The 68927-nt window shown below is 44.6% G+C and overlaps 13 protein-coding genes across 13 annotated transcripts; all 13 read left to right on the top strand.

Annotated features, from left to right (window-relative positions):
- Window positions 1–296: 296 nt before the first annotated feature.
- LOC130110301 (histone H2A-like) lies at window positions 297–1050 on the top strand. The gene has a single exon (XM_056277362.1). The coding sequence runs from the start codon at window positions 332–334 to the stop codon at window positions 713–715; it is 384 nt and encodes a 127-aa protein (XP_056133337.1). The 5' UTR covers window positions 297–331; the 3' UTR covers window positions 716–1050.
- A 7535-nt stretch (window positions 1051–8585) lies between these two features.
- On the top strand, window positions 8586–9294 carry LOC130110299 (histone H1-like). Its single transcript, XM_056277360.1, has one exon. The coding sequence runs from the start codon at window positions 8632–8634 to the stop codon at window positions 9241–9243; it is 612 nt and encodes a 203-aa protein (XP_056133335.1). The 5' UTR covers window positions 8586–8631; the 3' UTR covers window positions 9244–9294.
- A 6723-nt stretch (window positions 9295–16017) lies between these two features.
- LOC130110298 (histone H1-like) lies at window positions 16018–16797 on the top strand. Its single transcript, XM_056277359.1, has one exon. It carries the CDS (start codon window positions 16057–16059, stop codon window positions 16669–16671), a length of 615 nt encoding a protein of 204 aa, XP_056133334.1. The 5' UTR covers window positions 16018–16056; the 3' UTR covers window positions 16672–16797.
- A 1045-nt stretch (window positions 16798–17842) lies between these two features.
- Window positions 17843–18290, top strand: LOC130110302 (histone H2B 1/2-like). Its single transcript, XM_056277363.1, has one exon. The coding sequence runs from the start codon at window positions 17868–17870 to the stop codon at window positions 18240–18242; it is 375 nt and encodes a 124-aa protein (XP_056133338.1). The 5' UTR covers window positions 17843–17867; the 3' UTR covers window positions 18243–18290.
- A 1875-nt stretch (window positions 18291–20165) lies between these two features.
- Window positions 20166–24951, top strand: LOC130108991 (core histone macro-H2A.2-like). The gene is made up of 2 exons (XM_056275669.1): window positions 20166–20559; window positions 24430–24951. The coding sequence occupies exons 1-2, from the start codon at window positions 20180–20182 to the stop codon at window positions 24893–24895; spliced, it is 846 nt and encodes a 281-aa protein (XP_056131644.1). The 5' UTR covers window positions 20166–20179; the 3' UTR covers window positions 24896–24951.
- A 6964-nt stretch (window positions 24952–31915) lies between these two features.
- LOC130110454 (histone H1-like) lies at window positions 31916–33255 on the top strand. The gene has a single exon (XM_056277561.1). It carries the CDS (start codon window positions 31961–31963, stop codon window positions 32570–32572), a length of 612 nt encoding a protein of 203 aa, XP_056133536.1. The 5' UTR covers window positions 31916–31960; the 3' UTR covers window positions 32573–33255.
- An 81-nt stretch (window positions 33256–33336) lies between these two features.
- Window positions 33337–34298, top strand: LOC130110459 (histone H2B 1/2-like). The gene has a single exon (XM_056277567.1). It carries the CDS (start codon window positions 33783–33785, stop codon window positions 34155–34157), a length of 375 nt encoding a protein of 124 aa, XP_056133542.1. The 5' UTR covers window positions 33337–33782; the 3' UTR covers window positions 34158–34298.
- A 631-nt stretch (window positions 34299–34929) lies between these two features.
- Window positions 34930–35369, top strand: LOC130110456 (histone H3-like). The gene has a single exon (XM_056277564.1). The coding sequence runs from the start codon at window positions 34946–34948 to the stop codon at window positions 35354–35356; it is 411 nt and encodes a 136-aa protein (XP_056133539.1). The 5' UTR covers window positions 34930–34945; the 3' UTR covers window positions 35357–35369.
- Window positions 35370–36058: 689 nt separating this feature from the next.
- On the top strand, window positions 36059–36529 carry LOC130110457 (histone H2A-like). Its single transcript, XM_056277565.1, has one exon. The coding sequence runs from the start codon at window positions 36090–36092 to the stop codon at window positions 36471–36473; it is 384 nt and encodes a 127-aa protein (XP_056133540.1). The 5' UTR covers window positions 36059–36089; the 3' UTR covers window positions 36474–36529.
- A 1428-nt stretch (window positions 36530–37957) lies between these two features.
- Window positions 37958–57233, top strand: zgc:163040 (uncharacterized protein LOC100038789 homolog). Its single transcript, XM_056277570.1, has 4 exons — window positions 37958–38269; window positions 45100–45123; window positions 54211–54556; window positions 56839–57233. Exons 1-4 carry the CDS (start codon window positions 37977–37979, stop codon window positions 57160–57162), a joined length of 987 nt encoding a protein of 328 aa, XP_056133545.1. The 5' UTR covers window positions 37958–37976; the 3' UTR covers window positions 57163–57233.
- LOC130110455 (histone H1-like) lies at window positions 50036–51269 on the top strand. Its single transcript, XM_056277563.1, has one exon. The coding sequence runs from the start codon at window positions 50081–50083 to the stop codon at window positions 50690–50692; it is 612 nt and encodes a 203-aa protein (XP_056133538.1). The 5' UTR covers window positions 50036–50080; the 3' UTR covers window positions 50693–51269.
- LOC130110460 (histone H2B 1/2-like) lies at window positions 52943–53679 on the top strand. Its single transcript, XM_056277568.1, has one exon. The coding sequence runs from the start codon at window positions 52952–52954 to the stop codon at window positions 53324–53326; it is 375 nt and encodes a 124-aa protein (XP_056133543.1). The 5' UTR covers window positions 52943–52951; the 3' UTR covers window positions 53327–53679.
- Window positions 55378–55831, top strand: LOC130110458 (histone H2A-like). Its single transcript, XM_056277566.1, has one exon. It carries the CDS (start codon window positions 55392–55394, stop codon window positions 55773–55775), a length of 384 nt encoding a protein of 127 aa, XP_056133541.1. The 5' UTR covers window positions 55378–55391; the 3' UTR covers window positions 55776–55831.
- Window positions 57234–68927: the final 11694 nt, after the last annotated feature.

The following is a 68927-nucleotide window of genomic DNA, read 5'->3' as shown; positions in this document are numbered from 1 at the left end:
TGCTCTTTTGCTGATTGTGTTTTCCTGTTGATGTAAGGTGACTGAGTGTCTTGAAAGGCGCCTTTAAATAAAATGTTTATTGTTATTGTCTTGAACATGCTCAATAATCCAAGTAAGAAATTCAAAAAGGTTGAATCAGTTCATCTGGATACAACGTTTGGCGCTCTTTTTAACAGACTCTCCAAAGCTCATTGGTGAAGAGCTCGTTCCAACTGCAGCAGTTGAATACTCTTCTCTGATTGGACCGTGTTTTAGCTTTGTTGCTCCGTGTATAAATACCGCTGGCTGTTTGTACGGGACTTCATTTTTCAGCGTCTAAACTGAAACAAACATGAGCGGAAGAGGAAAGACCGGTGGAAAGGCGAGGGCAAAGGCAAAGACCCGTTCCTCCCGTGCCGGGCTCCAGTTCCCTGTGGGCCGTGTTCATAGACTCCTCCGCAAGGGCAACTATGCGGAGCGTGTCGGTGCCGGGGCCCCGGTCTATCTGGCGGCTGTGCTGGAGTATCTGACCGCTGAGATTTTGGAGCTGGCTGGAAACGCGGCCCGGGACAACAAGAAGACCCGCATCATCCCCCGTCACCTCCAGCTGGCCGTCCGCAACGACGAGGAGCTCAACAAGCTGCTGGGCGGAGTGACCATCGCTCAGGGCGGCGTGCTGCCCAACATCCAGGCTGTTCTCTTGCCCAAGAAGACCGACAAGACCGCCAAGAAGTAGATCCACACACAAACTTCAGCCCAGTACAACAAAGGCTCTTTTAAGAGCCACACCAACTGATAGAAAGCAGTGCTCCTGTTTTGATACCATGTTGGTACTATTTTACGGCAGGTCAGATACTGACGATTGTTTTAGACTTCAAATAGGATCTGGAGAAAAATGCTATGACTAACCAACTTCAGAAACAAACCAACTAAACGTGGTTCTATTTTAATGTTGCAACCACATTTTATAAATGTCAAATTTTGAGCTAAAGTGTCTTGAGTAAATTAAAAGTGTGTCATAGAACGATATATAGTAGTCCGGTTTGTAATTTTCGAGGTCTTGTACCATAATCAATATCAACCATCCCCATCCTCCAGTTTGTAGTGAAGTATGTGACGAATAAACCTTATCTTGAGTCAATGGATAAGCAACCCTTCCCTCCACATAGAATCATATGGCCTCTCAATGTCAAAATATACTATTGTCATCAACTCTTTCATCTTCAGTGTCTTTTCCACCCCATTACATTATCTATTGTGGATCGTCCTTTTCAAAATCCACTCTGAAAATTACTCAGTAACCCTCTTTGTTCCTGTACAGCCCACGAACTATTATCTTCTCCATCCATTTACATAAGTAGCAGGATCCTTCCCTGACTTGATGAATGGAAATATGACTTCCAACAACTCAGCAGCATTCCCTCCCTCCAGGCTTTAATTAAAAGTTCTCAGCACTAACTTTATAACTTCAGTGTTTCCACTGGCAGCTGCCGGAACATGGCATAACATAACTGGTCTTGTCCTGGGGCTGTATATCGCATATCTTGTAAGGCTATTTTAAGGTCTGACATTGTAAAGTCAACATCCAGAGTTGACCTCTCATCTTCTCTCTTCTCCCTCATGTTTTTACTCTCTCTGAGTACACATTCTTTCTGATGCTTATGGAAATCACCAAGGTGCTCACCACTATGCACTGCAGCAAATGCCCTACCTATACATCCGCCTTCTCTTTCTCAGACACTGCCAGCCTCTCCCCATCAATCAATGCTGGTATTTTAACTGACTTCCTTTTCCCACTCATTTGCTTGAACATGGACCAGACATCCACTAACTTTACTCCTCTGCCAATGGTGGAACAGAATTCTCTCCATGTCCTCTTTTTTGTGTGTTTAATTATCCTATGAGCCACTGCCCTTTTCCTTTGGTACTCTATAATATTCTCCAAAGGAGTTGAATCAAGTGCAACTGGACTTGGTATATATCCGTGAAGACGTTTCGCCTCTCATCCAAGAGGCTTCCTCAGTCCGTGCCTTTCTGACTAGACCAAGCTAGTCAGACTGGTGTGCAGACAAATGCTCACAAGACAAATGCTCACAATACTAATAGAAAAAGAGACAAATGCTCACAAATTGTTTTACAATCTTTATTTTTAAAAAAGTAAACTGAACATTCTGTTGCATGTCACATAAGACATATCACATAGGCCTAAGCATGTGAGAGGGATCACATCTCCCTGACAAATGAAATGGTGAAGCATGTGAGAGGGATCACATCTCCCTGACAAATGAAATGGTGATCTTAAAGATAATCATGATAATGAGACTATCAATTACTGTTTGGTAATACATAATCTTAATTAACCTTTATTCATGGAAAAATATTCCATTGAACAGTCTGTTGCATGTCACAAGAAATATCACATAGGTCTAAGCATGTAATAGGGATCACAGTGACCTAATTAAGAGATTTTAAAGCAGTGTATATAGAGTCTTTTGCCAACCAATTTCTTATATAGAGACTGTCAATTGCCACGGGGTATGTTGAGCAATGTTCCATTATCAGTCTATTCCAGTCGGATGCAGTGTCCAACTGCAGTGAGGAAATCCTCCATGGTCCTGCGTTCCTCCAAAAAAATCTGTGCAGAGATTTACAGAGCCTCTTCTGCAGTTCCTTTATAGGCTCTCTGTTGGCGTTTCTTAGGCAGCTGCCTTCTGTGGTGCTGTGCAATCTGTGTACTCACAAGAGCGAAGTCCTACCCTCAACCGCCGTCCAGAATGAAGGATGATGATGCCCGATGAGTTGGGAAAATGAGGTATTCCAGCCCTCGCAGGCGTTGTTGGTCCTATCTCTTCCCTCCAGGGTGGCATGATGGACATTCCAGACGGCGATGGGGAACCGGGGTGGAATGTGCCTGACACGGAGTGGTGGTAGTGGAGCATCAGGCTGGTCTGCAACAGGCTGCACACGAGGACACGTGCCGGTGATATAGGTGGAGTCGAAGTATTCAACTAAACCTTCCAATCCAGTGGGAGTGTTTTCCTTGAGGTACTCCATGCCTTCCTGTACTTTGTCCTCAGGCAGAAAAGCTAGGCCATCAAGCATGCCACAGAAGTGCCTGACGTCTTCATCATTACGGTAGAGCTCTGTGCACCCGAGGTCCTGGATCTTCCTCCACGTGCTCTGGCAGAGGTGGTAGAAGCATCCCTGTGTTGTCACTTGAGGGCCCAGCACCAAGGAAACTGACTGGATGGCTGCCAAGTCGAAGTCCGTGATGACGGTCCTGGGTCTGGGAAGATCTGTATTTCTTCCAACTTGGCGACGACTGCTTGGAGCAGTTCTTGGTAGATCTGTGCACTTTTGCCTGGCAGGAAGGCATACACACAGGAAACTGCACAGTCTCCAAGAGGGACGCGGATCACATAAAGCTGTTCAAAGACACTTGGACTCATAGCAAAGTTGCCATCCTTGAACCAAGTGTCAGCCTGGCCTAGAAGACGGAGCTGCTCCTCTGCTGTATATACGATGACCCTCTGACGTTCACTAGGTCCGGTGTCGTGAATGAGGAATGGTCTTGGCGTTGCTCCTCCTGTGAGTGTCCACTCCTCGGTGATGTTGAGTTCTTGGAGTGATGCTGGGTCCTTAGGAAGACATCCGCGTCGTTGACGTTGCAGGTCTCGCTTGCAAGTGTTGATGTTACCGATGTTCGCACGGACATCCTCTGTTGTGTGAAGCAGGGCTTGAGTCAGGATCTGGTTTGGTCGGCTCCTTGACTGCTTTGCCTGTGCCTTCATTGTTGTCCGTAGTTTGGTGACTTCCACACGTGTCCTGTCTGCTGGATGGTTGTGAATGGCATGGGACCTGGGGTTTTCATTGGTGTCATCAGTCGTGAGGCCTCCCTTGCATCCAGTTGATCTCTGGTGACAGCACTGCCATCTTATCCAGTCTTTGTAGCTCCTTTTCTTCGCATACATGTAGCCATCGAGACAGAGCTTGTCTCCACCTTTGTGTGTCTTGATTATCTCCATGCTGAGTGTGACTGACTACCTGTCAGTCCTGTCATCCTTATATATGGACACAAGTCCGAGCTCATCATATACCAGAACTGCTCAAAAGTACTCAACACATTGAGTATCCAGAACTGCTCTAACGACTCAGAAGGTGTTTTTATTCCGAGCAGCTCATCTATAAACGGACCAAAGCTTTGTGATTATGTCACGGCAATACTCAAAACAATAGGTGCGATATGTGATGAATAAAGTGTGAAATGGGGTGTGATAGGTAAGACAAACCAAAGGAGTATTCAAGCAGCATCTATAAAGGGGTCAAAGCCCTTTTGACTTGTCTCACCAGTGTGTGAAATAGAACTACAAAGGAAATTGATTTCATGTACATATTTTACTAGTGCATTGGGTTTTGAAAGTATTTGTACATATTTTCATAATTAAATCGATATGTAAACATATTTCATAGTTGCATATCTGTATACTATCATTTTTCGCTGTAAATATAGATTATAAAACAATTTGTGAGCATTTGTCTCTTTTTCTTTTAGTGTTGTGAGCATTTGTCTTGTGAACATTTGTCTTGTGAGCATTTGTCTTCTGAGCATTTGTCTTGTGAGCTCTAACATTCTGTTGCGACATATTTTTCTTTAAAGTTTGAAGTTCTTTTACAGCTCTGCTGCATTCCTCGTTCCACCAAGGTACCACTTTCTTCTTACCCTGTGTTGTTCTCCTTGGTATACACAAATTTGCAGCATTTAGAATATGCTCTGTTACCCATGTCTTTCAAAACAAAAGAAGAGGTGTGATCAAATAGTCATAGGCAGAGCGGAACTCAACTTTGGACGGGACTTTCACTAATTTATCTTGTTCAAATATTACCTAAGTTTTGATACAAGCACTCTCATTGAAATAATTGTTGGGTTTTGAAAGAGGTGGTTGGAGCAAAATGTCTAATTTCACTTCCTTGGCCTGGTGCTTTGGCTTTGCCATGTCGACATCAGCAGCCTTCTGTGTTTCGGTCTTTGGGCGAAGCGGATTTTTTTGGCGCTTGGAATAGAAGAAGAAAGTGTATATATATATATATATATATATATATATATATATATATATATATATATATATATATATATATATATATAAAGGCTAGCTCCACAATAAGTTTTATTTCAGTTTAATTTGTCGACGTAGTTTGAAATACAATGAGGCCGTTCACATCGTCTCCAGCTTCCTGGAAGGGGGCGGGGCTACACAGGACTAAACCACCCGCCTCTATCAGGTCCGCATATGAGATTTAAGTACACGGACCGCTACGGCGTTATCTTCAGCTTGTCGTGTTCATTGAGCAGCAGTCAGGTCTGAAAATGAGTGGTCGCGGTAAAGGAGGTAAAGGTCTTGGTAAGGGAGGCGCCAAGCGCCACCGTAAAGTTCTTCGTGATAACATCCAGGGAATCACCAAGCCCGCCATCCGCCGCCTGGCTCGCCGCGGCGGAGTGAAACGTATCTCGGGTTTGATCTACGAGGAGACCCGCGGTGTCCTGAAGGTGTTCTTGGAGAACGTGATCCGTGATGCCGTCACCTACACTGAACATGCCAAGCGGAAGACCGTCACCGCCATGGACGTGGTCTACGCTCTGAAGAGACAGGGACGCACCCTGTACGGCTTCGGCGGCTAAATTGCGTAAATTTGACTCACAAAGGCTCTTTTAAGAGCCGCCCACTTCCCCTGAAGAGCTTTCCTTCAAGCTGCCACCAAGCAATTTAATCAAGAGAAATATTTGATGTTAGTTACAGGTCAATGTTGAACGTCAAATATCGTGGGTGCATACTTACTTGAGTTACTCAATGTAACAATACTTAAATCACCAACATGGCATAAATATGCTGAAACATTGTAAGTAAGCTTGTTATTCTTGTGTATTGATGGATCAACTGATGCCTTATGTGGGAAAACCAATTTGGCTTCCAGTACTAAAACATCCAGATTTTAAACCCTTTCATCAAGCTATTACATTTAATCGATTACAATCAATACTTGGATTGTGTTTCATGTTAAATACTGGCCTAATTCTGACGTCTACCAGCAGTTTAAATACGGATTAAAATAAACTTATCAATAGATTTAAACCAATGTATTGAGATGTTACTATTTTGTAGTTTTTAATGCATTACATAAAAAGTATTTTCAGCCACTTGTCCGTCTCGCACAAGAAGTTGAGCTGAAAGAGGCCACAGATCAACACCGAGGGTGTTTGCCCAAATGAAGACAACATGATATTTTATTTTAATATCATGTTGTCTCTGGAAATTACTATTTTAAATTTGTTTAACTCTATTGGTAACAATTCAGGCGACTGGTGAACGAATGCTGATTTGAATCGACTTCTTTTAAAATGTTTTAGGAGCTGGATCTTTGAGTTCAAAGAAAGTTGAATCAAGATTCTTTATTTGTTACGTCTCATTATGAAAGTACAGGGAGTAAAAGTAAGTTTCGGCTTCTCAACACTGCAGCAACAATAGCAATACAATATCAACACAAAAACAAGAAAACAGTAATAATAAATAGTGTGTGATGTACGTAAGGTGCAGTGTGTGGGTGTGTGTGTGTGTGTGTCTAGGCCAAACCTTAATAAATGTTCATATGTGTGTAGTTGTTTGCATATTTGTGTGTGTGTGTGTGTGTAAACTGATGATCTGCTGAAGACCATAGGTCAGTATCAGTCAGTCAGGCACCAGGCTTAATGTCGTCAATGTTCTTTGTTCAAAAGCCTGTTTGCTTGGTGGAAGAAGCTGTTCCGGAGCCTACTGGGCCGGGCTTTGAGGCTGCGGTACCGCTTGACTGACGGTAGCAGTCGGAACAGTCCATAATTGGGGTGGCTGGGATCTTTGATAATCCTACGGGCTTTGCTGACACAACGTCCATTGTATATGTCCTGGTTGGAGGAAAACTCGCATCCACTGACATCCTGGGCTGTCCGCACAACTCTCTGCAATGTTTTCCGGTTGTGGGCAGTACAGTTCCCATTCCACGCGGTGATGCATCCAGTCCGGATGCTCCCGGTTTTGCCTCTATAGAAGGCCCGTAGAGTCCTGGGCCCCATGCCGAACTTCTTCAGTCACCTGAGGTGAAAGAGGCATTGCTGTGCCTTTTTCATCACATGACTGGTGTGTTCATCTCAGGTGAGGTTCTCGGTAAAGTGGACTCCGAGGAACTTGAAGCTCTTGACCCTCTCTACAGCAGTCCCGTTGATAGTGATAGGGTCCATCCTCCCCCCTCTGTCCCTGTAGTCCACATTCAGCTCCTTGGTTTTGTCGACGTTGAGAGAGACGTTATACTCCTGGCACCACTTTCTTAGATTGTTGACCTCTCTCCTATATGAATCAGTTCATCCGGACACATGTATTGTTCTTCAGAGGTCACTTAGAAGAGTGATGAAACGTGTTGGATGATCAAGCACATGAGAGCTTCCAAACTCACAGGAAGACCACCGCTTAGCCCACAGAGGGTACATTGAATTTTGGCTTTAATTATTGTTTTTGGATTTATCAAAATAATGGCACCTCATATACAAATGCACGTTGACTCTCACAATCAAATTCAATAAAATCCCTTGTAATTATTATACAAGGGATTTGTATAATAATTAATATAATATAATAATTGTAATTATATCATAGGCACAGGTAATGTACAAATAATTTCCCTGATGGAGAGTTGATGTGTGTGAGCCCAGCAGGTTGAACCTGACTATCGTTTATCTGTGAAGTGCTCTGCAGGTGAGAAGTACTATACAAACTCAGTTTATTATTATTAATGTTATTATTATAAATTTGAGATCCTCATACACATGCATATTTTGTCTTCTGATTTTACCTTCATGGCTGGTGCATGTACATTGACTGCACATTCAACACATCATGGACAATAGAATACATAGAATACTGCAAGTCTACAAAGCACCAGCAGTTTGAATACGGATTAAAATAAAATGTTATCAATAGATTTAAACCGATTTATTGAGATGTTACTATTCTGTAGTAGTTTATTAATGCATTCAATATAAAATAAATGTTTCCAGCCACTTGTCCATCTCACACAGGAAGTTGAGCTGACAGGCCACAGAGCACCACCAAGAGTGTGTTTGCCCACATGAAGAAAACATGATTTTAAAACGAAATTCTCTGGAAATGGCGGCTACTTTTAATTGTCCATGTTTGTCAAACAAGTCAAGCAACTGGTAAACGACTGTTGACTTGAATCCAATACTTTCAAAAAGTTTTAGAAGCTGAATCTCGGAGCGTGTTGCCGTTATTGGCAGCATATAAATGAGGTTTCACATGTCTTGAAACAGAAGGCAAACGTCTACTCCACCCTAACCGGGTTTATTATAAAGTGCCAACGGTCTCCTTTATCATCTATATTGTTTATGAGTGATTTTTGACTCGAGAAGGCGATTTTTGGTGTTTTATTGGAGAGAGAAAACACAAGTGCGGCAGCGCTTGGGCAGCACACAGACGCCAAACCGGGGCAGTTGAGTCTCTCTGGTTCTCACATTGGGTTTATATCCGTGCCTGCGCCTCTCCTCCTCTATCAGCCTACTAACTCTTGTTTGCTTTTGCTTCCGAGCAGTCGAAGAAGACTAAAGACCACATGGCAGAAGTCGCTCCCGCTCCGGCAGCCGCCGCCGCCGCTCCGGCGAAGGCGGCCAAGAAGAAAGCCCCCCGAGCCAAGAAGAGCGGCCCCAGCGTCGCGGAGCTCATCGTCAAGGCCGTGTCGGCCTCCAAGGAGAGGAGCGGCGTTTCTTTGGCAGCGCTGAAGAAGGCTCTGGTCGCCGACGGCTACGACGTGGAGAAGAACAAGGCCCGCGTCAAAGTGGCCGTCAAGAGCCTGGTAACCAAGGGCGCTCTGGTGCAGGTCAAAGGGACTGGCGCCTCCGGCTCTTTTAAAATCAACAAGAAAGCTGACGAGGCCAAGAAACCCGCCAAGAAAGCGGTAAAAGCAAAGAAGGTAGCGCCCAAGAAGCCCGCCGCCAAGAAGGCAGCGGTGAAGAAACCCGCAGCCGCCAAGAAATCCCCGAAGAAGGCAAAGAAACCTGCCGCGGCCAAGAAGCCCAAGAGCCCCAAGAAGGCCGCCAAAAGCCCCAAGAAGGCGGCCAAAAAGCCCGCTACTCCCAAGAAGGCCGCAGCTAAGAAGGCTGCTAAGCCCAAGACGGTCAAGCCGAAGGCGGCCAAGCCAAAGAAGGCAGCCGCCAAGAAGAAGTAGATGGACACGTCGTCCTGAAACACCTCAAAAGGCTCTTTTAAGAGCCAACCACAGTTACAATGAAAGAGCTTTTCGCAACAATTCAGCTGCCGTACAAGCGTCGTAGTGCATGCTCGATAACCCAGGTAAGAAAATCACAAAAGTTCGTTACTGTAGCTCTACACAACTTTAGATTAATTCTTTATATCAGCCTTATGGGTAGTTTCATTGATGTCCCTTGGTGTGACTGCTGCAGACTGACATGCCATTATGCAACAGGCAGTGACAGATTGACAAATCAGCAATCAATAGATTAACAATATGCAAATCAAAGGTTGAGTCAGTTAATCTGGATACATTTATTGACATATGTTTCGTCAGTAAACGTATCCACATGAACTGATTCAACCTTTGATTTTCTTACTTGGATTATTGAGCATGCATCAAGACAATCTGCAAAGGATTGGCTGTTGTAAATGGCTTTAGTTAAAAGCATCATTTAAATGACAATATACAGTTTGACACATTTTTTCATAAAATCGTTCCTTACACGTTTTAAAATATAAGATTAATGAACCTGTATATCAGTTACTTGTCGGTGTTTACATGCCTGTGTTTTTTTTTTAAGAAAGGTAGCTCCTGCTATCTGAAAGTGAGACCTTTTTGCTTTTTCTTATAACATCCACTTAAAAATGTACATAGTTTTTTTTTTTAATTTAAAACAATATGATCACCCTTAATAGACTTAATATTATAAACTTAGTATATTGTTTTTCAGCTCTGCTCAGACAGCTCCTTGTCCATGTTCCTCTAGCCCTCCTGTTATGTTCATTAAATTTTGGGTGTTTTATTTAACTTTTGTACGCCTTTGGTGTTCCCGGTCAAAATGACCAGTCGTTAGAAATGAATGGGTGAGACTCCAATTAGTGTATAAAATTGAGTTCAGGCACATGCCCATTCTTCAGATGGACACACTTCCTCTCCCAGACTGCCACATGCATGTGTTTGAACACACACACACACACATATACACACACATACACACACCTCACTCCCCTTCTTGGCTTCCATGGCAACTCCCACGGGAACCTTTCCCAATAGAATCTTTCGCCCACGGAAGCACACCTGTTGGAATTCCCACAAACAATCACAACAACATTGTTTCTATAATATATAAAACTTTTCTTGCAGCTCTGGTACATAAAGCTTTGTTGAGGCCTTGCTCACAATTAATTCTGTGACATCACAATGACCAAACGACATACTGTATGTGAAGCTTTTGATCTTATCTTTGATCACTGGAGAAGAGAGACCAGGAAACTGACAGTGACGATGCACTAGCGGAGGAAGTGTCAGAAGCTGAAGACAACTCAGAATATGATCCAGACCAAGTGACAACTGATGTGGAACACTCCAGTGATGAGGAAGAAGGCCCTGCTGAGGTTGTTGTTACATTCGGGTCAAAGAATGGAAATTTGTCCTGGTCTTCATCCCCACCTGAGAGTAGAGGTCAGCTGTCCGCTGAAAATGTTATCAGGATGACAACGAGATACGCCATATCCCAGACATAGAATCCTGCTTCGAGCTGTTCCTGACAGTCAATCTAAACTATAATGATAAACATTACCAACTTGGAGAGGAGACGCATTTACAAAAACAAATGGTGTTAGAAGTGATGGGTGTTATATTTGCCTTTTTCCCTTCTTCCTTTTCTTACATGCTTGGACTGGTTTTCATTGAAAAATGATTGGAGGCGTGGTTAAACAGTGTTCATAATAGGTCGTCACTGTGAGGTGCCGGCGCAACCCCTGGAGTTAATTGAATGCCAGCAGTTTGCATACATACGCCTCAGGTTACGCCATTTTGAACACGCTGTCCAGGACACAAGTTCACACCTTTCAAGCTCAACACCATCAACTTAAACTGAACTATCCTACCAAGACGCAGTGCGCCGCTTACGGGAGCTGAGACCCATATAGCCGAGGTCTTGTCGGAGGGCCCTTCGCAACCTCGGTAAGCTAGCCCACCTTCCGGCTTTTTCTGTAGTCTTGGGAATCCGTCCTTCTTACTGTTTCTTCTCTCATTTTTCATCTGTTCTACACACTCCAGGTTAGGTCCAAGTGTGTTGCATGCTTAACCCTTAACCCCTAGACCCGAGTAGTCGTAACATAATTTGGGGCGCTAATCTGTGATTTATTTGAAGATTAATGCATATGTTCAATAAAACCGGTTAGCGAGTTACATCCAAGCATTCTGTTTGTGGGAAGACGCACAGTTGAGTTGGATTCAGCTCAGGAAAAGCCGTATGTTGCTAGGTTTAGAAGTAGGCCACGGACATACAGCTTCATGCAGAATAGCTGCACGGTGCTAACATCTCACTTAAAAGAGATGGTTGTGTATGTATGCAAACTAAGCTAGCTAGAAGGGAATTTAGTGAATGCATGTATCGTGTGTGTTGTGGTTAAAAACGGGATTTAGGTCTACAGGTTGGTTTGGCTGGTTAGCTGATAGCCACTTGGCTAATGGTGGCAGGTGTTTCGCTGGTGTGTACTGCAGTGTATCAATTTGTGGTCATCAAATAATGTCATGAGCGCTCCGTGTGCGGCCTGTTCATATCAATTTCTGGGGATATACTGACCTATGAGCTGCATCTTGTTACAGCTTATGTTTTGTTGGTAAGGCTATTTTGTAATAGTTACCTTAGAGGTAATTTTGTCTCGTCTCTCTTGGTTAGCCTATTATTATTATTATTATTATTATTATTGTTTTTTGAGAATTTGATAACAATAACCACAGCAACATTCAATGTAGAGGAGTTTCGTGGGAGTGATTTTGGGTGCAAGGAGTTGCATAAGCTTAAAAAAAGATTTGCTTGCAGTAGCTCAATATTGTGAGGGAGACATCACTTCAGAGACTAAAAAGCCAGCGATTGTGGAGACCCTGAGTTTAGTATTACACCTAAAAGAGCCCTTACATGAAAGAGCAGAGAGAGGGAGAGCGGCTGTTTCAGCTTGAATTAGCAATGCTGACATTAGAGCAAGAGAAGCTTAAAGTGAAAAACAGTGACTTACAAAGTAAGCAAGAAGCTTGTTTTGATGTTTCCAGCAGTTTGATACTCATGCCAAAATTATTGGGATGATGTAGCCTCTTTCTTTATGAGTTGACTCACAGAGAATTGCCATGGAAAGGAAAGTTTGGCAGACAGGATAGGAGGCAGGCTGCAACTGATAGGCCTGGTGAGGCTGTCATGACAAAATCTACTGTCATCTCTGTTCAGTCTCCAGGGCCAAGGAAAAGATATGAGAAGCCTTATTTTTTCCAAAAGGATGTCATCTGCCATTATTGCAGAAAACCTGGCCATATAAAGTGTAATTGTCCCAGTCTCAAGAAGAAAAATGGAGATGGGAAAATTGTGGGATTGATTAACGCCCAGACTCAGATCGGTCCTTGTGAATGATCTGAACAACCTTGCCTACCCTCGACAGCAACCTACTACCCAAGTGGACGAGTAGGCAGAGCATCAAGGCCAAGGATGCTGCAGAAAAAGGAAAACAAGTAAACCACTACAACCAACGTTATGGGGTGAGATGCCTACCTTCCTTGCAGCCGGGGGACCATGTCCTTACCAAGCTGGACAACCAAAAGTCCTGGCTTACACCCGCTGCAGTGACCAACGAGTGTCACACCGAGGTCCTACCTCATTGAGACGGAGCAGGGAGCTACACTCCGCCGTAACAGGCGCCACCTCCAGGCGGTGCCCACTGCAGGATCACCGGTGCCAGACATCTCACCCATACTTATCCCAGACCATCCGCCGGACACCCCGATAAGGCCAAAGAATGGCCCTCCTGTCTTGAACAGGAGTAAACCCAAAGACACTAATGGACTGATATGGACTAGGTCCAGCAGAGTCAGTAAACCAGTCAAGAGACTGGACTTGTGAAAAAAAAAAACCTAATGAGAAAAAAAGGGGGGGCATGGGGCAAAAAATGGACTATTGAAATACTGTAAGTTCCTGGTTATATAATGTGAGGGGGGAAAAGAGTTCCAGAGAAAACTGTAAATTAATGAATGGTTACGACGAGATTATAGAGTATATATTATGACTAGTTAATGACTTAATTGATTATGACTAATGACTATTGCAAACTGTTCTCTTCTCTCACATGTCTTTTCTCTCTCTCTCTCTCTCTCTCTCTCTCTGAATTATGTCTTCTCCTTTCTCTTTTTCTGTGTGTGAAAGGTGTCATGTGAGTCTCCCTTGTGTGCATGTGCAGTCGGTTCTCCACCCAGGTCTCCGTGGAGATGGTGGTCGCCACTTGGATGCTGCCTGCTATTACCCTCATCACATTTTATTTTTATAAATCCATATAATTTTTTTTTTTACATGATGATGCTGGTCGCGTGGCTTGGGTCCTGGACTGTTCCGAAGGCGTCTGAACACTGCTTGGCATCCTGCGCATCATATTCTTCATAAATGTTATGTCCATTATAAATCTGTTATCCTCTTTCAATGTTGTATTGTGTAAATTGCGTGAACACAACATCTATTGCACGCTGTTCATCTTGGGAGAGAGATCCCTCCTCTGTTGCTCTCCCTGAGGTTTCTTCCTATTTTTTCTCCCTGTTTAAGGGTTTTTTTAGGGAGTTGTTCCTTCTCCGATGAGAGGGTCTAAGGACAGGATGTTGTGTTGCTGTTAAACCCACTGAGGCAAATTTTGTAATTTGTGATATTGGGCTATACAAATAAAATTGATTTGATTTGATACTTATTGTTCCTGTAATGTAAAAAGAGTTCCAGCAATAAGTTGTAAACTAATGCCCATTTACTTACTGGATAGAAAAGTAAGAAAAGTAGAAGTAACCCAATTGGAACAGTAAAACTCAATAACAGAAATGTAATGTTCTTGTTCAGGTTATTTAATGTTAGTAGTGAGCCAGAATATGCTTTACTGTTACTTAAATGTTGAGTAGTTGCACTATAGAGAGAGGGGAAACACTTTAAAGGGGGAGATGTAATTGTAGGAGCCATTTTGTTTCATCTTGCAGCACTTAATTGGTCCACAGGCGTCACTCTAATTGCTATAAGCTCACAGCAGTATAGGTGGGAACATTAATGCAGGTGACAGGTGTTGCTTGACGGAGGGGAGCACAGTTTTTTTGACCGCTTCGCTGCTGCAGGCCACGCTAGGCTGGCAAGCGATACACGTGTGAGTTTGGAATATTGGACTGTTTATGGATGTACGACATTTTCTGGATTATGGATTGAAACATCGTGGTGAGTAATAAATATCATAACGTTTTAACTTAAACAAGTCTGAACTTTATTTCATAGACACACGGAACGCGAAGTGGCTACAAGTGCGTCAATTAGGTGCCTGTCTAGAAACCCCTCAGGGGCTTTATGTGTAGGCTTAGTCTCTACAGTAATGATATGCTTGATTGTGACAGTGTGAGTGACGTAAAGCAGAACGTCATAGCCGTAAAGGGGGTTGGACGTGGGCAGAACGACGGGTGTGATACGTGAATGTAGTGCTTGAGTTACGATAACTAAAGGTTAACAAAACGAACATCCTAAGACTGGACATTGGATTTTTCTAACAATAAACACCAAAATGGTTTATTACACTCCACATCCCCCCTACAGGTCTAAAGACGATGGGAGACCGAGCCCTCTGATCCTTTTCCTTGTGCTTCTGGAACTCCCTCCCGGACTAACTCAGAAAAGCATCTTCCATCAAGGTTTTTAAAACGGACCTTAAATCCCTTCTGTATCGTCAGGCCTTCTTTAAAACCTTTTATAGTGGCCCACTCTTGTTTTAATCCTCTTTTTACTTCATTTTATTCTACTCTTTATTTTTTTTTACAACGGCCCATCCTGGTTTTATTCCCCCTCTATTATCTTTTTACTTTTTTATTTTATCATAGATTGTCTTTTTTCCCTTTTACCTGTCTTTTATCTGTGAAGTGCTTTGAGATCTGTCTCTGCAGATGAGAAGTACTATACAAACTCAATTTATTATTATTATTATAAACTTCAGACCCTCATACACATGCATATTTTACCTTTTGAGTGTACCTTCATGGCTGATGCATGCACATTGACTGCACATTCAATACATCGTAGACAATAGAATACAGTAGAATACTGCAAGTCTACAAACTACCAGCAGTTTAAATACGGATTACAATAAACTGTTACCAATAGAGTTAAACCAATTTATTGAGATGTTACTATTTTGTAGTAGTTTATTAAAGCATTCAATATAAAATAAATGTTTCCAGCCACTTGTCCATCTCACACAGAGCACCACCAAGAGTGTGTTTGCCCACATGAAGAAAACATGATTTCAAAACAAAATTCTCTGGAAATGACGGCTATTTTTAATTGTCTGTGTTTGTTAAACAAGTCAAGCAACTGGTAAACGACTGTTGATTTGAATCCAATTGTTTAAAAAAGTTTTAGAAGCTGAATCTTGGAGCGTGTTGCAGTTACTGGCAGCATATAGATGAGGTTTCACATGTCTTGAAACAGAAGGCAAACGTCTGCTCCACCCTAACCGGGTTTATTATAAAGTGCCAACGGTCTCCTTTATCATCTATATTGTTTATGAGTGATTTTTGACTCGAGAAGGCGATTTTTGGTGTTTTATTGGAGAGAGAAAACACAAGTGCGGCAGCGCTCGGGCAGCACACAGACGCCAAACCGGGGCAGTTGAGTCTCTCTGGTTCTCACATTGGGTTTATATCCGTGCCTGCGCCTCTCCTCCTCTATCAGCCTACTAACTCTTGTTTGCTTTTGCTTCCGAGCAGTCGAAGAAGACTAAAGACTACATGGCAGAAGTCGCTCCCGCTCCGGCAGCCGCCGCCGCCGCCGCTCCGGCGAAGGCGGCCAAGAAGAAAGCCCCCCGAGCCAAGAAGAGCGGCCCCAGCGTCGCGGAGCTCATCGTCAAGGCCGTGTCGGCCTCCAAGGAGAGGAGCGGCGTTTCTTTGGCAGCGCTGAAGAAGGCTCTGGTCGCCGACGGCTACGACGTGGAGAAGAACAAGGCCCGCGTCAAAGTGGCCGTCAAGAGCCTGGTAACCAAGGGCGCTCTGGTGCAGGTCAAAGGGACTGGCGCCTCCGGCTCTTTTAAAATCAACAAGAAAGCTGACGAGGCCAAGAAACCCGCCAAGAAAGCGGTAAAAGCAAAGAAGGTAGCGCCCAAGAAGCCCGCCGCCAAGAAGGCAGCGGTGAAGAAACCCGCAGCCGCCAAGAAATCCCCGAAGAAGGCAAAGAAACCTGCCGCGGCCAAGAAGCCCAAGAGCCCCAAGAAGGCCGCCAAAAGCCCCAAGAAGGCGGCCAAAAAGCCCGCTACTCCCAAGAAGGCCGCAGCTAAGAAGGCTGCTAAGCCCAAGACGGTCAAGCCGAAGGCGGCCAAGCCAAAGAAGGCAGTCGCCAAGAAGAAGTAGATGGACACGTCGTCCTGAAACACCTCAAAAGGCTCTTTTAAGAGCCAACCACAGTTACAATGAAAGAGCTTTTCGCAACAATTCAGCTGCCGTACAAGCGTCATAGTGCATGCTCAATAACCCAGGTAAGAAAGTCACCAAGTTGAATTCATCTGGACACAACGTTTATTAAGACCTATGAACGATTATATGCGTTTGAACTGGGTTGCTACGACTTTCATATTTTGTTACTCTGAAATGATTGACAAGACGGCTCGGTTCTCGAGTGGTTGTTTAGATCAGACACTCAGCCACGACATTGGACTGGAAGACAGCTTTGGGGCAAACGTCGCCTGGCGGCCTGTCCAGTTTGTCTCCCCGCCTGCCGCCCAGAGACTGCTGGAAATAAGCTCCAGCGACCCTCAGAGCAGGATAAGCAATTCAGATCATGGATGGATGACAGCGGTGTAGCTACACAACTTCGTGTTGTCAATTCTTTATTTCAACCTTGTTGGTACTTGCTTATTAGTGACTTCACTGTTGGTGTGACTGCTGCAGACTGACATGCCATAATCCAACAGGCAGTGGTGACACATTGACAAATCAGCAATCGGTAGATAAACAATCTGCAAATTATTGGTTTTAGTAAATGGCTTTGGTTAAAAGCAGCTATTAAATGAGAATATAAACACTTTAAAACAATTTTCATATAATCGTTCCTTACACGTTTTAAAATATAACATTAATTGAACCCGTATAGCAGTTACTTGTGGTCGGCAGTCACACGCCGGTTTTTTTTCTTTTTTTAAGAAACAAAAAACGTGTTCTCTGAAAAATGTAGTTCATCCAGTCTGATTGTCATAAGATTCCATGACTTGTCCACACAGGGCATCTGAACACACACAATACATTTTATATAAAACTTAGAGATCAAGATCTAAAAACCATAAAGTGATAATATATGTATTATTATGGATTTATTATCAGTTATAATGGGGCAGGCACTTTTGGACCGGGAATACAAAATGAAGTTGAAAGCAACACGACAGGAGGACTAGATTTAAGACTCACACGACACGGCGCATGCCCAGTCAGCTGACAACATTTGACCAGTCTTACACGAGGACCCGCACACTACACTTTGCATCGGTTGGGTACAAATTCAACATCTGTGAGACGTCGCCATCATATTCTTGCAGAAGTACAAGTGTACCATCATGCCTGAACCCGCCAAGTCAGCGCCCAAAAAGGGCTCCAAGAAAGCCGTGACCAAGGCCGCCGGCAAAGGAGGGAAGAAGCGCAGAAAGACCAGGAAGGAGAGCTACGCAATCTACGTGTACAAGGTCCTGAAGCAGGTTCACCCCGATACCGGCATCTCCTCGAAGGCCATGGGCATCATGAACTCCTTCGTTAACGACATCTTTGAGCGCATCGCCGGTGAGGCTTCTCGTCTGGCGCATTACAACAAGCGCTCCACCATCACCTCGAGGGAGATCCAGACCGCCGTCCGCCTGCTGCTCCCCGGGGAGCTGGCCAAGCACGCCGTGTCTGAGGGCACCAAGGCCGTCACCAAGTACACCAGCTCCAAGTAAACTGCCAACTGACTCCAAACAAACGGCTCTTTTAAGAGCCACACACAACCTCATCACAGAGCTATTCTGTTATCAGCGTTACTGTAACATGACGTCCAGCACTGGAGCAACTTAGTTCTCACGTGCAAATAAATTGGCTGAATTTATCTGTTAGCTGTTCACGAATGCAAGCAAATCTGGTTTCAAACGGTAGTCAATTTCTTCTGGTGATCCAATATGCAACCTCCACATTCTTTGCCCTCATGCGTGCATCAGAGAAATATATTTTAGGAGTCTGATGGTTTATTTACCTTAGTATTTGTGTATGTATTTATTTTTTTGACCATTTATAGGCAAACTATTGAAATCCACAACAAATCTGTGAACAAATTTACAAGTGTCCCTCCATTCTCACCAGTCAACTTGAGCTTTGTTAAAGATCCAATTTAAAGCTGTTTTTACTCATATTTTTCTTCAAAATCTTGAAAACCTTTCTCTTACTACATTAAATTTAGGAAAACTTAATGTGTAAATCTATATTTCAGTATTTTATTCATCATGTGAAATGGTGTTAACTTCTTTCATTTGCTTCTGTTCAGACTTGAGTGGGTTGCGAGAAGGAGGCGGGCATTAGTTTGAATGTTCAGCGGGTCTTTTCAAAAGCACCTTTCCTCCAATAAGGATCTGTCAAATTGCGCATGCCCCTGGCTAAGACCAATCAGCGTGTGCCTGGACTCCGGCTCTGGCTATATAAACACGGCGTTTCCGAGCATTCTGATACTTTTGTAGTAAGTAGCACTGAGTCCGTCATCTACTATGGCTAGAACAAAGCAGACCGCCCGTAAATCCACCGGTGGCAAAGCCCCCAGGAAGCAGCTCGCTACCAAGGCCGCCCGTAAAAGCGCCCCGGCCACCGGCGGTGTGAAGAAGCCTCACCGCTACAGGCCCGGTACCGTCGCGCTCCGAGAGATCCGTCGCTACCAGAAATCCACCGAGCTGCTGATACGTAAGCTGCCCTTCCAGCGGCTGGTGAGAGAAATTGCCCAGGATTTCAAGACTGACCTGCGCTTCCAGAGCTCCGCTGTCATGGCCCTTCAGGAGGCCAGCGAGGCTTACCTGGTCGGTCTGTTTGAGGACACCAACCTGTGCGCCATACACGCCAAGAGAGTCACCATCATGCCCAAGGACATCCAGTTGGCTCGCCGCATCCGCGGAGAGCGCGCTTAATCCCCGTCGCCTGGCAACCCACAACGGCTCTTTTAAGAGCCACACACACGTCACTTAAGAGCTTTTGTCCTCATACTGCTGTTCTGTACCATCCTTATTCAGAAACAAGCATCACTCGGTTTATATTCCCGTCACCCAGATGCACAGGGGAGCCCCCAGTTAATGCACAACAGGTTATTTAAATTATGCTGTGCCCCAACAGTAAAAAGTAGAAATTTTATTAATATTTGTGATATTGGGCGAAACAAATAAATGTGACTTGGCAATATTCAAATATCTATCCCGTTTATCTAATAGACCTTCACTTATACTCCATCTCGCTCCCTGCGGTCTTCATCGCAGCTGTCACTATTATCAACGTCAGCACAATGGCTGCCCGGGATGTGTCATGAAAGGCGCCTTCTTTGCTTTTGCACTGTTTTTATTGTTTTTCACTCTTCTTGTGTGACTTGTGCCCCCTGTCTGTTTTGTTCTGCGGTTTTGTTCAATAAAAAAAGAGGCCAAGTCTTTAACGTTTTAACAATACAATTTTTGATTGGTCGAAAAGCAAATCGCTCTTTTTTTAAGCAGAACCTTCAAAGTTCATTGGCGGAGAGCGTGTTCCAGTTCGTCATGTTGAGTACTCTTCTCTGATTGGACCGTGTTTTAGCTTTGTAGCGCCGTGTATAAATACCGCCGGCTGGCTGGATGAGACCATCTTTCAGCGTTTAACTGAACGAAGAGAAACAAACATGAGCGGAAGAGGAAAGACCGGTGGAAAGGCGAGGGCAAAGGCCAAGACTCGTTCCTCCCGTGCCGGGCTCCAGTTCCCCGTGGGCCGTGTTCACAGACTCCTCCGCAAGGGCAACTATGCCGAGCGTGTCGGTGCCGGGGCCCCGGTCTATCTGGCGGCTGTGCTGGAGTATCTGACCGCTGAGATTCTGGAGCTGGCTGGAAACGCGGCCCGGGACAACAAGAAGACCCGCATCATCCCCCGTCACCTCCAGCTGGCCGTCCGCAACGACGAGGAGCTCAACAAGCTGCTGGGCGGAGTGACCATCGCTCAGGGCGGCGTGCTGCCCAACATCCAGGCTGTTCTCTTGCCCAAGAAGACCGACAAGCCCGCCAAGAAGTAGATCCAAACACAAACTGGCAACCCACAACGGCTCTTTTAAGAGCCACACACGTCACTTAAGAGCTTTTGTCCTCATACTGCTGTTCTGTACCATCCTTATTCAGAAACATGCATCACTCGGTTTATATTCCCGTCACCCAGATGCACAGGGGAGCCCCCAGTTAATGCACAACAGTTTATTTTAAATTATGCTGTGCCCCAACAGTACTACTACTTTCGGCTGCTCCCGTTAGGGGTCGCCACAGCGGATCATCCGTTTCCATTTCTTCCTGTCTTCTGCGTCTTCCTCTGTCACACCAGCCACCTGCATGTCTTCCCTTACCACATCCATACACCTCTTTGGCCTTCCTCTTCTCTTCCCTGGTAGCTCCATATTCAGCATCCTTCTCCCAATATACTCAGCATCTCTCCTCCACACATGTCCAAGCCATCCCAATCTTGCCTCTCTTGCTTTGTCTCCAAACCGTCCAGCCTGAGAGGTCCCTCTAATATAATCGTTCCTAATCCTCTCCTTCGTTACTCCCAGTGAAAATCTTAGCATCTTCAACTCTGCCACCTCCAGCTCCGCCTCCTGTCTTTTCGTCAGTGCCACTGTCTCCAAACCATATAACATAGCTGGTCTCACAACCATCTTGTAAACTTTCCCTTTAACTCTTGCTGATACCCTTCTGTCGCAAATCACTCCTGACACACTTCTCCACCCACTCCAACCTGCCTGCACTCTCTTTTTCACCTCTCTACTGCACTCCCCGTTACTTTGGACAGTTGACCCCAAGTATTTAAACTCAAATGCCTTTGTCACCTCCACTCCTTGCATCCTGACCATTCCACTGTCCTCTCGCTCATTCACGCATAGGTATTCCGTCTTGCTCCTACTGACTTTCATTCCTCTTCTCTCCAGTGCATACCTCCACCTCTCCAGGCTCTCCTCAACCTGCACCCTACTCTCGCTACAGATCACAATGTCATCCGCGAACTTCATCGTCCATGGAGACTCCTGCCTGATCTTGTCCGTCAACCTGTCCATCACCATTGCAAACAAGAAAGGGCTCAGAGCCGATCCTTGATGTAATCCCACCTCCACCTTGAACCCATCTGTCATTCCAACCGCACACCTCACCATTGTCACACTTCCCTCATACGTACCCTGTACCACTCTTACATACGTCTCTTCAACTCCCAACTTCCTCATACAATACCACACCTCCTCTCTCGGCACTCTGTCATAAGCTTTCTCTAAATCTACAAAGACAAAATGCAACTCTTTCTGGCCTTCTCTATACTTCTCAATCAACATTCTCAAAGCAAACATCGCATCTGTGGTGCTCTTTCGTGGCATGAACCCATACTGCTGCTCGCTGATCATCACCTCTCCTCTTAACCTAGCTTCTATTACTCTTTCCCAAATCTTCATACTGTGGCTGATCAACTTTATACCTCTGTAGTTGTTACAGTTCTGCACATCGCCCTTGTTCTTGAAAATCGGTACCAGTATGCTTCTTCTCCACTCCTCAGGCATCCTCTCACTTTCCAGGATTGTGTTAAACAATCTAGTTAAAAGCTCCTCTGCCATCTCTCCTAAACATCTCAATGCCTCCACAGGTATGTCATCAGGACCAACTGCCTTTCCACTCTTCATCCTCTTCATAGCTGCCCTCACTTCCTCCTTGCTAATCCGCTAAACTTCCTGTTTCACTATCCCTACATCATCCAACCTTCTCTCTCTCTCATTTTCTTCATTCATCAGCCCCTCAAAGTATTCCTTCCACCTTCTCAGCACACTCTCCTCGCTTGTCAGCACATTTCCATCTCTATCCTTGATCGCCCTAACTTGCTGCACCTCCTTTGCAGCTTGGTCTCTCTGTCTAGCCAATCGGTACAAGTCCTTTTCTCCTTCCTTAGTGTCTAATCTGTCATACAACTCACCATACGCCTTTTCCTTTGCCTTTGCCACCTCTCTCTTTGCTTTACGCTGCATCTCCTTGTACTCCTGTCTACTTTCTTCATCTCTCTTACTATCCCACTTCTTCTTTGCCAACCTTTTCCTCTGTATAATTTGCTGTACTTCCTCATTCCACCACCAAGTCTCCTTGTCTTCCTTCCTCTGTCTTGATGACACGCCAAGTACCTTCCTAGCTGTCTCCCTCACTATTTCTGCAGTGGTTGTCCAGCCATCTGGCAACTCTTCACTACCACCCAGTGCCTGTCTTAACTCCTGCCTGAACTCCACACAACAGTCTTCCTTCTTCAACTTCCACCATTTGATCTTTGGCTGTGTCTTCACTCGCTTCCTCTTCTTGGTCTCCAAAGTCATCCTACAGACCACCATCCTATGCTGCCTAGCTACGCTCTCCCCTGTCACCACCTTGCAGTCTCCAATCCCTTTTAGATGGCGCCTTCTACATAAGATATAGTCCACCTGTGTGCACTTTCCTCCACTCTTGTATGTCACCCTGTGTTCCTCCCTCTTCTTGAAATATGTATCACCACAGCCATTTCCATCCTTTGCGCAAAATCGACCACCATCTGTCCTTCCACATTTATCTTCTTGACTCCATACCTTCCCATCACCTCTGTTCCCTTCACCAACATGTCCATTGAAGTCCGCTCCAATCACCACTCTCTCCTCCTTGGGTACCCTCTCCACCATGTCGTCCAACTCACTCCAGAATTCTTCTTTTTCATCCATCTCACACTGAACTTGCGGGGCATATGCGCTGATAACATTCAGCAATACACCTTCAATTTCCAGCTTCATACTCATCACTCTGTCTGACACTCTCTTCACCTCCAGCACACTCTTGACATACTCTTCCTTCAGAATTACCCCTACCCCATTACTCCTCCCATTCACACCATGGTCCGATACTCCTGGCCTTACTCCCCTTCTACCTGGTCTCTTGCACACAAAGTATGCCTACCTTTCTTCTTTCCATCATGTCAGCCAGCTCTCTCCCTTTACCAGTCATAGTGCCAACATTCAAAGTTCCAACTCTCACCTCCACATGCCTACCCTTCCTCCTCTCTAGCTGCCTCTGGACATGCTTTCCCCCTCTCCTTCTCCTTCACCCAACAGTAGCATAGTTTCCACCGACACCCTGCTGGTTAACAGTACCGGTGGCGGTCGTTGGTAACCCGGGCCTCAACCGATCCGGTATGTAAGTGTTATTTATGATCCGCATATTTGATTTGGCAAAGATTTCACGCCGGATGTCCTTTCTGACGCAACCCTCCCCATTTGTCCGGGCTTGGGACCGGCACTAAGGATGCACTGGCTTGTGCATCCTCAGTGGCTGGGTTGCTGTGCCCCAACAGTAAAAAGTAGAAATTTTATTAATATTTGTGATATTGGGCGAAACAAATACATTTGACTTGGCAACATTCAAATGTCTATCCCCTGTTTATCTAATAGACCTTCAGACTTACACTATCGCTCCCTGCCGTCTTCATCGGCAGCTCATGTCACTACCAGCCATCAACCTCAGCACAATGGCTGCCCGGGATGTGTCATGAAAGGCGCCTAAATATCTCATTTGAGTGGGGTTAGGGGGGCAGGTACACCTATTATCATGTTTAATGTAGATTGTTAATTTGTTTCTGTAAATGTTGTGCTTCTCTGCTTTTTCACTGTTTTTATTGTTTTTCACTCTTCTTGTGTGACTTGTGCCCCCTGTCTGTTTTGTTCTTGCGGTTCTGTTCAATAAAAAAAAGAGGCCGAGCATTAAACTGACATTTTAACCATTCAATTTCTGATTGGTCGAAAAGCAAGGCGCTCTTTTTTTAAACAGAACCTTCAAAGTTCATTGGTGGAGAGCGTGTTCCAGTTCGTCATGTTGAGTACTCTTCTCTGATTGGACCGTGTTTTAGCTTTGTAGCGCCGTGTATAAATACCGCCGGCTGGCTGGATGAGACTATCTTTCAGTGTTTAACTGAACGAAGAGAAACAAACATGAGCGGAAGAGGAAAGACCGGCGGAAAGGCGAGAGCAAAGGCCAAGACCCGATCCTCCCGTGCCGGGCTCCAGTTCCCTGTGGGTCGTGTTCACAGACTCCTCCGCAAGGGCAACTATGCCGAGCGTGTAGGTGCCGGGGCCCCGGTCTATCTGGCGGCTGTGCTGGAGTATCTGACCGCTGAGATTCTGGAGCTGGCTGGAAACGCGGCCCGGGACAACAAGAAGACCCGCATCATCCCCCGTCACCTCCAGCTGGCCGTCCGCAACGACGAGGAGCTCAACAAGCTGCTGGGCGGAGTGACCATCGCTCAGGGCGGCGTGCTGCCCAACATCCAGGCTGTTCTCTTGCCCAAGAAGACCGACAAGCCCGCCAAGAAGTAGATCCACACACAAACTTCAGCCCAACACAACAAAGGCTCTTTTAAGAGCCACACCAATCTGATAGAAAGCAGTGCTCCTGTTTTGATACCATGTTGGTACTATTTTAGTTGATCAGATACCGTCGACTGATCCCTTATTGACACTTAAAATAGTATATGTAGAAAAACATCTTTAACAATCGTGTTTTTTTTAAGTTGCAACCAACCTATATATATATAAACTGCCATTTTTTGCAAAAGGGAATTTTTGAACTAGTTACGTCCGGATAACCTAAACATGTGTCAACACATTTAAGACAAACGACAGATGATTGAAACGATGTATAGTCCAGTCTGATTTACGAGGTCATGTACCATGCTCTCAACCATTCCCGTCATGCTTGTTGTAGTGGAGTATCTGACGAATAAACATTTTTATCTCGAGTCAATGGAGTTAGATAGACCCAAGTTGAGGGACTGAAGTAAGACAAACGATGCAAAAACCCCTACTAATACTTTATGCATGCTCAATAGTCCATGAAAAGAAATCTGAGAAGGTTGAAACACAACGTAACGTTTCATCACTCATCAGTGATCTCTTCAGTCTCAATTGACTGCAGATAGCCCCACCTTTATAAAAATACAGTGGCATAAAGACAGATGACCGATCGACATAACGATCGCTTTCATATGCAAATTGCGTGCACATTAGCTAGAGTTACAATGGCCCTGTGTGCTATTCACAGAGGATTGGGGAATGGTTGCAATCAAACAGCACTAAGATGGCGAAAGACAATACTTGTAATAATAAACTTGCTGGCACGCAAATGTCATATGTGTACATCTGTTAAAACTGCTCTTTTTAGGGCCTACTGTACACCACTCTATACAGCCCACTTGTGGTGCAATCATCAAAATCAGAATATTCTGATTCTGATGATTGCACCATGTGGTAACAGCTTACCATCACTTTCCATGCCTAACATTACTAATGTCTTTCAAAACAAAAGCATTGGTGTGATCGAATAGTCACAGGCACAGAGGAATCCAACTTTGGATGTGACTTTAAACAATTTATCCGGATCAAATATTACCTAGCTTTTGATATAAGCACTCTCACTGGAATAGTTGTTGGGTTTTGAGCGAGGCGGTTGGAGGAAAATGTCTGATTTAATTTCTTTGGCCTGGTGCTTTGGCTTTGCCATATCGACATCAGCAGCCTTCCCCGTTTTGGTCTTTGGGTGAAGCGAATTTTTTTGGCGCTTGGAATAGAAGAAAGTATTTCTTTAAAGAGCAACTCCACAATAAGTTTTTATTTCAGTTTAATGTGTCGATGTAGTCTGAAATACAATGAGGCCGTTCACATCGTCTCCAGCTTCCTGGAAGGGGCGGGGCTACACAGGACTAAACCGCGCGTCACTACGCCTCTATTACGTCCGCATATGAAGTTTAAGTACACGGACCGTCACAGCGATCTGTATAGCTTGTCTTATACGTCGAGAAACAGTCGGGTCTGAAAATGAGTGGCCGCGGTAAAGGAGGTAAAGGTCTTGGTAAGGGAGGCGCCAAGCGCCACCGTAAAGTTCTTCGTGATAACATCCAGGGAATCACCAAGCCCGCCATCCGCCGCCTGGCTCGCCGCGGCGGAGTGAAACGTATCTCGGGTTTGATCTACGAGGAGACCCGCGGTGTCCTTAAGGTGTTCTTGGAGAACGTGATCCGTGATGCCGTCACCTACACTGAACACGCCAAGAGAAAGACCGTCACCGCCATGGACGTGGTCTACGCTCTGAAGAGACAGGGACGCACCCTGTACGGCTTCGGCGGCTAAATTGCGTAAATTTGACTCACACAAAGGCTCTTTTCAGAGCCGCCCACTTCCTCTGAAGAGTTTTCTTTCCGACTACTGCAGTTTTTTTTTATCGGCAGTGATACTTGAAATGTCAAATCAAATCCTGAAAATCAGATACCGTGTTTGTGCGCTTTGAGGTATTTGATATACACTATCTACTACTACTATCGGCTGCTCCCGTTAGGGGTCACCACTGGATCATTCGTTTCCATTTCTTCCTGACTTCTGCTTCATCACACCAGCCACCTTCATCCCTTCCCTCACCACATCCATAAATCTTTTCGGCCTTCCTCCTTTCCTCTTACCTGGCAGCTCCAGGTTCAGCATCCCTCTCCCAATACATCCAGCATCTCTCCACACGTGTCCAAGCCATCTCAAACTCGCCTCTCGCTTGAGAATATAAACAGTGAAACAACTTTACATAAAATCATTCCTAACATGTTTTAAATTATAAGATTAATGAACCCGTATATCAGTTGGTTGTGGTCAACAGTCACACACCTGATTTTCTTTTTAGGAAATGAAATCGCCCCTGCTTTCTGAAAGTTGTACCTTTTTGCTTTTTCTTATAACATATCCACCTAAAAATACAGATTTCTCCGAAGGAATTGAATCAAGTTCAACAAGTCCAGTTGCACTTGATGCAATTCCTTTGGATAACCATGACCTGGATGAATGAGAACATTCACAGATACATACAGTGCATCTGGAAAGTATTCACACCCCTTCACTTTCCCCACATTTTGTTATGTTACAGCCTTATTCCAAAATGGATTAAATTCCTTTTTTTCTCATCAATCTACATACAATACCCCATAATAACAAAGTGAAAAAGGTTTTGTAGAAATTTTTGCAAATTTATTAAAAATAAAAACTGAAATATTGCATGTACATAAGTATTCACACCCTTTACTCAGTACTTGGTTGAGGCACCCTTGGCAGCGATTACAGCCCCAAGTCTTCTTGGGTATGAAGCTACAAGCTTGGCACACCCATATTTGGGGTTTTTCTCCCATTCTTCTCTGCAGATCCTCCCGAGCTCTGTAAGCTTAGACGGGGAGCGTCACTGCACAGCTATTTTCAGGTCTTTCCAGAGATGTTCAATGGGGTTCAAGTCTGGGCTCTGGCTGGGCCACTCAAGGACATTCACAGACTTGTCCCGAAGACACTCCTTCATTGTCTTGGCTGTGTGCTTAGCATCGTTGTCTTGTTGAAAGGTAAACCTTCACCCCAGTCTGAGGTCCTGAGCGCCCTGGAGCAGGTTTTCATCAAGGATCTCTCTGTACTTTGCTCCATTCATCTTTCCCTTGATCCTGACTTGTCTCCCAGTTCCTGCTGCTGAAGAACATCCCCACAGCATGATGCTGCCACCACCATGCTTCACTGTAGGGATGGTATTAGCAAGGTGATGAGAGGTGCCTGGTTTCCTCCAGACGTGAAGTTTGGCATTCAGGCCAGAGTTCAATCTTGGTTTCATCAGACCAGAGAATCTTGTTTCTCATGGTCTGAGAGTCCTTTAGGTGCTTTCTGACAAACTCCAAGCGGGCTGTCATGTGCCTTGTACTGAGCAGAGGCTTCCGTCTGGCCACTCTACCATAAAGGCCTGATTGGTGGAGTGTTGCAGAGATGGTTGTCCTTCTGGAAGATTCTCCCTTCTCCACAGAGGAACGCTGGAGCTCTGTCAGAGTGACCATCAGGTTCTTGGTCACCTCCCTGACCAAGGCCCTTCTCCCCTGATTGCTCAGTTTGGCTGGGCGGCCAGCAAAGCAAAAATGAAAAAGCCTCAGGTAGTATATAATGATGCATTCAGGATCTTGTTCAAGCTTGCAAGTTGGACAAGTGCAAGTCATGTGTTTGTGACCAGTAATGTTCCCACTTTTCATGCTGTGTTGAGGAATTTTATGTACAAATTTATGTGTTGAGTAATTGTTTCAAAGATTACTTTTCACGGTATATAGAAATAGTGCACTTGCCCACAACCACCAGTGCTCTAGTGGCCACAAAGTTAAAAGCTACCTTGACCCGGCATGGAATAGCAGAGGGGGTTGTTAATGACAACGGTTCACATTTCGCTAGTGCGGAATTCAACGAATTAAGCTTGAGAGCTTGACTTCCAACACATAACCTCCAGCCCACGCCATCACCAATGAAACGGGCACGATGAAAGGGCTGTGCAAACAGCTATGAGGGTCCTAAAATAAAAAGACCCTCTTCTAGCACTCATGTGCTATAGATCCACTCCATGCAACAGCACGGGTGCTAGCCCTGCTGATTTCATAATGGGCCAGAAGATCCGAACAACCTTGCCTACCCTCGACAGCAAACTGCCACCCAAGTGGCCCAGTTGGAAGCGCATCAAGGCCAAAGATTGGATTTTTAATGAACACCGCATCCCGGTATAATTCAAACCCAGCAACACACTCCGACAAAAACTGTTTCATCCCAAAGACCGTGTACCACACACCCAGAAAAGCAATCTGATGTATGCTGTACAATGCAATGAGGATTGCACTGACCTATACATAGGAGAAACCAAAAAACCACTACACAAACGGATGGCCCAACACAGAAGGCCAAACTCCTCAGGACAAGACTCAGCAGTCTATCTACACCTAAAGGAGAAGACACACTCCTTCGAGGGGTGAAGGAAGCCATCTATGCGAAACTGGAAAAAACCATCCCTCAACAGAGGAAGAGGTCTGCGACACCACCTATCTCCCACTTACAATGCCGTCCTTTCATCTCTACCCAGGAGACTCGAGAAGCCTAGCCTCCAAGAACTATAGTCGGTCACTAACGGCTCCAACGACTCATGACCACTGAATGGAGCACTAACGAAGTCGAAACTAACACCCCCAACGATCGGCGCTGCTTAACATCGGATCACAAAAGAGCCATGCACATCAATAACTCTAATAACGACTCCAAAGAGGATAAATATCTGAGTTTCCTTGCCAGCCAGTCAGACTAGCTTGGTCTAGTCAAAAAGGCACGAACTGATGAAGCCTCTTGGATGAGAGGGGAAACGTCTTCACGGATATAGTATATCAAGTCCAGTTGCACTTGGTTCAATTCCTTTGGATAACCATGACCTGGATGAATGAGAACATTCACAGACAAGGCCAAGGATGCTGCAGAACAAGGAAAACAAGGAAACTACTACAACCAACGTTACAGGGTGAGATGCCTACCTTCCTTGCAGCCAGGGGACCATGTTCTCACCTAGCTGGACAACCAAAAGTCCTGGCTTACACCCGCCGTAGTGACCAACGAGAGTGTAACACCGAGGTCCTACCTCATTGAGCAGGGAGCTACACTCAGCCGTAACAGGCGCCACCTCCAGGGGGTGCACTGCCCACTGCAAGATCACCGGTGCCAGACATCACACCCATACTTACCCCAGACCAGCCGCCGGACACCCCGATAAGGCCAAAGAATGGTCCTGTCATGAGCGGGAGTAAACCCAAAGACACTGATGAACTGATACGGTCCAGGTTCAGCAGAGTCAGTAAACCAGTCAAGAGACTGGACTTGTCAAAAAAAAAAAAACCTAATGAGAAAAGGTGGGGGAGTATAGGGCATGAAATGGACCGTTGAAATACTGTAAGTTCCTGAATATATAATGTGAGGGGGGAAAGAGTTCCAGAGAAAACCGTAAACTAATTAATGTGACTTCTTGTTCCTGTAATGTGAAAAGAGTTCCAGCAGTAAATTGTAAACTAATGCCCATTTCCTTACTGGATAGAAAAGTAAGAAAAGTAAAAGTAACCCAATTGGAACAGTAAAACTCAGTAACAGAAATGTAATGTTCTTGTTCAGATTATTCAATGTTAGAAGTGAGCCAGAATATGCTTTACTGTTACTTAAATGTTGAGTAGTTGCACTGTGGTGAGAGGGGAAAGACTCTAAAGGGGAGATGTAATAGTATGCTTTATCGTGACAGTGTGAGGGGCGTTGGACGTGGGCAGAACGACGGGTGTGATACATGAACGTAGTGCTTGAGTTACTAAAGGTTAACAAACCGAACATCCTAAGACTGGACATTGGATTATTCTAACAATAAACACCAAAATGGTTTATTACACTCCACATCCCCCCTACAGGTCTACAGACGATGAGAGACCGAGCCCTCTGATCCTTTTCCTTGTGCTTCTGGAACTCCCTCCCGGACTAACTCAGAAAAGCATCTTCCATCAAGGTTTTGTAAACTGGCCTTAAATCCCTTCTTTATCGTCAGACCTTCTTTAAAACCTTTTATAGTGGCCCACTCTTGTTTTAATCATCTTTTTATTTCATTTTACTCTACTCTTTCCTTTTACATGTCTTTTATCTGTGAAGGGCTTTGAGATCTGTCTCTGCAGATGAGACGCGCTATACAAACTCAATGCATTATTATTATTATAATTATTATAAACTTGAGCTCCACATACACATGCATATTTTTTCCTTCTGAATTTACTTTCACGGCTGATATTTGTACATTGAGTGCACATTCAACACATTGTGGACAATAGAATACCATAGAACACTGCAAGTCTACAGTACCAGCAGTTTAAATACGGATTACAATAAACTGTTATCAATAAATTTAAACCAATTTATTGAGATGCTGTTATTCTGTAGTAGTTTATTAATGCATTCAATATAAAATAAATGTTTCCAGCCACTTGTCCATCTCACACAGGAAGTTAAGCTGAAAGGGCACAGAGCACCACCAAGAGTGTGTTTGCCCACATGAAGAAAACATGATTTTAAAACGAAGTTCTCTGGAAATGACGACTACTTTTCATTGTCTATGTTTGTCAAACAAGTCAAGCAACTGGTAAACGACTGTTGATTTGAATCCAATTGTTTAAAAAAGTTTTAGAAGCCGAATCTCGGAGCGTGTTGCAGTTACTGGCAGCATATAGATGAGGTTTCACATGTCTTGAAACAGAAGGCAAACGTCTGCTCCACCCTAACTGGGTTTAATATAAAGTGCCAACGGTCTCCTTTATGATCTATATTGTTTATGAGTGATTTTTGACTCGAGAAGGCGATTTTTGGTGTTTTATTGGAGAGAGAAAACACAAGTGTAGCAGCGCTCGGGCAGCACACAGACGCCAAACCGGGGCAGTTGAGTCTCTCTGGTTCTCACATTGGGTTTATATCCGTGCCTGCGCCTCTCCTCCTCTATCAGCCTACTCACTGTTGTTAGCTTGTGCTTCCGAGCAGTCGAAGAAGACTAAAGACCACATGGCAGAAGTCGCTCCCGCTCCGGCAGCCGCCACCGCCGCTCCGGCGAAGGCGGCCAAGAAGAAAGCCCCCCGAGCCAAGAAGAGCGGCCCCAGCGTCGCGGAGCTCATCGTCAAGGCCGTGTCGGCCTCCAAGGAGAGGAGCGGCGTTTCTTTGGCAGCGCTGAAGAAGGCTCTGGTCGCCGACGGCTACGACGTGGAGAAGAACAAGGCCCGCGTCAAAGTGGCCGTCAAGAGCCTGGTAACCAAGGGCGCTCTGGTGCAGGTCAAAGGGACTGGCGCCTCCGGCTCTTTTAAAATCAACAAGAAAGCTGACGAGGCCAAGAAACCCGCCAAGAAAGCGGTAAAAGTAAAGAAGGTAGCGCCCAAGAAGCCCGCCGCCAAGAAGGCAGCGGTGAAGAAACCCGCAGCCGCCAAGAAATCCCCGAAGAAGGCAAAGAAACCTGCCGCGGCCAAGAAGCCCAAGAGCCCCAAGAAGGCCGCCAAAAGCCCCAAGAAGGCGGCCAAAAAGCCCGCTACTCCCAAGAAGGCCGCAGCTAAGAAGGCTGCTAAGCCCAAGACGGTCAAGCCGAAGGCGGCCAAGCCAAAGAAGGCAGTCGCCAAGAAGAAGTAGATGGACACGTCGTCCTGAAACACCTCAAAAGGCTCTTTTAAGAGCCAACCACAGTTACAATGAAAGAGCTTTTCGCAACAATTCAGCTGCCGTACAAGCGTCATAGTGCATGCTCAATAACCCAGGTAAGAAAGTCACCAAGTTGAATTCATCTGGACACAACGTTTATTAAGACCTATGAACGATTATTTGCGTTTGAACTGGGTTGCCAAGACCTCATCTTTTGTTACATATTGTGTTACTCTGAAATGATTGACAAGACGGCTCGGTTCTCGCGTGGTTGTTTATAGATCAGACACTCAGCCACGACATTGGACTGGAAGACAGCTTTGGGGCAAACGTCGCCTGGCGGCCTGTCCAGTTTGTCTCCCCGCCTGCCGCCCAGAGACTGCTGGAAATAAGCTCCAACGACCCTCAGAGCAGGATTAAGCAATTCAGATCATGGATGGATGACAGCAGTGTAGCTACACAACTTCATGTTGTCAATTCTTTATATCAACCTTGTTGGTACTTGCTTATTAGTGACTTCACTGTTGGTGTGACTGCTGCAGACTGACATGCCATAATGCAACAGGCAGTGGTGACACATTGACAAATCAGCAATCGGTAGATAAACAATCTGCAAATTATTGGTTTTAGTAAATGGCTTTGGTTAAAAGCAGCTATTAAATGAGAATATAAACACTTTAAAACAATTTTCATATAATCGTTCCTTACACGTTTTAAAATATAACATTACCTGAACCCGTATAGCAGTTACTTGTGGTCGGCAGTCACACGCCGGTTTTTTTTCTTTTTTTAAGAAACAAAAAACGTGTTCTCTGAAAAATGTAGTTCATCCAGTCTGATTGTCATACGATTCCATGACTTGTCCACACAGGGCATCTGAACACACACAATACATTTTGTATAAAACTTAGAGATCAAGATCTAAAAACCATAAAGTGATAATATATGTATTATTATGGATTTATTATCAGTTATAATGGGGCAGGCACTTTTGGACCGGGAATACAAAATGAAGTTGAAAGCAACACGACAGGAGGACTAGTCTTAAGAATCACACGACACGGCGCATGCCCAGTCAGCTGACAACATTTGACCAGTCTTACACGAGGACCCGCACACTACACTTTGCATCGGTTGGGTACAAATTCAACATCTGTGCGACGTCGCCATCATACTTTTGCGTAACTACGACTATAGCATCATGCCTGAACCCGCCAAGTCAGCGCCCAAAAAGGGCTCCAAGAAAGCCGTGACCAAGGCCGCCGGCAAAGGAGGGAAGAAGCGCAGAAAGACCAGGAAGGAGAGCTACGCAATCTACGTGTACAAGGTCCTGAAGCAGGTTCACCCCGATACCGGCATCTCCTCCAAGGCCATGGGCATCATGAACTCCTTCGTTAACGACATCTTTGAGCGCATCGCTGGTGAGGCTTCTCGTCTGGCGCATTACAACAAGCGCTCCACCATCACCTCGAGGGAGATCCAGACCGCCGTCCGCCTGCTGCTCCCCGGGGAGCTGGCCAAGCACGCCGTGTCCGAGGGCACCAAGGCCGTCACCAAGTACACCAGCTCCAAGTAAACTGCCAACTGACTCCAAACAAACGGCTCTTTTAAGAGCCACACACAACCTCATAGCTACTCTGTTATCAGCGTTACTGTAACATGACGGTTCAGCACTGGAGCAGCTTAGTTCTCACGTGCAAATAAATTGGCTGAATTTAATCTGTTAGCTGTTCATGAATGCAAGCAAATCTGGTTTCAAACTAGTCAATTTCTTCTGGTGATCCAATATGCAACCTCCACATTCTTTGCCCTCATGCATGCATCAGAGAAATACATTTTAGGAGTCTGATGGTTTATTTACTTAGTATTTGTGTATGTGTTTATTTTTTGACCATTTATAGGCAAACCATTGAAATCTACAACAAATCTGTGAACAAATTTACAAGTGTCCCTCCATTCTCACCAGTCAACTTGAGCTTTGTTAAAGATCCAATTTAAAGCTGTTTTTACTCGTATTTTTCTTCAAAATCTTGAAAACCTGTCTCTTACTACATTAAATTTAGGAAAACTTAATGTGTAAATCTATATTTCAGTATGTTATTCATCATGTGAAATGGTGTTAAATTCTTTCATTTGCTTCTGTTCAGACTTGAGTGGGTTGCGAGAAGGAGGCGGGCATTAGTTTGAATGTTCAGCGGGACTTTTCAAAAGCGCCTTTCCTCCAATAAGGATCTGTCAAATTGCGCATGCCCCTGGCTAAGACCAATCAGCGTGTGCCTGGACTCCGGCTCTGGCTATATAAACACGGCGTTTCCGAGCATTCTGATACTTTTGTAGTAAGTAGCACTGAGTCCGTCATCTACTATGGCTAGAACAAAGCAGACCGCCCGTAAGTCCACCGGTGGCAAAGCCCCCAGGAAGCACCTCGCTACCAAGGCCGCCCGTAAAAGCGCCCCGGCCACCGGCGGTGTGAAGAAGCCTCACCGCTACAGGCCCGGTACCGTCGCGCTCCGAGAGATCCGTCGCTACCAGAAATCCACCGAGCTGCTGATACGTAAGCTGCCCTTCCAGCGGCTGGTGAGAGAAATTGCGCAGGATTTCAAGACTGACCTGCGCTTCCAGAGCTCCGCTGTCATGGCCCTTCAGGAGGCCAGCGAGGCTTACCTGGTCGGTCTGTTTGAGGACACCAACCTGTGCGCCATACACGCCAAGAGAGTCACCATCATGCCCAAGGACATCCAGTTGGCTCGCCGTATCCGCGGAGAGCGCGCTTAATCCCCGTCACCTGGCAACCCACAACGGCTCTTTTAAGAGCCACACACACGTCACTTAAGAGCTTTTGTCCTCATACTGCTGTTCTGTACCATCCTTATTCAGAAACAAGCATCACTCGGTTTATATTCCCGTTACCTACAAGACGCACAGGGGAGCGCCCAGTTAATTCACAAGTTTATTTAAATTATGCTGTGCCCCAACAGTAAAAAGTAGAAATTTTATTAACATTTGTGATATTGGGCGAAACAAATAAATGTGACTTGGCAATATTCAAATATCTATCCCGTTTATCTAATAGACCTTCAGACTTATTCTCCATTTCGCTCCATGCGGTCTTCATCGCAGCTCTGTCACTATTGTCAACGTCAGCACAATGGCTGCCCGGGATGTGTCATGAAAGGCGCCTTTGCTTTTTCACCGTTTTTATTGTTTTTCACTCTTGTGTGACTTGTGCCCCCTGTCTGTTTTGTTCTGCGGTTTTGTTCAATAAAAAAAGGCCAAGTCTTAAACTAACATTTTAACAATACAATTTCTGATTGGTCGAAAAGCAAAGCGCTCTTTTTTTTAAACAGAACCTTCAAAGTTCATTGGTGGAGAGCGTGTTCCAGTTCGTCATGTTGAGTACTCTTCTCTGATTGGACCGTGTTTTAGCTTTGTAGCGCCGTGTATAAATACCTCCGGCTGGCTGGATGAGACCATCTTTCAGCGTTTAACTGAACGAAGAGAAACAAACATGAGCGGAAGAGGAAAGACCGGTGGAAAGGCGAGGGCAAAGGCCAAGACCCGTTCCTCCCGTGCCGGGCTCCAGTTCCCCGTGGGCCGTGTTCACAGACTCCTCCGCAAGGGCAACTATGCCGAGCGTGTCGGTGCGGGGGCCCCGGTCTATCTGGCGGCTGTGCTGGAGTATCTGACCGCTGAGATTTTGGAGCTGGCTGGAAACGCGGCCCGGGACAACAAGAAGACCCGCATCATCCCCCGTCACCTCCAGCTGGCCGTCCGCAACGACGAGGAGCTCAACAAGCTGCTGGGCGGAGTGACCATCGCTCAGGGCGGCGTGCTGCCCAACATCCAGGCTGTTCTCTTGCCCAAGAAGACCGACAAGCCCGCCAAGAAGTAGATCCACACACAAACTTCAGCCCAACACAACAAAGGCTCTTTTAAGAGCCACACCAATCTGATAGAAAGCAGTGCTCCTGTTTTGATACCATGTTGGTACTATTTTAGTTGATCAGATACCGTCGACTGATCCCTCATTGACATTTAAAATAGTATATGTAGAAAAACATCTAACAATCGTGTTTTTTTTAAGTTGCAACCAACCTATATTTTTATATATATAAACTGCCATTTTTTGCAAAAGGGAATTTTTGAACTAGTTACGTTCGAATAACCTAAACATGTGTCAACACATTTAAGACAAACGACAGATGATTGAAACGATGTATAGTCCAGTCTGATTTACGAGGTCTTGTACCATGCTCTCAACCATTCCAGTCATGCTTGTTGTAGTGGAGTATCTGACGAATAAACATTTTTATCTCGAGTCAATGGAGTTAGATAGACCTAAGTTGAGGGACTGAAGTAAGACAAACGATGCAAAAACCCCTACTAATACTTTATGCATGCTCAATAGTCCATGTAAAGAAATCTGAGAAGGTTGAAACACAACGTAACGTTTCATCACTCATCAGTGATCTCTTCAGTCTCAACGGACTGCAGATAGCCCCACCTTTATAAACAATACAGTGGCATAAAGACAGATGACCGATCGACGTAACGATCGCTTTCATATGCAAATTGCGTGCACATTAGCTAGAGTTACAATGGCCATGTGTGCTATTCACAGAGGATTGGGGAATGGTTGCAATCAAACAGCATTGTAAGATGGCGAAAGACAATACTTGTAATAATAAACTTGCTGGCTCGCAAATGTCATATGTGTACATCTGTTAAAACTGCTCTTTTTAGGGCCTACTGTACACCACTCTATACAGCCCACTTGTGGCGCAATCATCAAAATCAGAATATTCTGATTCTGATGTTTGCACCATGTGGTAACAGCTTACCATCACTTTCCATGCCTAACATTACTAATGTCTTTCAAAACAAAAGCATTGGTGTGATCGAATAGTCACAGGCATAGAGGAATCCAACTTTGGATGTGACTTTAAACAATTTATCCGGATCAAATATTACCTAGCTTTTGATATAAGCACTCTCACTGGAATAGTTGTTGGGTTTTGAGCGAGGCGGTTGGAGGAAAATGTCTGATTTAATTTCTTTGGCCTGGTGCTTTGGCTTTGCCATATCGACATCAGCAGCCTTCCGCGTTTCGGTCTTTGGGTGAAGCGAATTTTTTTGGCGCTTGGAATAGAAGAAAGTATTTTTTTAAAGAGCAACTCCACAATAAGTTTTTATTTCAGTTTAATGTGTCGATGTAGTCTGAAATACAATGAGGCCGTTCAGAGTCTCCAGCTTCCTAGAAGAGGGCGGGGCTACACAGGACTAAACCGCGCGCCACTACGCCTCTATTACGTCCGCATATGAAGTTTAAGTACACGGACCGTTACAGCGATCTGTACAGCTTGTCGTGTTCGTTGAGCAGCAGTTAGGTCTGAAAATGAGTGGCCGCGGTAAAGGAGGTAAAGGTCTTGGTAAGGGAGGCGCCAAGCGCCACCGTAAAGTTCTTCGTGATAACATCCAGGGAATCACCAAGCCCGCCATCCGCCGCCTGGCTCGCCGCGGCGGAGTGAAACGTATCTCGGGTTTGATCTACGAGGAGACCCGCGGTGTCCTGAAGGTGTTCTTGGAGAACGTGATCCGTGATGCCGTCACCTACACTGAACACGCCAAGAGAAAGACCGTCACCGCCATGGACGTGGTCTACGCTCTGAAGAGACAGGGACGCACCCTGTACGGCTTCGGCGGCTAAATTGCGTAAATTTGACTCACACAAAGGCTCTTTTCAGAGCCGCCCACTTCCTCTGAAGAGTTTTCTTTCCAGCTGCCAGTTTTTATCAGCAATAATGCTTGAAATGTCTCAAATCATGTTGAACGTCAAATGTGTTTGCTTTTGAGTTACTTAACGTACCATACCAACTACTACTACTATCGGCTGCTCCCGTTAGGGGTCGCCACTGGATCGTTCGTTTCCATTTCTTCCTGTCTTCTGCTTTGTCACACCAGCCACCTGCACGTCTCCCCTCACCACATCCATAAGCCTCCGCTTCGGCCTTCCTCCTTTCCTCTTACCTGGCAGCTCCAGATTCAGCATCTCTCCTCTACACATGTCCAATCCATCTCAAACTTGCCGGTCGCTTGAGAATATAAACAGTGACACAATTTTACATAAAATCATTCCTCACATGGTTTAAATTATAAGATTATTGAACCTGTATATCAGTTAGTTGTGGTCAACAGTCACACACCTGATTTTTTTTTTTAGGAAATGAAATCGCCCCTGCTTTCTGAAAGTTGTACCTTTTTGCTTTTTCTTAGAATATATCCTCCTAAAAAATACATAGATTTGTCCAAAGCAATTGAATCAAGTGCAACAAGTCCAGTTGCACTTGATTCAATTCCTTTGGATAACCATGACCTGGATGAATGAGAACATTCACAGATACATACATTGCATCCGGAAAATATTCACACCCCTTCACTTTCCCCACATTTTGTTATGCTACAGCCTTATTCCAAAATGGATTAAATTCCTTTTTTTCTCGTCAATCTACATACAATACCCCATAATGACAAAGCGAAAAAGGTTTTGTAGAAATTTTTGCAACTTTATTAAAAATAAAAACTGAAATATTGCATGTACATAAGTATTCACACCCTTTACTCAGTACTTGGTTGAGGCACCCTTGGCAGCGATTACAGCCCCAAGTCTTCTTGGGTATGAAGCTACAAGCTTGGCACACCCATATCTGGGGTATTTCTCCCATTCTTCTCTGCAGATCCTCCCGAGCTCTGTAAGCTTAGACGGGGAGCGTCGCTGCACAGCTATTTTCAGGTCTTTCCAGAGATGTTCAATGGGTAGGGCCCTACCAAATTCACGGTACATTTCGCTCAATTTCACGGACCTAGTTTCTCGAAAATCACAGATTTCACGGAATCTATAAGAAAAATGCGACATTTCACGGCAATTATTAAATTACACTTTTTATTCACACAGGGCCTGAATAGCCCAGCCTACTGTACACAGCATAACCGTACTGGTGGTTTAATGTAAGCATTGAGCATCCTGCGATGGTGCTTGGCTTCATGCTCTGTCTCTGCGATGAAAATACTTGTCCATGTTTTGACACGGCCCTCTCCGTCCAAAGAGTTCGTCGGGATTGACAGACAGCGCCACGCTACTTTAGCAAGGTGTGGTAGCCTAGATTCGGAGGATTTCCAAAAAGCTAGCGCTAGTAAAGTTGTGTCCACCTCTTGTGCGATGTGTTTGTAGTTCGGCAATTCCAGCCTACAGTTTTTGTCAAATCCAGGAATGTCCGTGCGGAGTGAGTTTAAATCCACCGTCAAAATAAGTGTTTGTGCAGGGTCAAAAATGCGCACTGCTTTCAGGAATTCGGCCGCTGGTTGTTTAAATCTACTTTGCGTAATGTTCTCGTTTGACTCGTCTCCGAACCACCTTGTGGTTCTTTTTCGGCAGCCCTCTTTTTGTGGAGATGAGTTTCACTTTCCAAGTGACGCTGAATCGTTGCTGGTCGACTGTGATCTAAGGAGATATTACAACTCGTACAAAATAATTTCCCGCCATCAGCGTGTAAAATATGTTTTCCAAACTCAATTACTCTGTCGTCTGCAGTCGTGTTTTTTGAGGCTTTAGATTTCGACATCTTCAGCACGTTAGGGCCTAAGCTAACATGCTGGCGACAGCTAACTCAAACTATGCTAGTAACAACTATGATCATTGCGACCACCCCGGATGCTCATTTAACCAATCAATGTCTTAGACACGTGAATGCTTTTATTCGCGCATCCAAAATGTCAATCATGTCAGCACAGTATTTTCTCAAACTGGTTGCGCACTTAAATTCTGCATTTCACTGCATTTCACGGCAAATGGTCAATTACACGGGAAGAGGCTGATTTCACGGTCCGTGACGCGATTTTCACGGCCGTGAATTTGGTAGGGCCCTATCAATGGGGTTCAAGTCTGGGCTCTGGCTGGGCCACTCAAGGACATTCAGACTTGTCTTGAAGACACTCCTTCATTGTCTTGGCTGTGTGCTTAGCATCGTTGTCTTGTTGAAAGGTAAACCTTCGCCCCAGTCTGAGGTCCTGAGCGCCCTGGAGCAGGTTTTCATCAAGGATCTCTCTGTACTTTCCTCCATTCATCTTTCCCTTGAACCTGACTTGTCTCCCAGTTCCTGCCGCTGAAGAACATCTCCACAGCATGATGCTGCCACCACCATGCTTCACTGTAGGGATGGTATTAGCAAGGTGATGAGAGGTGCCTGGTTTCCTCCAGACGTGAAGTTTGGCATTCAGGCCAAAGAGTTCAATCTTGGTTTCATCAGACCAGAGAATCTTGTTTCTCATGGTCCGAGAGTCCTTTAGGTGCTTTCTGACAAACTCCAAGCGGGCTGTCATGTGCCTTTTACTGAGCAGAGGCTTCCGTCTGGCCACTCTACCATAAAGGCCTGATTGGTGGAGTGCTGCAGAGATGGTTGTCCTTCTGGAAGGTTCTCCCATCTCACGGATATATCTTCACGGATAAACGTCTTCACGGATATATACCAAGTCCAGTTGCACTTGATTCAATTTCCTTTGGATAACGATGACCTGGATGAATGAGAACATTCACAGACACGTTACGGGGTGAGATTCCTTCCTTCCTTGCAGTCAGAGGACCATGTCCTCACCTAGCTGGACAACCAAAAGTCCTGGCTTACACCCGCCGTAGTGACCAACGAGAGCGTCACACCGAGGTCCTACGTCATTGAGCAGGGAGCTACACTTCGCCGTAACAGGCGCCAGCTCCAGGGGGTGCCCACTGCAGGATCACCGGTGCCAGACATCACACCCATACTTACCCCAGACCAGCCGCCGGACACCGCGATAAGGCCAAAGAATGGTCCTGTCTTGAGCGGGAGTAAACCCAAATGTCGAGTCTTATCTTTTGCAGAAGGCTCGCCCGGTTCTTTGATTCAGGTCGACATAGGCAAATAAGAAGTCAGACGGCTTCTTGCTGGTTCGTGATGGTTTATTTGGCATACAACAAATAGTTCACAGGTAATGCTGCAGCGCTGGAGACGTACCCTCGGTGCAACCGGGAGTCGTCTGCCAAATAACAGAAACACATAGTGATATATACTAAAACAACAAGGCGTGGTGCTTTTCGGAGACAGGCGTGATCTTCTTTTTTGGTTTCCCTTCGTCATTGTCGATTACGTTTTCCTCGTGTTGTTTTGCAGGTGTCGTTCCTGCTCCAAGGCCGTCCTAATCAGGCCGGCATACAATGTTCCTACTCTCAGGCCCAGCTCCTTTACAAAGACACCGGTGAACTGATACGGGCCAGGTCCAGCAGAGTCAGTAAACCAGTCAAGAGACTGGACTTGTGAAAAAAAAAACCTAATGAGAAAAGGTGGGGGAGTATAGGGCAAGAAATTTACCCTTGAAATACTGTAAGTTCCTGGTTATATAATGTGAGGGGGAAAAGAGTTCCAGAGAAAACCGTAAACTAATTAATGTTACTTCTTGTTCCTGTAATGTGGAAAAAAGTTCCAGCAATAAGTTGTAAACTAATGTCCATTTCCTTATTGGATAGAAAAGTAAGAAAAGTAAAAGTAACCCAATTGGAACAGTAAAACTCAATAACAGAAATGTAATGTTCTTGTTCAGGTTATTTAATGTTAGAAGTGAACCAGAATATGCTTTACTGTTACTTATATGTTGAGTAGTTGCACTGTGGTGAGAGGGGAAAGACTCTAAAGGGGAGATGTAATAGTATGCTTGATCGTGACAGTGTGAGGGGGATTGGACGTGGGCAGAACGACGAGTGTGATACGTGAATGTAGTGCTTGAGTTACAATAAGTAAAGGTTAACAAAAAGAACATTCTAAGACTGGACATTAGATTATTCTAACAATAAACACCAAAAGGGTTTGTAACAGCCATTTATTTATGTGTTTATTTTGAGTCAATTCACCTTTTGGTCAGTAGGTAGCAGTTTCTTATTGTGGGAAGTGCATTTACACAAGTGGGTTAATGAGGTCAGGTGTGGATGCTAGGTGGCATATAGTTTTTTGACCGCGTCCGAGGCGTCGACGATAGAGTAGCAGTGTAAAGTTACTATAGGCTACTGTAACGGGGGCAGTCCTATGCTGTTCTATGCTGGTCAGCCTGCTGCACGCCCGTCACTCTCATCATTAGCTCTGCGTTGTGTTCTATTTTGGGTGGGGCCCCAGGTGTTGTGGGGGGCCCTCAGTCTCTCATCATCGTCATCATCATCATGAACAAAGAAGGAGGGGGGGGACACACACAGGACTCTATTTGGCCCACCTTGCCATTTATTTTGGTTTCAAACCCTTCGACAAACGTCCAGTCCTCCAGCGGGAGCGGTGTTTCTTACGGACGTGGGGGTCGAAGCTCAACCACTCCCCGGACTTCACTCGTGTGCGTTAGAAGGAGAAACCGTCCACGGGACTCCGATGTAAGAAAGGATAAACAAGTATTTTATCCCACAGCTTGCAGTATCTTCTTACAGGGATACTCAAAGTTACGTTCTCCTCAACCAGCAAAACTGTGCTACGGTAAGAAACACGCGTGGCTCGGCTCGATCGCTGCTTGAGACTCCTCCCACAAAACAAAAATGGCCTCTCCCGCGTTCCCTCTTCCGTGTACCCACAAGACCTCTCTCTTAAAGCGACAGTACATGTATATGACGGTCGTTGGAAAACATACATAAAAGTAAATAATGACATAAAATAAAATGTAGTAAACACAAATAACAGCACACAGACAGGATTTGGTGATATTTCATACTCAAACAAAATAAAATAAAAACATTAATTTTAACCTGGTTACACTACCTAACTGTGAGAAAGATGAAGTCTGATGTACTTGAATGCAAAGAAACGCTGTAAAAGAATTGTGTGAGTAATAAATGAAGAAGCAAATCAACGGTAACGTCTGGACATTGTTTGTGTATGCAACAGCTGATGCCGGCGCGCGTTAATTACTTTCACTGGCATGCACCAGGGACTTATTGGAAATCCACTTACAATAGTCAAAAAACTCGCTTCCATGAACTTTGAAATGATCGTCACGCATTGCCTGAGCGTGAATGAGGACGGACCACCTGTGCATGCTGGAGCCGCGGTGCGGGACGAGGGTTGCCGAGGTGAGGGACGCCGACGGTGGAGCCAAGCGGGTATCCAGTGCGGAGGACGCCGACTGCGGATCCAGGCGGGTGGCCAGTGCGGCAGCGGATGTGGATTCAGCGGGACCGGTGGGGACGCCGATAATTATTGATTCTTCCTCATGGGGTATGAGTAGCGGTACACAATAATTAATGGCCATTTGACTCTGGGTGCACACATTTTTGAGCGTAAATCCAAGCTTGGTAGCTGAAAAGAAAACGTGTCTGTGAATGTTCTCATTCATCCAGGTCATGATTATACAAAGGAGTTCAATCAAGTGCAACTGGACTTGGTATATATCCGTGAAGACGTTTCGCCTCTCATCCAAGAGGCTTCTTCAGTTCATGCCTATCTGACTAGACCAAGCTAGTCTGACTGGCTGGTGATGAGACTCAGATATTTGTCCTCTATGAGTCGTTGTCAGAGCTATTGATATGCGTGGCTCTTGAAAAGAAAACAAGCTGACTTTGACTTGACTTGACTTGCGTTTCCGGGTTCGTGCGGGACTGTTGCATTGGCAGACGTAAACAACGGCGATAATTTGCTGGACTGGCCTGCTGAGGCTACTGGGACTGCTGCGGTTATTGGGGCTGCCGCTAAAGGCTTGAATGATCATGGCATGTCTGATATTGATTCAAATGAAAATGAAAATGGGAAATCAAGTCAGATAGGCCAAAGCGGACTGTTAAGTTAACCAGCAAGGCACTTTGTGAAAAAGTACAAGAAAGGCTAAATTAAACAAAGCGAGTAATCTAAAGAAAATTGTGGGAGAGTTGATGACAGAAAATGATTGCGAACCTGAGGTAAAATGCACTTTTGCTAAGTTTGTTGCTTTGTGGGATGAAGTTAAGTCATTGCATAATTCATTGATGGGTTTATTGAATGGTGGTGAACTTGAAAGACAACAAACGTGGTTTAAGGCAACATTTATGATAAATAATTACTTTATTAATGATGCGCAAAAATGGTTGACACAAACTATCAAAAATGGTGATAAAAATGGGTCATCACAAGTAAAATACAATGACAACGATGAAAAAGGTCATTGACGATATTCACCCTGAAGACAGTGTGTCAAATGTTGCTAGTAAGCATTCGAGCAGACACAGCGCTGGCAGCAGGAAAAGCAGTAGTTCCACAGCCTTAAAGCAGAGGCTGAGAGAGCTGCACTTGTTGCCCGTGCAGCAGCTCTGAAGGGGCAGCATGCGTTGGAGGAGCAGGAACAGCAATTACGGAGAAAAAGGGAGAAGCTCAAGCTAGAAGCTGAAATAGCTGCAACAGCTGCTAAACTGGAAATCCTTCAAGCTTCAGGCAGCAAGAGTGTATCCAAAGCGTCATCTGATGGCATGAATTCCTATCTGGAAAGGAAAGCCCAACAGCATTCCACTTCCAAATGTCTCAACCCCATGGCAAAGGAGTATGAACCTCTCTCAGGAAGCTCGTTAAGGCACAAAAACGAGTCAACAGCAACGCAAAATGTTCAATTTTCAAGTGGTGCACGTCCTGAGGAGACAAGTAAACAGCTTAAAGCTTAACCAACTCAAGAAGCTCATGTCAATACAAGCTATCATGAAATAGCACAACGTGTGCTCTCTGTTCCTCATGTGCAACCATCACTGGATTTCACACAACCTATGCAACTGCAACCTGAAGAGGAAGCATTTGGAGGCATCTACAACATAATGCAGAGACAAAGTGAGATTACAGCAGTTCACGTTCAACAGCAGCGCTCAATGTCTCTACCAGCTAGAAACATCCCAGTGTTTGACGGAAATCCTCTTGAATACAGAGCTTGCATACGAGCGTTTGAGCATGGTGTGGAAGAGAGAGCCAGCAAAGCTGACAGCTTGTATTTTCTGGAGCAGTTCACTAGAGGGCAGCCTAGGGAACGCGTACGCAGCTGTCAGCATATGGTTCCTGAACGCGGCTATGCACTGGCAAAGGAGCTTCTGAACGAACATTTTGGAAATGAATTTAAGATCAGGCGCTCTTTCCAGCTGAGGTGATTCAGACAGTGAAGCAAAACGTCTACGTGGATGATTCTTTAAAGAGCATGTCTTCAGAAGAAGAGGCAATTAAAATGATTACCGATCTAACAGCTGTCTGCCAAAGAGGAGGCTTTCGTCTGACAAAGTGGGTCACTAACAGCCGTTAAGTGTTCCGCACGGTCACTGAGGAACACAGAGCCAAGGACTTACATGAACTGAATCTGGATAGGGATAATCTTCCCTTAGTGAGAGCCCTTGGTCTACAGCGGTGCATCGAGAGTGATGCCTTCCAGTTTAAGATGCTGGTGAAAGAACGGCCTTACACTCGACGTGGCATGCTGTTTCTGCTCAGTTCAGTGTACGACCCTTTGGAGTTTATTGCACCAATTACTCTGCCTGGCAAAATCTTGTTACAGCAGCTCTGCAGGAGAAACTGTGGTTGGGATGACAGCCTTCCCGATGATATACAGCAACTCTGGACGAAATGGCTGGAAGAGCTTAACAAGATGTCAGAGTTCAAAATCAGAAGGTGCATTAAACCAAAGGACCTTGGACAGCCTACACTGGCCCAGCTGCATCACTTTTCCGATGCGAGTGAAGGTGGATATGGCACCGTCAGTTACATGCAGATGGAGAATAACCAGCATGATGTTCATGTCGCCTTCCTGCTCGGCAAAGCAAGAGTTACACCGCTAAAGCAGGTTACCACCCCACGTCTGGAGCTTACAGCTGCGGTCCTTGCCGTTCGTGTGGACAGGATGTTAAGAGCAGAACTCCAGCTGCAGTTGCAGGACTCAGTCTTTTGGACAGACAGCACCTCTGTTCTGAAGTATATAAGGAATGGGGACAGGCGCTTTCATACTTTTGTGGCAAACCGGGTTTCAACCATCACAGACGCTACAAAGGTGTCACAATAGAGTTATGTCAACACCAAAGACAATCCGGCAGACGACGCGTCCAGAGGTATAAAAGTTGACGACCTACTGATTGGCAGCAGATGGATTAAAGGGCCTGACTTTCTTTGGAATCCAGAGAAGTGTTGGCCAGGAAGTACTGTGGAAAACGCCATTTTATTGGACGACCCAGAAGTCAAGAAAGACTTCACTGTGAACGCTGTAATTGCCAAGGACTCACATGATGCTACTGGCCAACTTATTGCTTATTTCTCTGACTGGAGGAGGCTTAAGGTTGCTGCTGCCTGGTTCCTCAAGGTAAAGAGGACACTGTTGAAGTTGAGCCAAAGGAGAAAGGAGTTGCAGGCTTCTGATGCAAATAAGCCATCAAGTCATATGCAGTTGGAGATGAAGGTCAGAAGTGCATGTGGGGGCCAGACGACCTTCTTGAAGCAGAAATGTGCATCATTCGTTATGCTCAGCAGCAGCGGTTCAAGGAGGAAATTGACGTACTTTCATCTGGAAAGTCTGCAGTCAGAAAGGAACGTTCTATTTACAAACTGAATCCACGCCTGGAAGATGGTCTGCTTAGAGCTGGAGGACGACTGAGTAGGGCAGCGCTGCCAGATGAAATCAAGATCTCAAAAGATCAGCATATTTCAACACTCATCCTTCAGCATATTCACCAACAGCTGGGTCACAGTGGAAGAAACCATACGCTATCCAAGGTAAGGAGGAAGTACTGGATTACAAATGCTAATTCAGCTATCAGGAAAATCATATCTGACTGCTGTACTTATAGACGCTACACTGGAAGAGCAAGTGAACAAAAAATGGCGGACCTGCCAGTGGAAAGGGTTTTGCCTGACCTCCCTCCGTTTACGAATGTCGCAGTCGACTATTTTGGGCCAATCGAGGTCAAGAGAGGGAGAAGCTTCTGTAAACGTTATGGGGTGGTTTTCACCTGTTTGGCAAGCAGAGCTGTTAACTTGGATATAGCGAACTCATTGGACACCGGTGCATGCATTAATGCTTTGTGGAGATTTATGAGCAGAAGAGGCCCAGTTTCTCATATGCGATCCGACAATGGGACCAATTTTGTTGGCGCAGAAAGGGATTTAAGGGAAGTTCTTGCAGGATTAGAGCACAACAAAATACAAGGAGCCCTGCTTCAACATGGAGTCAAGTGGAGTTTTAATCCACCATCAGCATCACATTATGGTGGTGTTTGGGAACGTGTCATTCGGATGATCAGGAAAGTGCTTAGCTCTATCTTACATCAGCAGACACTGGACGATGACGGACTTCATACAGTTCTCTGTGAGGTTGAGGCCACATGGAACGATCGGCCCATCACTGCTCTGTCTGGGCATCCGAATGATCTTGAACCTCTGTCGCCAAATCATATTCGCCTCATGAAAGGCAAACCTGCTGTACCACCTGGACTGTTTGTGAAAGAGGATCTGTATGTGAAAATGAGGTGGAGGCAGGTTCAATATATTTCAGATTTGTTCTGGAAACGATGGGTGCAGGGATACCTTCCTCTGCTTCAGGCACGGCAAAAATTAAACCAAGAGAAAAGAAGTTTCGTTCCTGGGGATATCGTCTTAATAGTGGACTCGACTGCTCCTCGTGGCTCTTGGATACTCGGCAGAGTGTTAGAAACCTTTCTTGACAAGAATGGTCTGGTGCAGTCTGTTCGTCTCAAAACAAAGTGTAATGTTATAGAAAGACCTATAACCAAACTTTGCCTATTAAAGGCGGCTTCAGATGCATAACTGATGCTAATGCACCATGTTTGAGTATGAAAGTATCAAGGTACCTCTGTCATAAAAACACTGTGTTTAATGGCTTTTTTATATTGTTTAGAATTGTTGTGTCTACCTGCCATCAACAATTAGGGGCTTGAGTGTAACAGCCATTTATGTATGTTTATTTTGAGTCAATTCACCTTTTGGTCAGTAGGTAGCAGTGTCTTATTGTGGGAAGTGCATTTATACAAGTGGGGTAATGAGGTCAGGTGTGGATGCTAGGTGGCATACAGTTTTTTGACCGCATCCGAGGCGTCGAGAATAGAGTAGCAGTGTAAAGTTACTATAGGCTACCTAACTGTGAGAAAGATGAAGTTTGACGTCCTTGAATACAAAGAAACGCTGTAAAAGAAGTGTGTGAGTAATAAATGTGAAGAAGCAAATCAACAGAAACGTCTGGACATTATTTGTGTATGCAACAGCTGATGCCGGCACGCGTTAATTACTTTCACTGGCATGCACCAGGGTCTTATTGGAAATCCACTTACAGGGTTTATTACACTCCACATTCCCCCTACAGGTCTACAGACGATGGGAGACCGAGCCCTCTGCTCTTTTTCCTTATGCCTCTGGAACTCCCTCCCGGAATATCTCAGAACTGTCCCTTCCGTCAAGGTTTTGTAAACTGGTCTTAAATCCCTTATTTATCGTCAGGCCTTCTTTAAAACCTTTTATAGTGGCCCACTCTTGTTTTAATACTCTTTTTATTTCATTTTACTCTACTCTTTCCTTTTACTTGTCTTTTATCTGTGAAGTGCTATTAGATCTGTCTCTGCAGATGAGAAGCGCTATACAAACTCAATGCATTATTATTATTATTAGTATTATTATTATTATAAACTTGAGCTCCTCATACACATGCATATTTTGCCTTCTGAGTTAACTTTCATGGCTGATATTTGTACATTGAGTGCACATTCAACACATTGTGGACAATAGAATACCATAGAACACTGCAAGTCTACAGTACCAGCAGGTTAGATATGTATTACAATAAACTGTTATCCATAGATTTAAACCAATTTATTTAGATGTTACTATTCTGTAGTAGTTTCTTAATGCATCCAATATAAAATAAATGTTTCCAGCCACTTGTCCATCTCACACAGGAAGTTAAGCTGAAGGGCCACAGAGCACCACCAAGAGTGTGTTTGCCCACATGAAGAAAACATGATTTTAAAACGAAGTTCTCTGGAAATGACGACTACTTTTCCTTGTCTATGTTTGTCAAACAATTCAAGCAACTGGTAAACGACTGTTGATTTGAATCCAATCGTTTAAAAATAAATTAGGAGCCGAATCTCGGAGCGTGTTGCAGTTACTGGCAGCATATAGATGAGGTTTCACATGTCTTGAAACAGAAGGCAAACGTCTGCTCCACCCTAACTGGGTTTAATATAAAGTGCCAACGGTCTCCTTTATGATCTATATTGTTTATGAGTGATTTTTGACTCGAGAAGGCGATTTTTGGTGTTTTATTGGAGAGAGAAAACACAAGTGTAGCAGCGCTCGGGCAGCACACAGACGCCAAACCGGGGCAGTTGAGTCTCTCTGGTTCTCACATTGGGTTTATATCCGTGCCTGCGCCTCTCCTCCTCTATCAGCCTACTCACTGTTGTTAGCTTGTGCTTCCGAGCAGTCGAAGAAGACTAAAGACCACATGGCAGAAGTCGCTCCCGCTCCGGCAGCCGCCACCGCCGCTCCGGCGAAGGCGGCCAAGAAGAAAGCCCCCCGAGCCAAGAAGAGCGGCCCCAGCGTCGCGGAGCTCATCGTCAAGGCCGTGTCGGCCTCCAAGGAGAGGAGCGGCGTTTCTTTGGCAGCGCTGAAGAAGGCTCTGGTCGCCGACGGCTACGACGTGGAGAAGAACAAGGCCCGCGTCAAAGTGGCCGTCAAGAGCCTGGTAACCAAGGGCGCTCTGGTGCAGGTCAAAGGGACTGGCGCCTCCGGCTCTTTTAAAATCAACAAGAAAGCTGACGAGGCCAAGAAACCCGCCAAGAAAGCGGTAAAAGTAAAGAAGGTAGCGCCCAAGAAGCCCGCCGCCAAGAAGGCAGCGGTGAAGAAACCCGCAGCCGCCAAGAAATCCCCGAAGAAGGCAAAGAAACCTGCCGCGGCCAAGAAGCCCAAGAGCCCCAAGAAGGCCGCCAAAAGCCCCAAGAAGGCGGCCAAAAAGCCCGCTACTCCCAAGAAGGCCGCAGCTAAGAAGGCTGCTAAGCCCAAGACGGTCAAGCCGAAGGCGGCCAAGCCAAAGAAGGCAGTCGCCAAGAAGAAGTAGATGGACACGTCGTCCTGAAACACCTCAAAAGGCTCTTTTAAGAGCCAACCACAGTTACAATGAAAGAGCTTTTCGCAACAATTCAGCTGCCGTACAAGCGTCATAGTGCATGCTCAATAACCCAGGTAAGAAAGTCACCAAGTTGAATTCATCTGGACACAACGTTTATTAAGACCTATGAACGATTATATGCGTTTGAACTGGGTTGCTACGACCTCATCTTTTGTTACATATTGTGTTACTCTGAAATGATTGACAAGACGGCTCGGTTCTCGCGTGGTTGTTTAGATCAGACACTCAGCCACGACATTGGACTGGAAGACAGCTTTGGGGCAAACGTCGCCTGGCGGCCTGTCCAGTTTGTCTCCCCGCCTGCCGCCCAGTGACTGCTGGAAATAAGCTCCAGCGACCCTCAGAGCAGGATAAGCAATTCAGATCATGGATGGATGACAGCGGTGTAGCTACACAACTTCGTGTTGTCAATTCTTTATATCAACCTTGTTGGTACTTGCTTATTAGTGACTTCACTGTTGGTGTGACTGCTGCAGACTGACATGCCATAATGCAACAGGCAGTGGTGACACATTGACAAATTAGCAATCGGTAGATAAACAATCTGCAAATTATTGGTTTTAGTAAATGGCTTTGGTTAAAAGCATCTATGAATTGAGAATATAAACACTTTAAAACAATTTTCATAAAATTGTTCCTTACACGTTTTAAAATATAACATTACCTGAACCCGTATAACGGTTACTTGTGGTCGACAGTCACAGGCCTGTTTTTTTTAAGTTCCTGAAATAGCTTTCTGAACGTGATACTGCTTTGCTTTTTCTTATAACATATCAACCTAAAATGTACATAGTATTTTGTATACTTTAAAACAACATCATGATCTCCCTTAATAGACTTAATATTATACCCTCGATTTATTGTTTTTCAGCTCTGCTCAAACAGCTCCTTGTCCATGTTCCTCTAGCCCTCCTGTTGTGTTGCGGTCGAATTGGACCACTTTACAAGTGTTCTCTGAAAAATTTAGTTCATTCAGTCTGATTGTCATAAGATTCCATGACTTGTCCACACAGGGCATCTGAATACACACAATACATTTTGATCATTTTCATTAAATTCTGGGTGTTCATTAGAAATGAAAGGGTGAGACAACAGAAGAGAGGCCAGGAAACTGACAGTTTAGAGGAGGAAGTGTCACAAGTTGAAGACAACTCAGAATATGATCCAGACCAAGAGACAGCCGATGTGGAACAATCCAGTGATGAGGAAGAGGGCCCTGCTGAGATTGTTGTTACATTCCGGTGAAAGAATTGGAATTTGTCCTGGTCTTCATCCCCCACCTGAGTGTCGAGGTTGGCTGTCGACTGAAAATGTTACCAGGATGATCCCAGGGCCAATGAGATACGTCATATCCCAGGTTGATGACATAAAATCCATAAAATCTACTTTTGCAGGTTACTAGCACATACTCTTGTAAGAGGAGGATGACGTTGGCCCATGGTGGTGTACTTCAATATCTTAGATGTGTCGCCTACAACGTGTTTGTGGTATGGATGGAGGTAAATCCAGACTGGAAGCAAGGAAAATTCCAATTTATTAGTCAAAATAAGCCATACATTGTTTTTTTTTGTTTTTTTTCTCTTTTACTCCAAAACGAGTTGTATGAGCTCAGGTCAATGAAGCCTACAGGCCATAAATAGCAAATAGAAGTTCAAAACTTGTAATGTTCACAAGAACTTGAGTTGATAAAAAGAGCTAAAAACCATTAAGTGATAATATATGTATTATGGATTTATAATCAGTTGTAATGATTATAAATCATTCCAACTTATAATCATTATAGACTGAGGCAGTCATTTTTGGACCGGGAACACAATCATTATGACTGATTATGATTCAGTTATAATGACTTATAATCATTAAAACTAACAATGACTTACGATGATTGATAAAAAAAATATAATGACTTATAATGATTAGAAATCATTATAAGTCATTATAAAATATGTAATATATGCCCCAGTGGGGCAGTCATTTTGGACCGGGAACGCAATATTAATTAACATGGAAGGAACGCAACAGGACTAGTCTTAAGACTCACACGACACAGCGCATGCCCAGTCGACTGACAACATTTGACCAGTCTTACACGAGGACCTGCACAGTAAAATTTGCATCGATTGGGTACAAATTCAACATCAGTGTGCCGTCGCCGTCATACTCTTGCCTAACTACGAGTATAGCATCATGCCTGAACCCGCCAAGTCAGCGCCCAAAAAGGGCTCCAAGAAAGCCGTGACCAAGGCCACCGGCAAAGGAGGGAAGAAGCGCAGAAAGACCAGGAAGGAGAGCTACGCCATCTATGTGTACAAGGTCCTGAAGCAGGTCCATCCCGACACCGGCATCTCCTCCAAGGCCATGGGGATCATGAACTCTTTCGTTAACGACATCTTTGAGCGCATCGCTGGTGAGGCTTCTCGTCTGGCGCATTACAACAAGCGCTCCACCATCACCTCGAGGGAGATCCAGACCGCCGTCCGCCTGCTGCTCCCCGGGGAGCTGGCCAAGCACGCCGTGTCCGAGGGCACCAAGGCCGTCACCAAGTACACCAGCTCCAAGTAAACTGCCAACTGACTCCAAACAAACGGCTCTTTTAAGAGCCACACACAACCTCATCATAGCTATTCTGTTATCAGCGTTACTGTAACATGACGTCCAGCACTGGAGCAACTTAATTCTCCCATGCAAATAGGTTTGGCTGAACTTTGATCTGTTAACTTCACGAATGTAAGCAAAATGGTTCCAAATTGAGTAGTCAACTGGTGATCCAACATGCAGCCTCCACATTCTTTGCCCTCATGCATACATCAGAGAAAGACGTTTTAGGAGTCTGATGGTTTATATACTCAGTGTTTGTGTATGTATTTAATTTTTTGATAATTTATAGGCAAATCTATGAACAAGTTTACAAGTGTCCCTCCATTCTCACCAGTCAACCTGAGCTTTGTTAGAGGTCCAATTTAAAGCCTTTTTTGCTCATTTTTCTTCAAAGTCTTTAAAACCTTTTTCTTACTAGTCATTACATTTAGGAAACATTTTTGTGGTTGGCCTCTTATTTTTCACAGCCAGTCATTGCGGAGACGATAATAAACATACTTATCAATCCATATTTAAAACTATAACCTACATATTAATATAATACTATACTAAATCTATATTTTAGAATTATTTTCATCAGTCAATAACTTAATAATCTACTTAATGTGAAATGGTGTTAAGTTCTTTCATTTGCTTCTGTTCAGACTTGAATGGGTTGCGAGAAGGAGGCGGGCATTAGTTTGAATGTTCAGCGGGTCTTTTCAAAAGCGCCATTCCTCCAATAAGGATCTGTCAAATTGCGCATGCCCCTGGCTAAGACCAATCAGCGTGTGCCTGGACTCCGGCTCTGGCTATATAAACACGGCGTTTCCGAGCATTCTGATACTTTTGTAGTAAGTAGCACTGAGTCCGTCATCTACTATGGCTAGAACAAAGCAGACCGCCCGTAAGTCCACCGGTGGCAAAGCCCCCAGGAAGCAGCTCGCTACCAAGGCCGCCCGTAAAAGCGCCCCGGCCACCGGCGGTGTGAAGAAGCCTCACCGCTACAGGCCCGGTACCGTCGCGCTCCGAGAGATCCGTCGCTACCAGAAATCCACCGAGCTGCTGATACGTAAGCTGCCCTTCCAGCGGCTGGTGAGAGAAATTGCGCAGGATTTCAAGACTGACCTGCGCTTCCAGAGCTCCGCTGTCATGGCCCTTCAGGAGGCCAGTGAGGCTTACCTGGTCGGTCTGTTTGAGGACACCAACCTGTGCGCCATACACGCCAAGAGAGTCACCATCATGCCCAAGGACATCCAGTTGGCTCGCCGCATCCGCGGAGAGCGCGCTTAATCCCCGTCACCTGACAACCCACAACGGCTCTTTTAAGAGCCACACACGTCACTTAAGAGCTTTTGTCCACATACTGCTGTTCTGTACCATCCTTATTCAGAAACATGCATCACTCGGTTTATATTCCCGTCACCTAGATGCACAGGGGAGCCCCCAGTTAATTCACAACAGTTTATTTAAATTATGCTGTGCCCCAACAGTAAAAAGAAATTTTATTAATATTTGTGATATTGGGCGAAACAAATAAATATGACTTGGCAATATTCAAATATCTATCCCGTTTATCTAATAGACCTTCAGACTTATTCTCCATCTCGCTCCCTGCAATCTTCATCGCAGCTCTGTCACTATTAACGTCAGCACAATGGCTGCCCGGGATGTGTCATGAAAGGCGCCTAAATATCTCACATTTGAGTGGGGTTAGGGGGGCAGGTAGACCTATTATTATGTTTAATGTAGATTGTTAATTTGTTTCTGTAAATGTAGTGCTTCTTTGCTTTTTCACTGTTTTTATTGTTTAAAATCAGCATTAAACTGACATTTTAACCATTCAATTTCTGATTGGTCGAAAAGTAAAGCGCTCTTTTTTTAAACAGAACCTTCAAAGTTCATTGGTGGAGAGCGTGTTCCAGTTCGTCATGTTGAGTACTCTTCTCTGATTGGACCGTGTTTTAGCTTTGTAGCGCCGTGTATAAATACCTCCGGCTGGCTGGATGAGACCATCTTTCAGCGTTTAACTGAACGAAGAGAAACAAACATGAGCGGAAGAGGAAAGACCGGTGGAAAGGCGAGGGCAAAGGCCAAGACCCGTTCCTCCCGTGCCGGGCTCCAGTTCCCTGTAGGCCGTGTTCACAGACTCCTCCGCAAGGGCAACTATGCCGAGCGTGTCGGTGCCGGGGCCCCGGTCTATCTGGCGGCTGTGCTGGAGTATCTGACCGCTGAGATTTTGGAGCTGGCTGGAAACGCGGCCCGGGACAACAAGAAGACCCGCATCATCCCCCGTCACCTCCAGCTGGCCGTCCGCAACGACGAGGAGCTCAACAAGCTGCTGGGTGGAGTGACCATCGCTCAGGGCGGCGTGCTGCCCAACATCCAGGCTGTTCTCTTGCCCAAGAAGACCGACAAGCCCGCCAAGAAGTAGATCCACACACAAACTTCAGCCCAACACAACAAAGGCTCTTTTAAGAGCCACACCAATCTAATAGAAAGCAGTGCTCCTGTTTTGATACCATGTTGGTACAGTTGACCAGATACTGGCGACTGGTCTCTTGAGACTTAAAATAGGATCTGGAGAAAAAACGTTATTACTTATCTTTAACAATCGTATTTTATTGAAATGTTGCAACCAACCTTTATAAGCTGCCAATTTTTATAAAAGAATTATATTCACACTGGATCGGGGAATGGTTGCAATTAAACAGCATTGTAAGATGGCGACAGACAATATTTGTAATAATAAACTTGCTGGCACGCAAATGTGATGTGTACGTCCGTTAAAACTGCTCTTTAGGGCCCACTGTACTCCACTCTGCAGCCCACTTGTGCATGGTAACAGCCATCACTTTCCATACCTAACATTACCAATGTCTTCCAAAACAAGCAGTGGTGTGATCAAATAGTCACAGGCAAAACAGAATTCAACTTTGGACGTGACTTTCACTAATTTATCTGGATCAAATATTACCTAAGTTAATATAAGTGTGAATGTTCTCATTCATCCAGGCCATGGTTATCCAAAGGAGTTGAATCAAGTGCAACTGGACTTTTGCACTTGATTCAACTCCTTTGGATAACTTGATATAAGCACTCTCAAATAGTTTCTGGGTTTTGAAAGAGGTGGTTGGAGCAAAATGTTTTATTTCACTTCTTTGGCCTGGTGCGCTGGCTTTGCTATCTCGACATCAGCAGCCTTCTGTGTTTCGGTTTTCTTTGGGTGAAGCGGATTTTTTTTTTTTTTGCCGCTTGATAAAGAAAGTATTTTTTTTAAAGAGCAACTCCACAATAAGTTTTTATTTCAGTTTAATGTGTCGATGTAGTCTGAAATACAATGAGGCCGTTCACATCGTCTCCAGCTTCTTGGAGGGGGCGGGGCTACACAGGACTACACCGTGCGCCTCGCCGCCTCTATTACGTCCGCATATGAGGTTTAAGTATGCGGACCATTACAAGGACTTATTCAGCTTGTCGTGTTCGTTGAGCAGCAGTCTGGTTTGACAATGAGTGGCCGCGGTAAAGGAGGTAAAGGTCTTGGTAAGGGTGGTGCCAAGCGCCACCGTAAAGTTCTTCGTGATAACATCCAGGGAATCACCAAGCCCGCCATCCGCCGCCTGGCTCGCCGCGGCGGAGTGAAACGTATCTCGGGTTTGATCTACGAGGAGACCCGCGGTGTCCTGAAGGTGTTCTTGGAGAACGTGATCCGTGATGCCGTCACCTACACTGAACACGCCAAGAGGAAGACCGTCACCGCCATGGACGTGGTCTACGCTCTGAAGAGACAGGGACGCACCCTGTACGGCTTCGGCGGCTAAACTGCGTAAAATTTGACTCACACAAAGGCTCTTTTAAGAGCCGCCCACTTCCTCTGAAGAGCTTTCCTCCCAGCTGCCGCGAATGTTGAACGTCAAATGTGTTTGTGCGCTTCACAGAGGAGAACCAACTTAGTGAAAATTTACAATTTTTCTGCCAAAGTCCACTCCCGCTTTAACTTGCTGAAGCATAAACAAGCTTGTTTTCTTTTTAATAGTAATGGGTCTACTGATGCTTTATGTTAAAAGATCCTTTTTGCTTCCCGTACCAAAACGTCCAAGTCTTAAATCCTCTAATCAAGCTGTTACATTTAACTGATTATAACCAATACTTAGGTTGTGTTTCATGTTAAATACATTACTTTTGGCCTTTACAAGCAGTTTAAATACGGATTGCAATAAACGCTTATTTGTTATTTATAGAAAAACTATATTGAGGTGTTATTGTTCTGTAATAGTTTATTAGTGCTACTACTACTACTACTTTCGGCTGCTCTCGTTAGGGGTCGCCACAGCGGGTCTTACGTTTCCATCTCTTCCTGTCCTCTGCATGTCCTCTCTCACCACATCCATAAACCTCCTCTTTGGCCTTCCTCTTCTCCTCTTCCCTGGCAGCTCCATATTCAGCATCCTTCTCCCAATATACCCAGCATCTCTCCTCCACACATGTCCAAGCCATCTCAATTTTGCCTCTCTTGCTTTGTCTCCAAAACGTCCAACCTGAGCTGTCCCTCTAATATACTCGTTCCTAATCCTGTCCTTCTTCGTCACTCTCAATTAAAATCTTAGCACCACCTTTCAAAAATAAAAAAAGAAACTCTGCCACCTCCAGCTCCTCCTCCTGTCTTTTCATCAGTGCCACTGTCTCCAAACCATATAACATAGCTGGTCTCACAACCATCTTGTAAACCTTTCCGTTAAGTCTTGCTGGTACCCTTCTGTCGCAAATCACTCCTGACACTTTTCTCCACCCTGCCTGCACTCTCTTCTTCACCTCTCTTCTGCACAACCCATTACTTTGGACAGTTGACCCCAAGTATTTCAACTCATACGCCTTAGTCACCTCTAGTCATTGCATCCTCACCATTCCGCTGTCCTCCCTTTCATTCACGCATATGTATTCCGTCTTGCTCCTACTGACTTTCATTCCTGTTCTCTCCGGTGCATACCTCCACTTCTCCAGGCTCTCCTCACCCTCCAGGCTCTCCTCACCCTACTCCCATGTCTGCATGGGTTTCCTCCAGGTTCTCCGGTTTCGTCCCACAGTCCAAAGACATGCATGTTAGGATCAATACTCCTGTCTCTGTCCCTGACCAAGGCAATGGAAAGAAGAACTGGAGTTGGTCCCCGGGCACTGCAGCTGCCCACTGCTCCTTTACATTGGGTTGGGTTAAATGCAGAGAACAAATTCATTGTAAGAATACAATGTCAAATAGAGTGGCTTTCATTTCTTTCATGAAGGTGGTTGTAAAACAGCATGATTTTTCTATTAACCTATGTAACTTGAAAATGAATCCATGTTAAACTGCAGCAAGTATCTGTAAACAGTGTATGAAAAGCAGAGTCTCTCTCACTGCTAGTGTGCTTTAACATTAGACTCACACACCATGGGCGACTCTGCTTTCATATTAGATCAGATGAGGTGGAGGTGCTTAAGACAAGGAGGGTTAGGCAGGGAGAAGCAGCGCTGAGTTGCAGGTAGGTTATATGTGCTGTATAAAGGGTTAGGTGATTTTTGATTGGTTGATAACCAGAGCACTAATTCATTACACAACTTGTAACACGTGAAGAAATGGGTTAAACAATACTGAACGTAAGACAGCTTTTTCTTATGTATATTTAGCACTATTCTGGCAGAATTTAGCATCATGACCAATCTGATTATTTCCCGGGTTTAGTATTGGCTACCATAGTCGCTAAATGTATGAAGAAATGCAGGAAATGGGATTCAAATCACAATTTTTTTTCTGTGGGCGGGGGGACCTGCAGGTCCCACATTTTATTTTGCCCCCCTCCCACTTCTCAAACCAAATCTACGCCCTTGTACATGATGTAAATCCAAACTACATTGAAGTCGTTATACTGTTGTCTACGTGTTGTAAAAACGTTACTAATATAGAACGTGTCACTAGTATACAGGTAAAGTTATACATCTTGTAAAGTTAAGGCACATTTATGAATCTTTCTTACCTCTAATTTTACTTCCACTTCTCTTAACTCACAATCTGGTCCATCAGCAGAGGGAGTCATTGCTTCTTTTTTTTCCCTCCTCTTTTATTTTATAGAAAAAAACCATTCAAAATACAACATACATATATTAAACCAGTAGGAAAATAAAATATTTCACAAACCCATCGAACTCTATACAATCAAAGAAGATAAGAATTAAAAATTAAAACACAGGTAGACAAGGCAGACCATAGTGAGGTAACCTGTAGGCTTTGGCATGGCTTCCAGCCTACAGACCCCCCACCAAATCAAAGAAATCAAACAAAAAAATACACATACACTACCGTTCAAAAGTTTGGGATCACCCAAACAATTTTGTGTTTTCCATGAAAAGTCACACTTATTCACCACCATATATTGTGAAATGAATAGAAAATAGAGTCAAGACATTGACAAGGTTAGAAATAATGATTTGTATTTGAAATAAGATTTTTTTTACATCAAACTTTGCTTTCGTCAAAGAATCCTCCATTTGCAGCAATTACAGCATTGCAGACCTTTGGCATTCTAGCTGTTAATTTGTTGAGGTAATCTGGAGAAATTGCACCCCACGCTTCCAGAAGCAGCTCCCACAAGTTGGATTGGTTGGATGGGCACTTCTTTGAGCAGATTGAGTTTCTGGAGCATCACATTTGTGGGGTCAATTAAACGCTCAAAATGGCCAGAAAAAGAGAACTTTCATCTGAAACTCGACAGTCTATTCTTGTTCTTAGAAATGAAGGCTATTCCATGCGAGAAATTGCTAAGAAATTGAAGATTTCCTACACCGGTGTGTACTACTCCCTTCAGAGGACAGCACAAACAGGCTCTAACCAGAGTAGAAAAAGAAGTGGGAGGCCGCGTTGCACAACTGAGCAAGAAGATAAGTACATTAGAGTCTCTAGTTTGAGAAACAGACGCCTCACAGGTCCCCAACTGGCATCTTCATTAAATAGTACCTGTTAGAGCCTGTTTGTGCTGTCCTCTGAAGGGAGTAGTACACACCGGTGTAGGAAATCTTCAATTTCTTAGCAATTTCTCGCATGGAATAGCCTTCATTTCTAAGAACAAGAATAGACTGTCGAGTTTCAGATGAAAGTTCTCTTTTTCTGGCCATTTTGAGCGTTTAATTGACCCCACAAATGTGATGCTCCAGAAACTCAATCTGCTCAAAGAAGTGCCCATCCAACCAATCCAACTTGTGGGAGCTGCTTCTGGAAGCGTGGGGTGCAATTTCTCCAGATTACCTCAACAAATTAACAGCTAGAATGCCAAAGGTCTGCAATGCTGTAATTGCAGCAAATGGAGGATTCTTTAACGAAAGCAAAGTTTGATGTAAAAAAAATCTTATTTCAAATACAAATCATTATTTCTAACCTTGTCAATGTCTTGACTCTATTTTCTATTCATTTCACAACATATGGTGGTGAATAAGTGTGACTTTTCATGGAAAACACAAAATTGTTTGGGTGATCCCAAACTTTTGAACGGTAGTGTATATAATGCAAAGTACACTATTCAACCAAAATCCAACATCACCCTCCCTCCTTCCCCAATCACAAAAGTGCTCCCCTCCACAAATCCACTAATAAACTTTCCCTCTCTAACACAACATATTCACATCTCTTTCCATTACACTCCCAGAAATATTTCACACCTCAGCTTTCCTCTTTTCGTAATGGGCTATATTCCTCCTTAGCTCGACAGCAAAGCTTGCGTAAGGTGACAGCAGTGTCGCAGGAGGCACGTCACGCCACAGAGGAGGCGGGTCCAGCTATGCATGGTGAATGATTAATTATTCACGTCAGAATCACAATCAGCTTTATTGTCCGTGTGTGCTTACGCATATGAGGACTTTGGCTCCAGTTAGTATTTGCTTCTATCACTCACAAATAGAAAAAAAAAGAAAAAGAAAAGCAAAAGAAATAAATAGAAGTAATAAATATAATAGTGAAGGTAAGTATGTAATGTGACGTGCATGGATAAGTAAATACGTTGGTCCTTGACTAACGAGGCGGACCCTTCACTCGACTGGTTAACGTTGTCGCTTGCGGAGTTAGGGACACGGGTTCGCGTCCCGGCTGTGGCGGTTCCCGGTCTGCTCCGCGAATTCGCTGCAGTATGCACAAAAGGTATGTCACTACTACACGGTTTTGTTATGGCTGAACATTTAATAACTTATGCATATATTGTGGCAGGATGAGGACAAACACAGGAGACGAAGGCGAGTTTGAACTTTATTCCTCAGCTCCAAAACCAAACTGCAACAGGAACCACCTTGCACCAGAGAGCCCGGGAACGTAAACCACGCCCCCAGCTCACAGCCCTGCTGGGTGAGAGGCATAGCCCCTAGTGTCCGCCACAATATATTATTATATTGCCTATGTATTATACACTCATATAACTTTATAACTTACTGTGCATATAGTATACCATATCCATCCATCCATCCATCCATCCATCATCCAAACCGCTTATCCTGCTCTCAGGGTCGCGGGGACGCTGGAGCCTATCCCAGCAGCCATTGCGCGGCAGGCGGGGAGACACCCTGGACTTGCTATATATCAATCAATCAAGTTGCATTTTTATAGCGGTTTTATAGCTGCAACAGCCGCTCAAAGCGCTTTACAATTAATTCACACACACCACACACACACACACACACACACACACACACACACACACACACACATACACACACGTCTTTCTTCATGATTCTAGTTTTGACTGTTGAAGTGATCAGACAAAATTGTATAATTTGATCTGCTATGTATCTATTATATCATTAAATATCATATTATATACTTATAATCTTAACAATAATAATTTATAACCAGTATAAAGAGGTAGTGCACATACGCAGACGAGACATCTTGACCAGAGGGGGCTGTTTACTAACTGTTATGTTTACATGATAAATGCCTATTCTTGCGCTATGCTGTTAAGTGTTCAGGAGAGATGGCCTGTGGGGGGGGGGGGGCTGTTCCCATGTCTGGCGGTTTGGGTGCACATTCCTCTAGCGCTTGCCAGAGGGTAGGCGTTCAAACAGACTGTCCTGGGTGTGGGGGCGGTCAGTGCTGGTTCTGCCCACCCATTTCCGGGTTCTAGAGGTATACAAGTCCTGCACGGTAGGCAGGGGAGCGCCAATGATTTTTTTTCTGCTGTCCTTACTGTTAGCTGCAGTAATGAAAATGAAAATAGTATGGAAGCAGATTGAAATGCCATTTGGTTGTGTAGTCCGAAAGGTGTGAACATAGCTGGTACCTGAAAGAACGATTTTAAATCCAGTGTGGAAAGTGAAATGCAGAAATTCCCGCTTTCACCGCTGGAAAAGCGCCATTTCCCTTTCTGTGCGACCGGCTTGGGCAAAGCAGTCGTGTTCAGTGAACTGAATCATTAGAATCAGTTCGTTCAAAAGATTCGTTCACCGAATCGTTCAGTGTTTGACCGGAGCTCCGACTGCGAGGTCTCGCTCACTGAACTGAACATGGCCGAACGTTCATTTGAGCTCGCTAATATCTGGACTGGCAGTGAGGCAGCGACGATCTGACACAGCCAATGAGAGCGCAACACACGGGCTGAGGGGAAACCTGGGGGAGGAGGAGTCGCGACGTCACGACAACGTCAGAACCATGGCAACAAGGGGATTCCCTCGGGCAACAGAGATTCCACTCGTGCCTTGAAATTTGGTCCAATCACGGACAGAACCAAGGAACAAACGAGCCATTACAAGGGATTCACCCAGGAAAGGACGAGTTTTGTTGACAAAGGCAGAAAATGATTAGTAACATGCTTTTTAATTTCATCTGGAAAAATGCAGCTCATTATGTTAAAAAATCTCGAGGCCTTAATTCCCTTGACTTCACCATGATACGTTCAAAGTCAGTTGCATTAAGCAGTTTCTGAATAACCCCGCATGGATTTGGGACTTCATACCTCAGTTGTCATACCTGTAATTGTCCAATTTCCATCGACAAATGCTGCTCGGTTGGTCCCTCAACGCCTCGCCTCACTATTGTTTTTATTAGAATATATAAAACAAGATATACAGAAACAAGATGTATAAAAAAAGCAATATTTTATGAGAAATGGATCACAAATAATATCATTTTGGTGGGGCAGTTATTTAATGATGATGGGCTTTTGTGAGGACAAAGCACCCAAATCTGATTCTCTGAGTTTTTTTTATTTATTATTTATTTATTGTTATTTATTTATTTTTAGAGGGAGGTTTTGTCTCAGACCAACATTCTTTTTGTCATTAATTTCAGTCGTTAATGTCAGAATAATTCCTGACAGTACCAACCCACTGACACAGTTCCTTCATTTTGTATCTCTGCCGTTAGAGCTTCGGTCACGAAAAACAAGTTTCAGAAGGAGACACGTTTGAGAGTGACCGATTACAACAAAATATTACAAATATTGTATTTCGGTATTTTAGTTAAGTTTACAGATTTCTCATTATGCGAGTCAAGTTCGTGCACGAGTCCTCAGCAATAACTAATCCGAGATCATCACCACCATCAGCATCATCATCATCATTATTGTTATTATTATTATCATTATTATTATTGTTATTATTATTACACTTCGTGTGTTTTGGTCAATCAGTTTCTGTGCGGACACGCGCCTCTCTTCAGATGCAAAACAAAGTGCACAAAACAAAACAAAACGAATCAAAGAAAAACAAAGAAAAACAAAAGGACCAATCAAAATGGAGGCAGAGCGTCCAGATGCCTCGGAGCTGAGAGAGAAGGGCGGCCCGCAGCTCTTTTAGCTGGAAAGCTGCACAACTGCGCGCGGTGGCCGGAAGTTGAAAGCCGACATTGAAATGGAAGGCGGATATGACCGTGGGAAAGAAACTAACCTGAATAATGTCGGTTCCACACAAGCTGAAATATCAACACGATGGTTCATTTTCCAGGTTTTAGTTCATTATCATGTGAAATAACACCGTGTTTCATGATCATGACTGGATGACTCGCCGATTCTGTCAACAACAACTATTATTACTATTATTATTACTATTATTATTAGTAGTAGTAGTAGCAGTAGTAGTAGTAGTATTGCAGTATTATTATTATGATTTAGTATTGATGTTATATTAATAGGAAACAGATGTGGAGAATTGTGATTAATTGACATTAAATGAATAATTGTCACAGTGGTTTGGTGTGTTCGTCTCAGTTCAGTTGTTTAGTTTGTTGTAAAATCATGACTCATCTGAACTCTAAAGTTGGTTGGGGTCTTGGTGATTTTCTTATAGCAACTTTTTAACTTTTATCAACGCTAACAACTGACGACGTGAACTTCACTCTCTCGTGTTTCGTTAATAATGTTTGTCCAGTTCAAGTCAATCAAACTTATTTCTGAAATATGTCGCAAGCTCCTTTAATTGGCTCGCTTTCAAGTCAGGTCAGTTTTATTTGGATAACCCAATATCACAAAGTACACATGTGCCTCGGTGGGCTTTACAGAAACGCAACATCCTGTCCTTAGACTCTCTCATCGGATAAGGAACAATCCCCCCCCCCAAAAAAACAAACAAAAAAACCCTTCACGCGCACATACCTGTGGCTCATCGTGCAGGTGTAGGCGGGTTTTCTATTTCTATTCTATTCTGTTTCACTTTTCAAGTCGTTTTGGATCGGCGTCCTTTTATACGCGACTTTCCAGGTGAGAGAAGCACAGAACCACTCGCCTCGGCACGGAACAAGAAGTCTGAATCCCTCCAGCTCTTCATCCCACACTCTTCATCACTGCCTTTCTCCTCCTGCTACAGCGCCGCACCTCACTCGCGAGTCATTGTCAGACACTGCAGCGTGATTTAAACCTCAAACATGATTTCAGCAAACAAGGTGAAGACCATGATGATGATGATGATGATGATGCTCGGGGCTGAGGGCAAGTGCACGTGGCTGAAGCAGCAGCAGGGGCCTGCGGTGTCAGAGAGCAAGTTTCACGTGATGAATAGAAAAATTATGGAAGCTCTTCAGAACATGGTGAGACACACACACACACACACACATACATACACACACACACACACACACACACACACACACACACACACACACACACATCACTCAGATAAATGTAGTATATACACATTCGTGCATTTACACACATATATACTGTGTGTATGTATACTATATCATACTTTCTCATTTTACCTGAATACATACCCACACACAGTATATATGTATGATTTATTGTGGTTAAAACGTTGACATGCATGTGTATTTTGACACATCTTACATCTCTCTCTCCCTTTTTATCGCTCTCTCTCCCTCTCTCCATGCAGGGTAATACATCTTCTCCAGGTGAACTCCCAGGTTTCCCAGAGAGACAGTACAACCACGCACTCCAACTCAAAGTAATCTATTATAATTACTATAACTGTTATTATTGTTATCATTATTATTGAAAATTATATTGTTGTTAATATCATTAATTTACTTTATTGAGTTATATGATGTGTATGTATAATTGTGTTGTGCGTGTGTGTGTTCATCAGGAAGAGGAGAAGCTGTTGTTTACTGATGATGTCATCGCTGAGGTTGAGCAGATCTTTAACAGCAGGAAACACAACGGCAGCAACTGGGAGATTCTGAGTCACCAGCTCTTCTACCAGAGCTCCCAGTTAAACCAGTGTGTAAGTCCACACCAGTATGAGTATCTCTGAGCCTGTGTGTGTCTGTGTGTGTGTGTTTTGGAAAGCTATGAAGGGTGAGCTGAGTGAGTAAGAAAAGAAAACAGATGATGGAGTGTGGAGAGAGAGAGAGAGAGAGAAATCATGATGGAGTTGTTAATGAAGGTGGATGTGTGTTTGTTTCAGGTCAAGCACTCGAACTTGTCTCCATCTCACAATGTCTCCAAACTCATCAAGAGAATCAAGCTCCACCTGAAATCCATGAAGAAGACCATGATAGAGCAGGTACAGACACACACACACACACACACACACACACACACACACACACACACACACACACACACACACAAGGAAAATGTGTTTTAAGAGACTTTGTATCACTACTACTACTACTACTACTACTACCACTACCACTACCACTACTACTACTTCTTTACCACAAACTACTGCAGTACTACTAATATTATTTCTAACTGTGCCTGCAGCAGATAGTCCTGCTTCAGCTCCTGATATTCTCATTAGGATTTCTCTCGTTATTATCAATAATACTTTAATACTAAGAGCAATACGAGTCCAGTTAAATCTTCCTATACTTCATGTCTTTTTATCACATTTATAGATGAGTTCTCGTCTTGTCACCAGCGACAGAAAGACGTAAATCTGCAGCATTGTAGCTTCCACACCAGACATGAGTCAGGAGTTTCTGTTGTTCTTGCTCATATTTGAACAGATGCATTGATTAGTAATATTATCTGTTAGTAATGTGGCGTCTGTCTCTCCATCAGGACCTGGACCACGTCACAGCTCCACTCCTCGCTCACCTGCAGCGATTGGACCTGCTCGCCTCCTCCACCTCCTCATAGAGAGAGAGGGAGAGAGAGAGAGAGAGATTGAATTATTTATTGCATCATTTTTCTATTTATTCCTCTTATTTATTGATGCATATTTAACGTATTTATTTATTATTTTTTGACGTTTTTATGAATTTACTCACATGAAGGATTATTTGGATTTCGGAGGATTTCGAAAGATGGGTAAAACTAAGCTATTTCTGTCTCTCTGTTATCAGACAGAAACGTCATCAAATCATGTGCAATATGTCAATAAAATGATATTCGTGAGCAGATATGTTGATTTATTTCGTGATTCTCCTTTTCACTCGGGTTTGTTTTAATCCCTAGTTATTAAATATTACCATTTCAACCCACATATCATCAATTATAATAATAATGTTATATTATCTAATGTTAACACAGTAACACTCATCCCAATAATTATTTTGGGTTGTAAGTTTTGACATCTCAGAATCAGATAACTCATTTAAATCACTAAAATTAATTTCTTGACTTCTCACACAACATATTGGCTTGGCTTATAATTACATTGCCCTTCTATATGACAACTTTTTCTTTTCTTGAGTGTTAATTTCTTTTGAAACTAGCAGCCACCTGGTCCGGGACAGGACTCAACCAATATTAGCGAGGTGTGACCGCGAGTGCGCGCGCACGCACGCACACGCACGCACACAGTTAGCGTGAGCCCTAAGGACAGACAGTCGCCGAGTCGCTCAAGCCCGCCCCTCTCCCTCCCTCCCTCCCATGGCTGGTTAGCCTTGATTTGCAAAACTTTAGCACACCCTCACACATGCGCGCTTGTTTCATTACAGCAGCGCTTCAGCTGGACATCAGGTTAAAGTCGGGTTAAGGTTGGGTTACAAATCCCGTGAGAATTTCGCAAATCTAGGGTTACCATCTAGACACGAACCCTCTCACGTCTTGGAGTCTCAAAGTATGAAGTCGTACCCATAATCCCATCCATTATCCAAACCGCGTGCCCTGTTCTCAGGGCCGCGGGGATGCTGGAGCCTGTCCCAGCAACCACTGGGCGGCAGGCGGGGAGACGCTCTGGACAGGCCGCCAGCATGGGGTGGAGAAAATGCCTTGCCACCCCAGCTACCCCCCCCCAGTTCTGAACAGTCTAATTGGGGGGGGGCATATTAAAAGTTGTGGCTGGCTGGAAAGAGCGAGAATCTCCAAAGAAGAGGAAGAAAGAGCGAAACTAAGCGGATGTACCAAGACACGCCGCTACTCCTCGGTTCTACTACGGAGCAACACGACCCTCCGCGCGCGCCCGGGTAGCGTGGCGGTCTATTCCGTTACCCGCCAACACGGGGGTCGGTGGTTCAAGTCCCCGTGTTACCCCCGGCTTGGTCTCTACGGACACAATTGGCCGTGTCTGCCGGTGGGAAGCCGGAAGTGAAGAGTGGGGTAATTGGCCAAGTACAATTGGGGAAGGGGGGGGGTTAAAAAAAACACGGTCCTCCCTCAACACGGGCTGCCCGACTTGGCTTGCAGGCGGCGATGCGGAGGAGGGCGGTCAGACCCGGCGGACCATACGGTGATACTACTGTACACGAGCTATTCAGACGTTACAGAAACCATGAAAGTGCAACGATGGCGGTGTCCAAGCCCACGTGTAGTGTTTGCTTGCGAGACGAGCCACGGTTTCCAGTGAGCCTTTGGCCACGTTTGCTAGCTAACTGTTAGCCATTAGCCACGTTAGCAACCAAGCTAACTGCCAACTTACCTGTATGTACGGTGACAACGTTACGTTACAGACCAGCAGCAGACGGGTAGTGGTGGGGTCGTTTTGTTGAAGCGTGTTTTGTTTGGTAATAATAACTCGTGTTTCTGGGACGGATTAAACCTGACTAACGTTACGTCAACTTTATGCTGCACTGGCTCTGTTTACTAATGTAAGGCTTTTTCTGGAAAGCCGTGAATATGTGCAATGTACATCCTTGTTTCATTTCTTTCTTTCTTTCTTTTGCCAGAATGATATGGTCCAAAGAATCTCATATTGCATTGTTGATGAAAACTAGGATGTTAAAAGCAGGCCTATCGCT

This window comes from Lampris incognitus, chromosome 3, assembly GCF_029633865.1.
Source record: "Lampris incognitus isolate fLamInc1 chromosome 3, fLamInc1.hap2, whole genome shotgun sequence".
In the NCBI taxonomy this organism is placed as follows: Eukaryota; Metazoa; Chordata; class Actinopteri; order Lampriformes; family Lampridae; genus Lampris; species Lampris incognitus.
Note: the sequence above shows the minus strand (reverse complement) of the source record. Positions and strands in the feature narration are given on the sequence as shown.

Excerpts from the sequence above, each read along its gene's own strand:
- LOC130110302 (XM_056277363.1), top strand. The coding sequence starts at position 17,868 with ATGCCTGAACCCGCCAAGTCAGCGCCCAAAAAGGGCTCCAAGAAAGCC.
- LOC130110298 (XM_056277359.1), top strand. The coding sequence starts at position 16,057 with ATGGCAGAAGTCGCTCCCGCTCCGGCAGCCGCCGCCGCCGCCGCTCCG.
- LOC130108991 (XM_056275669.1), top strand. The coding sequence starts at position 20,180 with ATGAGCGGAAGAGGAAAGACCGGTGGAAAGGCGAGGGCAAAGGCCAAG. Across the intron at positions 20,560-24,429 it reads ACCGACAAGCCCGCCAAGAA|CTTTGTAGCGCCGTGTATAA; the intron begins GTAGATCCAAAC and ends ACCGTGTTTTAG.
- LOC130110454 (XM_056277561.1), top strand. The coding sequence starts at position 31,961 with ATGGCAGAAGTCGCTCCCGCTCCGGCAGCCGCCACCGCCGCTCCGGCG.
- LOC130110458 (XM_056277566.1), top strand. The coding sequence starts at position 55,392 with ATGAGCGGAAGAGGAAAGACCGGTGGAAAGGCGAGGGCAAAGGCCAAG.
- zgc:163040 (XM_056277570.1), top strand. The coding sequence starts at position 37,977 with ATGAGTGGCCGCGGTAAAGGAGGTAAAGGTCTTGGTAAGGGAGGCGCC. Across the intron at positions 38,270-45,099 it reads AAGAGACAGGGACGCACCCT|CCCAACAGCATTCCACTTCC; the intron begins GTACGGCTTCGG and ends TGGAAAGGAAAG. Across the intron at positions 45,124-54,210 it reads ACAGCATTCCACTTCCAAAT|TCCGTCATCTACTATGGCTA; the intron begins GTCTCAACCCCA and ends AGTAGCACTGAG.
- LOC130110299 (XM_056277360.1), top strand. The coding sequence starts at position 8,632 with ATGGCAGAAGTCGCTCCCGCTCCGGCAGCCGCCGCCGCCGCTCCGGCG.
- LOC130110455 (XM_056277563.1), top strand. The coding sequence starts at position 50,081 with ATGGCAGAAGTCGCTCCCGCTCCGGCAGCCGCCACCGCCGCTCCGGCG.
- LOC130110456 (XM_056277564.1), top strand. The coding sequence starts at position 34,946 with ATGGCTAGAACAAAGCAGACCGCCCGTAAGTCCACCGGTGGCAAAGCC.
- LOC130110459 (XM_056277567.1), top strand. The coding sequence starts at position 33,783 with ATGCCTGAACCCGCCAAGTCAGCGCCCAAAAAGGGCTCCAAGAAAGCC.
- LOC130110301 (XM_056277362.1), top strand. The coding sequence starts at position 332 with ATGAGCGGAAGAGGAAAGACCGGTGGAAAGGCGAGGGCAAAGGCAAAG.
- LOC130110460 (XM_056277568.1), top strand. The coding sequence starts at position 52,952 with ATGCCTGAACCCGCCAAGTCAGCGCCCAAAAAGGGCTCCAAGAAAGCC.
- LOC130110457 (XM_056277565.1), top strand. The coding sequence starts at position 36,090 with ATGAGCGGAAGAGGAAAGACCGGTGGAAAGGCGAGGGCAAAGGCCAAG.